We start from the raw sequence: 72,089 nt of genomic DNA on the forward strand, positions 1-72,089 counted from the left end.
CGACGCTCCAGTGACGTCGGGCGCTAGAGGGAGAGTGCGGCCTCTTGTGACCGCAGGAAGTGCGGCCACAAGAGTGACTGACAGGGAGGGAGCCAATGGCTCTCTCTCTGTCAGTGTCGCTGCTGCTGCAGCGCTGAAGCGCCGCAGCAGCAGCGGGCGGGGGCAGCGGCGAACGCCGGGGGGGGGGCGGGGGGGCCCTGCAGGGGCCGCCATTGGTGGGGTAAGTAGATTACCCATCCATGGCGCTCCCCCCTGACAGGCTGGTGGCCGCAGCCCTGTGCGACCGCATTGGTCGCACATAGCAACGGCCGGCCTGCTCGGGGGGGCCCCTTTAACCAGTGGGCCCGGTGCACGTGCACCATGTGCCCTCTGGTTAAAGCGGCCCTGCATACACCCATACATGCTGATTGTCTTCCTTGGGGCGGGTGAGATCTTCCAGCAAGACAATGTGACATGGCAAATAGCTAGAAATGTCCAACATTGGTTTGATGAACATGACCAAGATTTCCCAGTACTACCCTGACCCCTAACACCAAGACATAAACCCTATTAGGCGTCTGTGGGACCTCGCTGGTGGTGTTGGCTCTAAGGACCCTCCAGTAGTTGTGGGATGCAGTCAGCATGGCTCCAGATACCTGGGACCCCTACCAGGCCCTTACCGAGTCATTCCCAGCCCATCCATCTGCTGTATATGGCGGTTACTCTGGATACTAGCTGCTGTATATGGCGGTTACTCTGGATACTAGCTGTATATGACGTCACTCTGGATACTAGCTGTATATGGCGGTTATTCTGCATACTAGCTGCTGTATATGGCGGTTACTTTGGATACTAGCTGTATATGGCGGTCACTCTGATGGTTATAATTATGTGACTCCACCGTGTAGCTGCTACTTGGTGTAACGCCTCAGCGTATGAACATTGGTTTAGTAGTTGTATTACGGTATCACTACATATGGTGGTTACTCTGGATATTAGCTGCTGTATATGGCAGTTACTCTGGATACTAGCTGTATATGGCGGTTACTCTGGATACTAGCTGTATATGGTGGTTACTCTGGATATTAGCTGCTGTATATGGCAGTTATTCTGGATACTAGCTGTATATGGCGGTCACTCTGGATACTAGCTGTATATGGCGGTCACTCTGGATACTACCTGCTGTATATGGCGGTTACTCTGGATACTAGCTGTATATGGCGGTTACTCTGGATACTAGCTGTATATGGCGGTCACTCTGGATACTAGCTGCTGTATATGGCGGTTACTCTGGATACTACCTGCTGTATATGGCGGTTACTCTGGATACTAGCTGTATATGGCGGTTACTCTGGATACTAGCTGCTGTATATGGCGGTTACTCTGGATACTAGCTGCTGTATATGGCGGTTACTCTGGATACTAGCTGCTGTATATGGCAGTTATTCTGGATACTAGCTGTATATGGCGGTTACTCTGGATACTAGCTGTATATGGCGGTCACTCTGGATACTACCTGCTGTATATGGCGGTTACTCTGGATACTAGCTGTATATGGCGGTTACTCTGGATACTAGCTGTATATGGCGGTCACTCTGGATACTAGCTGCTGTATATGGCAGTTACTCTGGATACTAGCTGTATATGGCGGTTACTCTGGATACTAGCTGTATATGGCGGTTACTCTGGATATTAGCTGCTGTATATGGCAGTTACTCTGGATACTAGCTGTATATGGCGGTCACTCTGGATACTAGCTGTATATGGCGGTTACTCTGGATACTACCTGCTGTATATGGCGGTTACTCTGGATATTAGCTGCTGTATATGGCGGTTACTCTGGATACTAGCTGCTGTATATGGCGGTTACTCTGGATACTAGCTGCTGTATATGGCGGTTACTCTGGATACTAGCTGCTGTATATGGCAGTTATTCTGGATACTAGCTGTATATGGCGGTTACTCTGGATACTAGCTGTATATGGCGGTCACTCTGGATACTACCTGCTGTATATGGCGGTTACTCTGGATACTAGCTGTATATGGCGGTTACTCTGGATACTAGCTGTATATGGCGGTCACTCTGGATACTAGCTGCTGTATATGGCGGTTACTCTGGATACTAGCTGCTGTATATGGCGGTTACTCTAGATACTAGCTGCTGTATATGGCGGTTACTCTGGATACTAGCTGTATATGGCGGTCACTCTGGATACTAGCTGTATATGGCGGTTACTCTGGATACTACCTGCTGTATATGGCGGTTACTCTGGATACTAGCTGTATATGGCAGTTACTCTGGATACTAGCTGTATATGGCGGTCACTCTGGATACTAGCTGCTGTATATGGCGGTTACTCTGGATACTAGCTGTATATGGCGGTCACTCTGGATACTAGCTGTATATGGCGGTCACTCTGGATACTAGCTGTATATGGCAGTTACTCTGGATACTAGCTGTATATGGCGGTTACTCTGGATACTAGCTGTATATGGCGGTCACTCTGGATACTAGCTGTATATGGCGGTCACTCTGGATACTAGCTGTATATGGCAGTTACTCTGGATACTAGCTGTATATGGCGGTTACTCTGGATACTAGCTGCTGTATATGGCGTCACTCTGGATACTATCTGTATATGGCGGTTACTCTGGATACTAGCTGTATATGGCGGTTACTCTGGATACTAGCTGTATATGGCGGTTACTCTGAATACTAGCTGTATATGGCGGTTACTCTGGATACTAGCTGTATATGGCGGTTACTCTGGATACTAGCTGTATATGGCGGTTACTCTGGATACTAGCTGTATATGGCGGTTACTCTGGATACTAGCTGTATATGGCGGTCACTATGGATACTAGCTGTATATGGCGGTCACTCTGACGGTTATAATTATGTGACTCCACCGTGTAGCTGCTACTTGGTGTAGCGCCTCAGCGTATGAACATTGGTTTAGTAGTTGTATTACGGTATCAGTAATTTATATCCATTACATACATTGAGTCCCCCCCTCCCCCATCACTCTGAATGACTGGATTTCTAGCGCTGCCGTCTACCTGTGCCAGTCATAATGAAACACATCCTGGAGGCCGCTGCGCTCTGGGTTATATTTAGTTTCCTTGGCGCAAGGCTTGAGAAATGTGTCCTCTCCGCTGTGTATACAGAGTAACACAAACACCCCATATATCACTCAGCATGGCAGCGAGAATGAGCTGCCAGAGTCACCGAGCGCTGTCACAGCCCGGACACATCGCTGCATAGTAACATCAGCACAGACCAGATAGACACACTATAGAGCACTGTGTCAGACTGCAAAGAACACACCACTTCCTGCAGGACATACAGCAACTGATAAGTACTGGAAGACTGGAGATTTTATATGAAGTAAATTACAAATCTATATAACTCTCTAAAACCAGTTGATTTGAAATAAACATTTAGGTGAAGTACCCCTTAATATGCAGCAATGACTGATCCTGATGTGACCTGGGCACTGAACTTTTGGGGTTCCATAATAAGACAGGGGGGATGGGGTGGCCCTATTGACTTTCCATCACACATTGAATCCATTGTTCCCATAAAACCTTAAATCTTTTCTGATCATGCTAACGCGTTTTTACCCTATGCAAAATGACTAAAAGTAAAGGCATAACTAGGGTGCCAGGGGCCTCGGGGCCAATATTACACCCAGGGATCCTCAATCCAGCCTTATTCATGAGACTGATAAATCCTGCCCTCCAACACACAGTCATTTGCCCCTGACCTTTGCCCCTACACAACAATGTGACCCCCACATCGGCCTCCACACAGCAATGTCTTCTGCCCCCAGACAGTATCATTCCTCCATAGAGTAATACTTATGGGCCTGGTATAAGCGTTATGCTCCAAGATGGAATTATGTGTGCTGAATATAGTGTGGTATACTCTCTGCACTATATGGCAGTATTATGTGTGCTGAATATAGTGTGGTATACTCTCTGCACTATATGGCAGTATTATGTGTGCTGAATAGAGTGTGGTATGGTTTCTGTACCACATGACAGTATTACATGTGCTGTATATAGTGTCATATATTCTCCTGCACTATATGGCAGTATTATATGTGCTGAATATAGAATGGTATATTCTCTGCACTATATGGCAGTATTATGTGTGCTGAATAGAGTGTGGTATAGTTTCTGCACCTCATGGCAGTATTGTGAGTGTTAAATATAGTGTGATATACTCTCTGCACTATATGGCAGTATTACGTGTTCTGAATAAAGAGTAGTAGAGTTTCTGCACCACATGGCAGTATTGTGAGTGCTGAATATAATGTAGTATAGTTTCTGCACTATATGGCAGTATTACGTGTGCTGAATACAGTGTGGTATATTCTCTGCAACTATATGGCAGTATTATGTGTACTGATAATAGTGTGGTATTATTTTTGTACTATATGGTATACTGTGTGCTGAATATAATGTGGTATAGTTTCTGCACTATATGGCAGTATTACGTGTGCTGAATACAGTGTGGTATATTCTCTGCAACTATATGGCAGTATTATGTGTACTGATAATAGTGTGGTATTATTTTTGTACTATATGGTATACTGTGTGCTGAATATAGTGTGGTATGGTTTCTGTACTATATGGCAGTATGACGTGTGCTGAATACAGTGTGGTATATTCTCTGCACTATATGGCAATACTATGTGTGCTGAATATAGTGTGGTATGGTTTCTGCACTATTTGGCAATATTATGTGTGCTGAATATAGTCTCATATATTCTCTGTACTATATGGCAGTATTATATGGGCAGAAATAACTGTATATAAATGGTAATCATGAGGATCCTGCCCATGGCCCCAGTTTCTAAAAAAAAACCTTCCCTGTTGTGAGAAATTACTGAGACCAAAAAAAAGCTGAGCTACCTCCTAAGTGACATGACTAGAGGAGCATAATCCTATCGGAGGTCATTCCTGTTTATTGACCTATCACCCATATGGAAAGTCTCAGTCCATTTATTTCTTCCATTTGCTAAACAAAGGCGTCCATAGTGTCCCTGTGTAAACAGGTGGCGGGTTTATTTGTGTGTATACATTTAACCTCCTTGCCAGCTGGAAGAAAGTATATAACTCTGGCCTCTGCCCTCAGCGTCCTATCTCTAATACCGACATCATGGCGGCCGGGGCCACGAGATGTGTTCTATCCAGTATAGCTGAGAATAAGAGAGTGAGGACATGCAGCTCTCATATACAGGCACAAAGCACTCACTCTGATGCCAGATGCCCTGTATACAGCTGTATATTATCAAGGACTGACCACCTAAAGATTCCTTATATGGCACTCAGTGCCTCTCCACGCTTAGGGTATGTTCACACAATAGATCATGCACTGGAGCTAACCCACATCCAGTCTACCCGTCATGAAACTCACACAGATTCTCCATTAAAGATGCGACCTGTCGCTTTATAACATTTCCGACCCATGTCAGAAAGAACCTACACCAGGGGTACTCAACAACTTTTAGTGAAGGTCCACTTACCGGGGTCTATTATCAGGTGAAGGTCCGAGCTGAACATCAGTAGGAAACGTGTTTTGTTACTTTGTCACAAACGTTCAACTATTTATATACAGAATTGCTGCTTATTAGCGGGAAAACTGGCATTTTTTTCTCTCTCACCAGGCCTTTGATATTAGGTACAAAGGGGGTGACTGCCCTGGTAGTATATAGCCCCCCTGTTGCTCCCCCAGTAGTGTATAGCCCCCCTTGTGCACTCTTCCTCAGTAGTATATAGCCCCCTGTTGCTCCCCCAGTAGTATATAGCCCCCCTGTGCGCTCTCCCCCTGTAGTATATAGCCCCCTGTGAGCTCCCCCCAGTAGTATATAGCCGCCCTGTGCGCTCTCCCCCTGTAGTATATAGCCCCCTGTGCGCTGTCCCCCAGTAGTATATAGCCCCCTGTGAGCTCCCCCCAGTAGTATATAGCCCCCCTGTGCTCTCCTCCTGTAGTTTATAGCCCCCTGTGAGGTCCCCCCCAGTAGTATATAGCCCCCCTTGTGCTTTCCCCCTGTAGTATATAGCCCCTGTGAGGTCCCCCCTGTAGTATATAACCCCCTGTGCGCTCCCCCCAGTAGTATATAGCCCCCTCAGTAGTATATAGCCCCCTGTGAGGGCCCCCCTGTAGTATATAGCCCCCTGTGCGCTCCCCCAGGAGTATATAGCCCCCTCAGTAGTATATAGCCCCCTGTGAGGTCCCCCCTGTAGTATATAACCCCCTGTGCGCTCCCCCCAGTAGTATATAGCCCCCTCAGTAGTATATAGCCCCCTGTGAGGTCCCCCCTGTAGTATATAGTCCACCTGTGCGCTCTCCCCTTGTAGATGCCCCCCAGACAGAAAAACAAAATAACAAAAACAACTCACCTAGCACCTCGTTCCCCGCTGCGGCTGTCTTCTTCTCTTCCCATCGGTCCGGCCCCCGGCTGATACGCGCTCTGTAGAAATGTCCCGGGGATTCCCCAGCAGAGCGCGCATCAGTGACCTCAGCGTACGCCGCCGGCCTGCACTTCCGGGAAGGACAGGCCGGCAGCGTACACTGAGGTCTGTGGTGCGCGCTCTGCTGGGGAATCCCCGGGACATCCCTACAGAGCGCGTATCAGCCGGGGGCCGGACCGACACTGCCCCCAGCCCCACAGGCGTACTAACATCTAAGGACAGTACGGCTATGGGACGGGAGGCAGTGCGGTGGGGAGCGGGACGGGACGGACCGGATCTGGGGCGGTTAGGAGGTCTGACCAGGGGTCCGGACAGCTGGCCTCCGCGGTCCGCCAGTTGAGGACTCCTGACCTACACTATAGTATACACGTAATGTCCAGGGAGAGATTGGGGACAGCTTGTCCAGGGAGAGTTCAGGGACAGCTTTTCTATGGAGAGTTTAGGGACGGCTTATCCAGGGAGAGTTCAGGGACACCTTGTCCAGGGAGAGTTCAGGGACAGCTTGTTCAGGGACAGTTTAGGAACAGCTTGTCCAGGGAGAGTTCAGAGACTGCTTTTCTATGGAGAGTTAAGGGACAGCTCATTCAGGGAGAGTTTAGGGACAGCTTATCCAGGGAGATTTTAGAGACAGCGTATCCAGGGAGAGTTTAGGGACAGCTTATCCAGGGAGAATACAAGGACAGATTTTCTGGGTAGAGTTTAGGACCGGCTTGTCCAGGGAAAGTTCAGGGACATCTTGTCCAGGGAAACATCAGAGAAAGCTTGTCCAGGGAGAGTTTAGGGACAGCTTGTCCAGGGACAGTTCAGGGTCAGCTTGTTCAGGGACAGTTTAGGAACAGCATGTAAAAACCTCTGGCACCGAACAAGTTATCGGGCGTAAGAAAATAGTGGTGTGAATTTGTATTATTATTATTTACAAGCTTTGTCCCGCTCTGTCCCGCATGGATTAGAAGACTGACATTTAGCGCCTCTCTCAGCCTTAATTAATCCCCGTCTGTTAATTAGTCAGGTCTGCCGTCTGATCGCAACGTTCTTCTCCTTTGGATACCGGGTCCCGCATGGCTTGGAAATCACTAAAAGAACCCAAGAGGGCTTCTTAATGAGGTCTCCTTATTGATGGCTGCCGGGATAGAACCCCGAACTCAGAATGTATTTGCGTATTATTAACCAGGATTTACATTCTAGCTATTACTGGGCCTCGTGGTGATCGTACCGCTTAAAGGGTATGTCCACTTCAGAAAAGCCATTAGTATACACCCTATTAGGGACATCTGAGTTATTAGAACGGAGAGTCCTCAGGAGAGTGGCTGCATAGAGTGTCTCTCTCTATGGAGGGCCCGTCCTCTCCTGCAATACACAGACAACCCATTCATTTGAATGGGCACTGTGTAATACTTCATTTGCCCTGTAGTGGCGCTGTAGAGATAAGTAACATTTACTGATAGTTCTTTCCACAGCTGATCTATGGGGGGCGTTTACACAACGGTAAAGCGGTGAACTCTATAATGTTGTTGTTCAACACCACAAAATATTTTGGTCTGGGTAAAGGGGTACTCTTTTTCTCTCAAATCACCTGGTTTCAGAAAGTTATACAGATTTGTAATTTACTTCTATTTGAAAATCTACAGTCTTCCTGTACTTATCAGCTGATGTATGCCCTGCAGGAAGTGGTGTATTCTCTCCAGTCTGACACAGTGCTCGCTGCTGCCACCTCTGTCCATGTCAGGAACTGTCCATAGCAGGAGAGGTTTTCTATGGGGATTTGCTGCTGCTCTGGACAGTTCCTGACATGGACAGAGGTGGCAGCAAAGAGCACAGGGGAAAAAAGCACCACTTCCTGCAGGACATACAGCAGCTGATAAATATGGGAAAACTTTAGATTTTTAAATAGATGTAAATTACAAATCTATATAACTATATAACTTCCTATATAACCAGTTGGTTTGAAAGAATTTTTTTTCCACCAGAGTACCCCTTTAAGGTTGACAAAAAAAAAAAAAAACACAAAAAAATATTATAGTCACCTGCCCAACCCCAGATGGTGCCCATTCCACAGTGCCCCAACCAGTAACAATGCTCCACGCCGTGACAGTGCCCCCATACAGTAATAGGGTCTCTATTTGTAGTTAGGCCACCTAGGTCGATTAAGGCTATGTTCACACAACGTGAACATCCGGCCGTTCCGTGACTTAAGTACTGGCCGGGTGATCTTTCCGGCCGCGGAGCTCTGATGCGGGTGCATTAGCGTGCGCCCGCATCAGAGCTTCCCATAGCACACAGTGAAGCGAGCGGCTGAATTCACTGAATTCCAGCCACAGGAAACTGACATGTCAGTTTTTTCCGGTGCCGCATAGATCCCGGCCGGAGCGTATACGATGTGTGTACGCTCCAGCCGGAATCCCATTGAAAATAAGGCTATGTTCCACCCCTCAAAACTACGGCCGTAGTTCTGCGGCGAAAACAGCGGCCGTAGTTTTACGTAGTGTGAACATAGTCTAAAACAACAATTTTTTTTTTTTTTTTTTTTAAACCTCATGTGCCCTGGATTACTGAGAATCTCTTCAACACCGGACCCCGTCATACACCAGCTGCCAATAGTTATGCCTGTTGAAGTGAATGGCAGAGCTGCAATACTACACTCAACCAGGTGGGGTGCTGTTTTTTAAAGTAAGAAATCACATTTTTATTTAAAAAGAAAAAAAAAGATGCTCCCCCGTATTAGTGACTCTAAATTTATTTTCTAGACCATTCCATTTAATAGTCCTTTTTTCACTGGGTTAAAGCGCTGAGAGTTTGTGCCCCCTCCTCCCCCTCTCTTTTTCTATTATCAGTAATGACAGCTGACTACTGCAAACACAGGCGCCCTCATTACCTGCCATACGTTGTCACAGTCAGGATTACACCTTGATGACACCTTCTGTCACCTCTTTTGTCCTCCTATATGTGAGCACAGGCTGTCACTAGAAACTGGCAGCCAGTGGCAGCTGACAGCAGGATCTCCTATGATCTCCTATATTGTAATTAACTGAGATACAAAGCGTCATTGTGGCCGTCAGGGCTAATACCATGGACGGTCGGAGCCTCGCCGCCATCGAGGTGGAAATGGGAAGACGGAGAGTTTGGCTGAAATGTAAAGTGAAGGTTTTCAAGGAAATGTAACATCACAATAAATAATACATGATATATATATATATAATATATGGAGGAAAGGTCCCAGATTCCGGCTCAGAACTGGCAGCTACTGGATGGAGAGAAGCAAAGGTCACCCCCGGATTCCTCCTGGCCTGCCGGTGCAGCTGCCGGAGTCATATATTATACAGTAGATGCTCCTGATGTTGCTGCCTCTTACATTAGACGCTTACACTGTAGCTTGGTCCCCTGCCCATTCTGTACACTGAAGCTTTGCTCTTATAGGGCGCAGCACTGATCCAGCGACTCCATTAGAGTCAACTTCCTACTCATCAGATGCTCAGAATTCTCTTCAGCCTGAGCCATATACCAGGAGTCCAGATTGGATACAATGTATCAGAAGTGCCAAATTAGTATCAATTATATGTATGAATTGAATACATTTTGTAATATATCTTATCAGAAAAAAATTCTAAATCCATCATTTACTCTGAAAAAATTTTTAAAAAAATCAATCTTGAGAAATGAGACGAATTAGCTCACGGAGGGATCGGTTTACAGCTGCCCGTAGAAGCCTATGCAGAGGGAAGAGAGAAGAGAAGTGGCCGGAGAAAGGGCCCTATTCCACGGGACGATTATCCTTTGCATAATCGTTAACGATAAACGATTTCAAACGACCGCTATTGCGAACAGCCTGAAATCGTTCACCCATTTACATGGAACGATAATTGTTACTTATGATCATTCTTGCGGTCTTCTGGACGTCGCTATTGCATTCGTTGACCGAACGACGTCTTATTCAATGCGTACGATTTGCGAACGAGCAACGATAAATGTAGGTCCAGGTCTTATTAAACAATCAACGATTTCTCGTTCGTGCTTTAATCGTTATTTGCTATTCAACTATTCATCCGAACAATTATCGCTTAGATCCGAACGATGTAATGATAATTCGAACGATAATTGTCCCGTGGAATAGGGCCCAAAGACAGAGACATGTAGGCAATGCTGAACGCTCTTGTAAGTGTCTCTCACACCCAGGGCTAGATTCACAGCTTACACTGCTCAGTACTACTCTATAATGTCCTCAATGCTGCTACTACTTCTGAAGGTGTGATTTATTAATATACGGAGAGCAGGACAACCGTGTGTGTGTCTGTTTCTGTGTGTGTGTGTGTGTATATATATATATATATATATATATATATATTGATATACAAGTTATATAATGGCCAGAAAAACTAGAGTGGACCTAATATTACAGCAACAAGGTCAGCAAGAAGGACAGCAAGAGCTAATAACATCCATGATAAAATTACTATAAACTACTATTAAAGACTTCAAGAAGCAAGGCCAGGGAAGAGGCTTAAAGGGGTTCTCTAAAGATTTAAGGTTATTCTCTCTATGGGACAGGTGTCGACTAGCTGATCGGTGGGATTTGACTTTAAATCAGAGAGTTTCTCACCAATCAGACCTATAACAAAATCTCCAGTCTTTCAGTAGTTATCATCTGCTGTATGTCCTGCAGAAAGTGGTGTATTCTCTCCAGTCTGACACAGTGCTCTCTGCTGCCCCCTCTGTCCATGTCAGGAACTGTCCAGAGCAGTAGCAAATCCCCATAGAAAACAGTTCCTGACAGGGACAGAGGAGGCAGCAGAGAGCACTTAATACATCACTTCCTGCAGGACATACAGCAGCTGATAAGTACTGGAAGACTGGAAACTTTTAAATAGAAGTAAATTACAAATCTATATTACTTTCTGACACCAGTTGATTTGAAAGAAAACACTTTCACAGAGTGCTCCTTTAATCTTGAGATTAAGGTTAAAAGTTTAATACCAACTATAATAAGTGGATAAGCGATATGTCTTTGCTTAAGTTTCTTCCTGGTACAAACCTGCCAGCAGTGGCGATTTTGTATTGGAACCTGGTGAACCGGATGGAAAAGGGTATTGATGCTAATTTGCACTATGTACACAGACCTGGCACCTTCCATGATACTTAGTGTAAAGTTATTTGCAATCCAAGCTAAACAATTGGCAACGCTTCAATTTCAGAACTTTTTCAAACATTCTGTAAAAGTGATAAAGTATAACTAAATAACCCCGGCATCCCCCAGCATCCCTCGACACTCCCCCCCCCCTCCCTGGAGCGCATCAGCCCATCGCCCATCTCCCCCAACCCACCCCCATAGCACATCATCTGCGGCCCTGGCATCCCAACACACCCACCTCCCTCAGTGCATCAACTGTAGCCCACTGCCGTCCCCCCCAACACATCAGCTGCTGCGGCCCAGCATCCTGACACCCCCCACTCAGTGCATCGACTGCGGCCCATTCCCCCCCTCCGAGCACATCAGCTGCGGCATACCTGGCATACCGACACCCACTCAGTGCATCAGCCATTGCCCAGTATCCCGACAACCCTGACAGCTCACTATCCCCCTCCCCAATGCATCAACAGCAGCAGCCCCGGCATCCTGACACCCCCACACTCAGTGCTACAACGGCTCTGCTACAGCATCATCGGCTCTTCTGCATCATCATCGGCTCTGCTGCATCGGCTCTACTACAACATCATCGGTCTGCTGCATCATGATCATCATCGGCTCTGCTACAACATCAATGGCTCTGCTGCAACATCATCGGCTCTGCTGCAACATCATCGGCTCTGTTGCAACATCATCGGCTCTGCTGCAACATCATCGGCTCTGCTGCAACATCATCAGCTCTGCTACAACATCATCTGCTCTGCTACAACATCATCAGCTCTCCTACAATATCAGCTCATCAGTGAGAAGCAATGCATGATGGTAAATGTAGTTTCCCTGCCAGCGCCATCTTTGATTTAGATTGGCCTTTAGAAAAAATTGTAACTCAAAATACTCAGGGGGGCTTGGTGAGCGAGACCAGCTTTGGTTTGGGGGCATTTTATTTTTTTAATCTTGTTATCTCATGCACAGCTGAAGTTAAGGAAAGGGTTACTGTTATTGTTGTACCATGTGTTCGGTGCTGACCTGCAGATGTTTTTTCTTCCTCTGCCTATCCCTGCTCTCTCCACACACACACACACACACACAGCCCCTAGGAAAGTAGCTAGTTAGGCCAGTGTGGGAGGAAGTTAGTTTAGTGTGGTCTATATAGTCAGTGCAGTCTACAGTCTCCCTTGCTAGACACTACCAAGGGAGAAGAGTCAGGGATTATCCTAGCCCACGCCATGAACCAGTCTAAAAGGTGCAGGGCAGTATCCTACAACACAAGAAGAACTAGCCTGGATAAAACAAAGATACCAGAAGGTCTACGTATTCGCAGTGCAAGTGAATCGGGAAACTTCGAACACTTAGCTTTAACCAGGTAACCAAGGCTGGGGCTTGTGTCACCCTATTAGAATGAGTACCTCGACACTGTAGGGCAGAAGGTGGTCAGATTATAGCCTATACATGGGTACAAGTATCTCTTTCACTCTCAAGTATTCATCCAAAGTTCCGGCAGAGCACAGTACTACTTTGGGTTAGGACTCCCTTGACAAACTCCTCTCCTCTAGTCAAACTTTTCAAGCCCCACTGCAACTACCTCTACTATCTTCTGTGTTTTCAAGCATCTCCGCAGCACAAACCGAGTTAAGCACTAAAATTTGTACAAAGATTTATCTATTTGCTGCCAAAGTGTTTTGTTCAATTCTTCTATCACTGGGATTCAGTCATCTCTTCCAGACAGTGAATGAGCAGTGTACGGTCCTTTCCGTTGTGCGGTACTGTGCGGTATGTTACACTGTATCAGAGCTGTCTGCTCCATGGCGTGCAGGTCAGGAGAGACATTAGTGCTGATCTCATAGTGTGCACTCATACATGGTAATTAGTAATTTAAGGTGACGGAGCCGGCGGGGGAAGAGGGCAGCTTCAGGACAGGTAACAGCTGCTCGGCGCACTGCGACAGACATTGATAAATCTGGCGGTCAGCGGTTCAATAATCACTTAGGTACAAATCACTTTTAATATGTGAATGGCGCTGAATACACCGCCTGCACGAGGAAACGGGAGGGGAACATGACAGACACGGCGGTCACGGAGTGGATTCTATGGACAATAAGGTTGTGTTCTTCCAATGTTTTGGAGATTTTTTGGGGAGGTAAAAGGCAAAAAAAACCTGCTGTTTTACACTAAAAAATGGCCTTAAAATTAAATAAAATCAATGAAAAACCATTCAGCACATCCTAATTTTATGGCCATGATGTTAGGTGCACAGCCTGAGACACTGTAATGGCATCCATGTTGGTTGTCATTCCCAGTATCAGATATCATTAAAGGGCTATTCCACTCAAACATAACTTTTCATATGTTGCTGACCATGGTGATACTAACAATTCCTTCCATACTTGTTATTATCTATTCAGTCTCCTTCCCCCAGTTCTCAGATGCTGCTTTCTGTTAAAGACACAAATGTGTGTGAGCTTTTCTCTCTGTCTCCCCCTCCTCCCCCCTTCCTTCTGACACAGCTGATGTTAACAAGTTCCTGGCTGTATCTGCAACATTGTAGCTTCTTTGTAATGCTGGGAGGGTTACTCACAGAGAATTCTTTAGCAGCTTGACCTCAGATTATCTCTCCCAGCATTACAAGGAAGCTACAGTGTTTCAGACACAGCCTGCCAGGGACTTGTTTACATCAGCCGTCTCAGAAGGGAGGAGGGGGAGACAGAGAGAAAAGCTCACACACAGACTTTTGTGTTTTCAGCAGAAAGCAGCAGCTGAGAACTGAGGGAAGGAGACTGAACAGATAATAACAAGTATGGAAGGAATTGTTAGTCTCATCATGGGCAGCAACATATCAAAAGTTATGTTTGAGTGGAGTGCCCCTTTAAACAGGGGCTGAATAGATTTTTTTGTACCTTTATAGATTGGAGTTTTACTTATTGGGAATTGGTAAAAGTTTCCAGCACACGTTTAACGTGGGAAGAATTTTTGTTGCAATCCTAAACCAGTGAAACGTGGCGTCACGTCCTGTTATATTGACCCCAATGTCATCAATCCTGTCCGGGGTCTGAACGATGGACTCACATCCTGTAACACAGCGCTGAGCATCAGATCCAAACCGGGAGAGAAATGGTTCACATCCTGTCTCCTCCACCAGGAATCTGCAGAATCTGTTCACATCTATGTTGTGGTCTCTGCAGATGCGCAAGATCAGTCATACAACAGATCCCGACAGTATCTGTCAAACCGCAGTGTAAATGGGCTCCGCAAAGTGCACGGACTGGCGGCAAAGACTGAGCTATTCCCTACAAATCCCCTGCTGTAGTAATTACAGATGTGCTCAAAATTTACATACCCCAGCAGAATTTTTAATTTCTTGTCCTTTTTTCAGAGAATATGAATGATAACACAAAAACTCCCCCCCCCAAAAAAACACCCCACCCCCCATGGTCAGTGGTCGGGTGAAGCCATTTATTGTCACACTACTGTGTTTTCTCTTTTTACATCATAATGCCAACCAAAATCATTCGAATGACCCTTAACAAAAGTTTACATCCCCCAGTTCTTTGTACCGCGTTTTGGCAGTTGTGGATGAGGCTCCTTATTTTCTCAGATGGTAAAGCCGCCCATTCTTCTTGGCAAAAGGCCTCTAGTTCCTGTACATTTCTGCGCTGTCCTGCACGAACTGCAAGCTTGAGATTTCCCCAGAGTGGCTCAATGGCTCAGGAGACTAAGATGGCCATTCCAGAACCTTCACTTTGTTCTGCTGTAGCCAATGACAGGTCGATCATAACAACCAAAAACATCTAAATAACCCCTATCAAAAGTTCACGTAGTCTGGTGATTTTGGCATGATATCATGCACAGAAGGTGACACAAAGGGTCCTATTCCACGGGCCGAGGAGGGCCCGATCGCTTCTGAATGGCCGGTCAGCTGACAGGCCACACTCAGCCAATCACAAGCCGCGGCGGTCCCGGCCTGTGATTGGCTGAGCGCTCCGTCAGCTGACCGGCCTTTCGGAAGATAGAGCGCGCGGGACCCTGGGATGAAGACAGAGCAGAGAAGAAGACCTAACAGATAATGTATGATGATGATGATGATGATGCTGTCAAATCGTCTGTCGCCCGCCACGCACCGCTATTCAACCGTAGCGATGCAGGGTGGGGGAGCGATGATTTTAGGTCTGGCCCTAAATGAACGATCAGCTAATGACACGATCATCGGCTGATCGTTCTCTCTATTTCACCGAACGATAATCGGCCGAATCAGGCCAAATGGGGCCGATCTGGCTGATTATCGTTAATGTGGGATAGGGCCCAAATTGACAAAAATTTTGGCCACAACTGCCAGGAAAATTGTTCAGGATGCAAATAAAAAACACACGAATAACCAGGACTCTCTGAAAACTAGTGGTGTGGCTGTGTCTAGATGCACCGTAAGGAGGCATTTGAAGAAAAATGTGCTGCATGGTCGATTCGCCAGAAGAAAGCCATTACTGCACAAACGCCACAAAGTATCTCACCTACAATACACCAAACAGCACAGAGACAAGCCTCAAAACTTCTGGAGCAAGGTCATTTGGAGTGATGAAACCGAAATCGAACTTTTTGGACACAACCATAAACATTAATTGGAGAGGTGTCAACGATGAAAGGAACACCATTCCTATGTAAAGCACAGAGGTGGATCGCTGATGTCGTGGAGATGTGTGAGCTACAAAGGCTCAGGAAACTTGGTCAAAGTTGAAGGAAAGAAGAATGCAGCCGGTTATCAGCACTCATCAGCCTGAAAGCTGCTCCTGGGATGTACTTGATGTTACAACATGGTAACGATACAAAACACAAGGACAAGTCGACCTGTCATTGGCTACAGCAGAACAAAGTGAAGGTTCTAGAGTGGCCATCTCAGTCTCCTGACCTCAATATCATTGAGCCACTCTGGGGAGATCTTCCGGGGCGCAGTTCATGCAGGACAGCGCAGGAATTTACAGGAACGGGAGGCTTTTTTCTCCAAGAAGAATGGGCGGCTTTACCATCTGAGAAAATAAAGAGCCTCACCCACAAATACAACAAAAGACTTCAAGCTGTACTGGAGTATGTGCCCCATCTCCCATCTGAGGGATATCATACCCGGCTGGAGTCTGTGCCCCCTCCATCTCCCATCAGTAGGATATCGTACCCGGCTGGAGTCTGTGCCCTCCCCATCTCCCATCAGTAGGATATTGTACCCGGCTGGAGTCTGTGCCCCCTCCATCTCCCATCTGTAGGATATCATACCCGGCTGGAGTCTGTGCCCCCTCCATCTCCCATCTGTAGGGTATCGTCCCTGGCTGGAGCCTGTGCCCCCTCCATCTCCCATGTGTAGGATATCATACCCGGCTGGAGTCTGTGCCCCCTCCATCTCCCATCTGTAGGATATCATACCCGGCTGGAGTCTGTGCCCCTCCATCTCCCATCTGTAGGGTATCGTACCTGGCTGGAGTCTGTGCCCCCTCCATCTCCCATCTGTAGGATATCATACCCGGCTGGAGTCTGTGCCCCTCCATCTCCCATCTGTAGGATATCATACCCGGCTGGAGTCTGTGCCCCCTCCATCTCCCATCTGTAGGATCTCAACCCCGGCTGGAGCCTGTGCCCCCTCCATCTCCCATCTGTAGGATCTCATCCCCGGCTGGAGTCTGTGCCCCCTCCATCTCCCATCAGTAGGATATTGTACCCGGCTGGAGTCTGTGCCCCCTCCATCTCCCATCTGTAGGATATCATACCCGGCTGGAGTCTGTGCCCCCTCCATCTCCCATCTGTAGGGTATCGTCCCTGGCTGGAGTCTGTGCCCCCTCCATCTCCCATGTGTAGGATATCACCCGGCTGGAGTCTGTGCCCCCTCCATCTCCCATCTGTAGGATCTCATCCCCGGCTGGAGTCTGTGCCCCCTCCATCTCCCATCTGTAGGATATCGTACCCGGCTGGAGTCTGTGCCCCCTCCATCTCCCATCTGTAGGATATCGTACCCGGCTGGAGTCTGTGCCCCCTCCATCTCCCATCTGTAGGATCTCATCCCCGGCTGGAGTCTGTGCCCCCTCCATCTCCCATCTGTAGGATATCGTACCCGGCTGGAGTCTGTGCCCCCTCCATCTCCCATCTGTAGGATATCATACCCGGCTGGAGTCTGTGCCCCCTCCATCTCCCATCAGTAGGATATTGTACCCGGCTGGAGTCTGTGCCCCCTCCATCTCCCATCTGTAGGGCATCATACCCGGCTGGAGTCTGTGCCCCCTCCATCTCCCATCAGTAGGATATCATACCCGGCTGGAGTCTGTGCCCCCTCCATCTCCCATCAGTAGGATATCATACCCGGCTGGAGTCTGTGCCCCCTCCATCTCCCATCAGTAGGGCATTATACCCAGCTGAAATCTGCAGTAGTTTGTCTTTCGGTAATGATAATACCTTTAATCCCCATATTTACGGGGGATTAGTTTTTGGCCATTTACATATATCATCTCCTGAAGAAAAGATTTCCATAATCACCGGGCCGCCGTGCGCCCAGCAGAGTCGCTTGTTTGCAGAAAACACAGGTGCGGCGCTCGGCTCCTCCGCCTCTTAGGGGCATTAATTGTCTGTAATGTGGAGATTTTCCTCCGGCAGACGCAACAAGTGCCGATTATGAGATTATCTTCATCTTTTAATAATTGTCCCAATTTCAAGATTGTGGCTGTTATAGGTGAAAACCAGGACAAAAGCTCCACACCCCCAAATTCTTCCTGAATGAGTCTCCTGTACTCTGTGGAGAGGTGTGATGCCCCCATACTGCCTCATAGCTGGCTCAGTATATGAACCTAGCTTCCTGGAATATATATGGGGGAACTCTACATAACATATATGGACCTTCCCAGAATTTAGCTGACCATATACTTTAGTCTGCTCCCACTAATTTCAGTATATTCAGCAATTTAATATATATGGGGCCTCCAGACTCAAACAGCAGATGTCCACATGCTAGAGCCTTTTGTTCTCTGCTAGATAAGTTGCCACCAGTGGTATCTGGGGGACATAGAGGTGGTTGACATCAGTTTCCAATACATGGCCATCTGCATGCATTCACATGTGGAGATCAGGGAGACAACGGCTGACCACTATCTGAAGCGCATAGCCTACTGATATCTCTTAGTATCCGTCACTCCCTGGTGCTGCCACATAAAATGTCTCGGTGCTGACCTCGTTGTCAGAATGCTGAGTATGAAGTGAATAACTGCAGGGAGGGGTCTGGTCTTTGCAATTCCTTAGCTCTCTAATCTAGGTTCTGTAGCTGTTTATGTGGTGATGTACTGGTGGATGTCAGCTCAGCCAGCAATGTTAGGTGCACTGCGCAGTTGGATACGTAGACTTTTGTATACTGGTTGCTTTGTCCTAAGGCTAGTTCCTATCTTCACAGGATACTGACCTGCACTTTTAAGACATGTTCCTGGCGTGGGTCAGGGTGTTCCTTTCTCACCAAGAATCAAACTAGAACTAACTGCACTTCCACCACCAGTGTAACTCCTCCTACAGGGGCCTGTGTGTGCATTCCTGTGAGTGGTGGGGATAAGTGTGTGCAAGAGAAAGAAGAGAGAGGATAGGACAGACTTTCATGGGTCTGGTCTGGAGTCTCTACTTTCACAGGTCTTGCCTGGAGTCTTCACTTTCAGGGGTCTGGAGTCTTCACTTTCAGGGGTCTGGCCTGGAGACTTTACTTTCAGGGGTCTGGAGTCTTCACTTTCAGGGGTCTGGCCTGGAGACTTTACTTTCAGGGGTCTGGTCTGGAGTCTTTACTTTCAGGGGTCTGGCCTGGAGTCTTCACTTTTAGGGGTCTGGAGTTTTCACTTTTAGGGGTCTGACCTGGAGTCTTCACTTTCAGGGTCCTGGTCTGGGATCTAAAATTCATTTGATGCCATTGTGTTGGATTAATCTATTTGGGGGGGGGGGATCTGGGTTGGTGTCTTGTGTGGGGTCTAAAACTATTTAGGCTTCTTGTATAAAGCCAATTTATCATGTCTGAGGTGGTCATTTTTGTGTGTGTGTGTGGGGGGGGGGGTCTAAATTTACTGAAGGGAAAGTTTATTTGGGGGTCTGAATTGGTTTAGGTATCCGGTCTGTTATGTCAATGTGTGTAAGACCCTATAGGGTGAATTTGTTTTTGGGTCTGCACTGTGGTAGATGGGACTTTATTGTGTTTCTATCTCCATATTCTGTTGATAAGGTTCGAGGTGTTTACTGCTGTGTACAAGAGCTGAGATTTACAATATGGTAACTATGTGATGGATTTGTTAGTCTTAACTTTGAAAGACACAGCACAGTCTCTCTGATAACAGGGAGCAGTAGATTTCAGCTGTGAAGCACACACAATTTGTACCTTTAAATCAGGAAATAAAACAAATATCCAAATGAACCCTTAGCAGCAGAGTTAGGAATGGATGGTGTATTATAGTGATGCTGTATAGGCCGGGCACCTGCACCGAGCTGGGGGAGTCTCAGCCCTGCAGGTCATTAGGAGCAGAGAATGATGGCGGCCATGAAACATTCACACCCTGGGCTCGGCTATGGCCTCCTCCTGCAGTAAAGACGCAGCTGTGGCCCCGAGCACAGCATCTACACAATGTGCGTCCATGGACTCCGGGGCCAGGTGTGAGGGCGGCTGCTGAGTGTGTACAGACCCCAGAGCCTGCTAACCATGCTTCCCGCAAAGCATCATTTACACTATAATGACCGGAAGACATTGTGGAGGAGTGGAGAGGAGTATACAGAAGATACAGGAGCAGATATACAGGAGGATAAGAGGCTGGTGCACTGGGGACAACACCGAGATTACATCTATCCCTTATAATAGGACAGTACACGGCCCCTCTTCCCATGTGGTGAGTTCATGTGTGTATGAGGGGAACTTTGGGGGCCATATTTGTTATACAGACCCCTATACAATTTAAAGGGGTACTCCAGTGAAAATCCTTTTCTTTCAAATCCACTGGTTTCAAAAAGTTATATAGATTTGTAATTTACTTCTGTTTAAAAATCTCTAGTACTTATCAGCTGCTGTATGTCCTGCAGGAAGTGGTGTATTCTCTCCAGTCTGGCACCGTGCTTTCTGCTGCCACCTCTGTCCATGTCAGGAACTGTCCAGAGCAGGAGAGGTTTTCTATGGGGATTTGTTGCTGCTGCTGCTCTGGACAGTTCCTGACATGGACAGAGGTGGCAGCAGAGAGCACTGTGTCAGACTGGAGAGAATACACCACTTCCTGCAGGACATACAGCAGCTGATAAGTACTGGAAGACTGGAGATATTTAAATAGAAGTAATTTACAAATCAATATAACTTTATGAAATCAGTTGATTTTAAAGAAAAAGAAATTGCTGGAGTACCCCTTTAAGTAATGATCAAGTACAGGTTGCCCCCACACTCCTCCCCTCTGTTGATGCTGCATCATGCAAGGACAGGAAGGAGGAAAGCTACATGAGCCTACCGGGGAATGGGGAGAAGCCTGTTCAGGGGGAAGAAGAGAGGAGACTGTGGGAGTTAACTGGATGAGCAGCCCACTGACGGTGACACCAACCCATCTGGCACTTGCCAGAGTTGCCATATGGGCCATCCCACCATGCTATGTAGTATTACTCTTGGAGTTGGTCACTGATTCCAGATCAGGCCTCACTATCAGAGAGAGTACCAAAAGGTCCAGGATAGAAAGGAGCACCTCAGAGAGCCAACATGGCTGATACTGATTGGTGTCAATGCAGAAGACGCTACAGTCTGTAATCTGAATAGAGACTTTCCTCTGCACTGCACTATTATAACTGATCCGGGAATCTGGTATTTTCCTCCTGACATATTATTATTACTTATTACTGTATAACATTCTGTTACCGCTCACATTTATGGGATGATTTGTAACTGGCACGTTCAGCAGAAGACAGCGCCAGGATTCTCCTTCCATCTCCAGCCAAGACGTCTTCCCTTCATATCAAAGAGACTTGTGTCCAGGGAGCTACAGATATAACGTATATAGGACAGGATACAGATACAGTGTATATAGGACAGGATACAGATACAATATATATATAGGAAAGGATACAGATACAGTGTATATAGGAAAGGATACAGATACAGTGTATATAGGACAGGATACAGATACAGGGGGGGCATTTATTAAGTCCGGCGTTTTTTACGCCGGACTTAAAAATGCCCCCGCAGCTCCGGCGCTACGGAGATTTATGTAGAGGCGGACTGCCTCTACATAAATCCTGTGCGCGCCGCTGCGCACCACCGAAAACCTACGCCAGCTGAGGACTGGAGTAGGTTTTCGGCGTATATTTGGGCGGAACGGATGGTAAATCGCGCGGACTCTGAGTCCGCGCCCTCCGTTCCGCCCACTACGCGCCCCCTTTCCACCCCCTTTCCGCCCCCCTGGCGTACTCGGCGGAAAGTGCCGATTTGCGAATATTTTATTCACAGATCAGCCATTTGCGTATAAAAAAATACACAAATCGACACTTTCCGCCGAAAATCAACCATTCGCAGGTTGATACATGTGGCCCACAGTGTATATAGGACAGGATACAGATACAATATATATAGGACAGGATACAGATACAGTGTATATAGGAAAGGATACAGATACAGTGTATATAGGAAAGGATACAGATACAGTGTATATAGGACTGGATACAGATATAACGTATATAGGACAGGATACAGATACAGTGTATATAGGACAGGATACAGATACAATATATATAGGACAGGATACAGATACAGTGTATATAGGAAAGGATACAGATACAGTGTATATAGGAAAGGATACAGATACAGTGTATATAGGACTGGATACAGATATAACGTATATAGGACAGGATACAGATACAATATATATAGGACAGGATGCAGATACAGTGTATATAGGACAGGATGCAGATACAAGATATATAGGAAAGGATACAGATACAGTGTATATAGGACAGGATACAGATACAGTGTATATAGGACAGGATGCAGATACAGTGTATATACTACAGGATACAGATACAGTGTATATAGGACAGGATACAGATACAATATATATAGGACAGGATACAGATACAGTGTATATAGGAAAGGATACAGATACAGTGTATATAGGACAGGATACAGATACAATATATATAGGACAGGATACAGATACAGTGTATATAGGACAGGATGCAGATACAAGATATATAGGAAAGGATACAGATACAGTGTATATAGGACAGGATACAGATACAGTGTATATAGGAAAGGATACAGATACAGTGTATATAGGACTGGATACAGATATAACGTATATAGGACAGGATACAGATACAATATATATAGGACAGGATGCAGATACAAGATATATAGGAAAGGATACAGATACAGTGTATATAGGACAGGATACAGATACAGTGTATATAGGACAGGATGCAGATACAGTGTATATACTACAGGATACAGATACAGTGTATATAGGACAGGATACAGATACAATATATATAGGACAGGATACAGATACAGTGTATATAGGAAAGGATACAGATACAGTGTATATAGGACTGGATACAGATACAATATATATAGGACAGGATGCAGATACAAGATATATAGGAAAGGATACAGATACAGTGTATATAGGACAGGATACAGATACAGTGTATATAGGACAGGATGCAGATACAGTGTATATACTACAGGATACAAATACAGTGTATATAGGACAGGATACAGATACAATATATATAGGACAGGATGCAGATACAAGATATATAGGAAAGGATACAGATACAGTGTATATAGGAAAGGATACAGATACAGTGTATATAGGACAGGATACAGATACAGTGTATATAGGACTGGATACAGATACAGTGTATATAGGAAAGGATACAGATACAGTGTATATAGGACAGGATGCAGATACAGTGTATATAGGACTGGATACAGATACAGTGTATATAGGACAGGATACAGATACAATATATATAGGACAGGATGCAGATACAGTGTATATACTACAGGATACAGATACAGTGTATGTAGGACAGGATGCAGAAACAAGATATATAGGAAAGGATACAGATACAGTGTATATAGTACAGGATACAGATACAGTGTATATAGGAAAGGATACAGATACAATGTATATAGGACAGGATGCAGATACAGTGTATATACTACAGGATACAGATACAGTGTATATAGGACAGGATACAGATACAGTGTATATAGGACAGGATACAGATCCAGTGTATATAGGACAGGATGCAGATACAGTGTATATACTACAGGATACAGATACAGTGTATATAGGACAGGATACAGATACAATATATATAGGACAGGATACAGATACAGTGTATATAGGACAGGATACAGATACAATGTATATATAGGAAAGGATACAGATACAATATATATAGGACAGGATACAGATACAGTGTATATAGGACAGGATACAGATACAATGTATATAGGACAGGATACAGATACAGTGTATATAGGACAGGATACAGATACAATGTATATAGGACAGGATACAGATACAGTGTATTTAGGACAGGATACAGATACAATGTATATAGGATAGGATACAGATACAACATATATAGGACAGGATACAGATACAGTGTATATAGGACAGGATACAGATACAGTGTATATACTACAGGATACAGATACATTGTATATAGGACAGGATACAGATACAGTGTATATAGGACAGGATACAGCAAAAATATAGTACTGCAGCACTCCGGTAAAGGTGAAAAAACGATGAGAAGTTTATTAAAGCATCACACGGTACAGCAGCGACGTTTCGGTCGTACAATTCTGACCATTTTCAAGCTAGTGATCACACCACACTCTAGTGAGTTATATACATGTGTCTATACATCAGCAATCAGTGAATCATCAAAGTAATCAAGTGAATATACAGGTAAGTATTCATCACATCCATATCTACAGTGTATTTATAAATATGAGGGTCCGTATTCGGCCCATACAGTAAAAAAGTAAAAGTGATCAGTGTATACACCATGAAATAATAAGCAAATACAGTTAATGAACAAATTGGAACAAGCTGGGTCCACTCACAGTTTTTGACTATCAGCATCACACGTACTGTTGAGACTAGTAACTTCCGTCCTATGGAACGCACAATGTTTCGCGCATGCGTGGGTCCCAGACCAATGAACAAAGACAACGTCATCCGTGACGATAACGCTACAAGTGATCATGTGAGCACATTTGGTTAACCCATTGAGGACATGTATGGAACAACAGAACCTACCGCAAATGCCAACCAATTATCACAGGCATGACCCCATACCATCCAGCCGGACGGAAAATGGAGAAATGTCGGCCATTACTCCAATTTTGGAAACAAGAAAAACTCGTCCCATAGAGTTTTGGCTTAACCCTGTGGGGGCTACGAGCAGACGGTTCAACATGCAAGCCGCTTATTTCAGTCCTCGGGTCCACTTCGTACAGAGAGATATAAGAGTCCAATGAAAAAATGCAATAAACATATATTAGTGTTGATGCTGTCTGTCAATCACCGTGGTGTCCCAAATAAACTGTTCCAACAGATGCTTGAATTAATCAAATGTTCTACAAAAAAGAAGAAAAGAATAAATGTATTAATTAATGCATTTATGTACAATAATTATAGCAAAGAGTATGTGGTGTATACGGGGTATATCCAAGGCAGAGTCCGACACATCATAATATAGAGAAGTACCACTCCACTGACTTTATGTGTTGCAATAACGGGGAAGTATTTTATAGTCCATATTAAGGCCGTTCGGTTTTAATGAGTTGAGTCTATAAATCCACAATAATTCTCGCCTTTTTAGTAGGGACACACAATCTCCTCCTCTAGGAGGAACAGGAATTTGGTCAATGAACATCACCTTAAGATCGCTATCTTTGTGTTTTGCCTCTACAAAATGCTTGGACACCGGTAGGTCCATTCGTTTACTGCGTATGGTGTAGCGATGTTGATTCAAGCGTGTTCTGGCATCATTTTGTGTCTCACCCACATATAAAAGTCCACAGGGGCATGTTAACAAATAGATAATCCATTCTGAGTTACAATTTAGATATTTATTAATTTTCCATGTCTTACCCGTTGTTGGATGTGTGAATGATTGTCCTTTTACAACATGTCTACAAGTGACACAATTAGCACAGGGGTAACACCCCATTACACGTGGGCCTAAGAAAGTGGGTACGGTAGTTTTTTCGGGCTGTACTTCTGTTTTTACCACAAAGTGTCTTATGTTCCGAGTTCTTTTATATGACATGAGCGGTCGATTGTCAAAGGCACGAATATGGCCATAACTTTGTTTAAGTATGTGCCAATGTCTATTGATAATTTTGGAGATCTCTGAACTTATAGAGTTATATGTTGTCACTAATGGGATTCTCTAAGTCTTCTCCCTACTTCTCGAGGCCGTTTCTAGTAATGTACCCCTATCCACTAATTTTACTTGTTCAGCATGGTCCTGGATCAGGTTTTTGGGATATCCCCTCTCAATGAAATTTTTGGCCATTTGATTAATGGCTGTGTCTACATGTTCCTGGTCCTCCACAATGCGTCTAACTCGTAAAAATTGGCTCTTGGGTAAGAGACAGGATACAGATACAGTGTATATAGGACAGGATACAGATACAGTGTATATAGAACAGGATACAGATACAACATATATAGGAAAGGATACAGATACAGTGTATATAGAACAGGATACAGATACAACATATATAGGAAAGGATACAGATACAGTGTATATAGGACAGGATGCAGATACAGTGTATATAGGACTGGATACAGATACAACATATATAGGACAGGATACAGATACAGTGTATATACTACAGGATACAGATACAGTGTATATAGGACAGGATACAGATACAATGTATATAGGACAGGATGCAGATACAGTGTATATAGGACAGGATACAGATACAATGTATATAGGACAGGATGCAGATACAGTGTATATTGGACAGGATGCAGATACAGTGTATATACTACAGGATACAGATACAACATATATAGGACAGGATACAGATACAGTGTATATAGGACAGGATACAGATACAGTGTATATAGGACTGGATACAGATACAACATATATAGGACAGGATGCAGATATGGTGTATATACTACAGGATACAGATACAGTGTATATAGGACAGGATACAGATACAGTGTATATAGGACTGGATACAGATACAACATATATAGGACAGGATGCAGATATGGTGTATATACTACAGGATACAGATACAGTGTATATAGGACAGGATACAGATACAATGTATATAGGACAGGATGCAGATACAGTGTATATACTACAGGATACAGATACAACATATATAGGACAGGATACAGATACAGTGTATTTAGGACAGGAGACAGATACAGTGTATATACTACATAATACATACAGATACATACAGCCTGGTCAGGCTGTTAGTGCTCAGGGCGTCCTCTCTCAGACCTGATCACTAAGATGTTGTTTGTTTGACCAAATAAAGAAATTATGAAGACTTCGTAAGGGTGAGTGCCATGTCTATATTTTCTACTGGATACACCCCACATACACTTTGTATAACAGTACACACACAAAATAGGGACATACCAAAAAGTATGAACAAAAAGAATGAACATTATTTCCTATTGATAAACATGTAAAATAGGGTTTTAATTGGTTTTATTAGTGAGATAGACCTGGAATGAGCAGCATTTTTCTGTAGTGCTCAGTGGACTGTGCGTATATACCATAAATACCGATGTGTTATACCTTATCTGTGCAAGGTACACCTGGAAAGAATAGGAAGTATAGGTATTGACCTGGGGGCATATTCCATAGAAAAAGAGGTGTAATTCTTTCCCTGTGTAACATAGACCCGGAATGAACAGCAGGTGAGTGCTGATTCGGTCCTTTGTACAGTCCACGTTTATTGTGGCAGCGCCCGCTCGGTGCCAGCCTATAAAGGAATTTTCCTCTCTCTGATGACCTTGTGACTGTTTATTTCTTCTCAGTAATTGATGGCAGATTAGATGATGCCGCGGAGCCCTTGTATCCTGACACACAGAAACGAGATTGCACAGATTGGGAAACATGGCCGCCCAGGACTGGCTCATCCCACAACAAGGAAATCTCAGTCTGTGCACCTGCCACTAGATCTATAGCTCTTGTTTCCATTACAAATACCCGGCCCTTTAATAATGGGAGGTAATGCTTCTGAACTTGCACAATAGCCCTTGGCAGTGGTAATGAAACCAGGGCACACACACAGGTTCATGAAAGTGCAACCAGCTGGTGTCATGACATGGTGGAGGCGATAATAGAGCAGAGCAGGGTATGATGTCTATGAGGATTAATAATGGGAAGTGACTGGCAGATCCCTGCAGACTAAACACACCATACATTAGATACTACCAGCAGGGGACAGGTGAGAAGCGCTGATCCTGGAACAACCTCTGTAATGCAAAGGTTTTCCAGAATTATAAGAACATGGCTGCTTCCTTCCTAAAATAGCTCCACCCCTGTCCACAGGCTGTAAGTGGTACTGCAGCTTCGGCTTATTCACTCCCTGCAATATCAAACACAAATCGGGTCTACCGGGTAGACAGGTGACATCAAACAAAAGCAGCCATCTTCTCCTAACCCTATGCAACCCCTTTGGTAACTTTCCTTAACCCATTAAGGACGGGGCCAATTTTCATTTTTGCGTTTTTCGGTTTTTCCACCTTGTGTTTAAAAGGTCATAGCACTTGCATTTTTCCACCTAGAAACCCACATGAGCCCTTATTTTTTGCGTCACTAATTGTACTTTGCAATGACAGGCTGAATTTTTGCATAAAGTACACTGCGAAACCAGAAAAAAATTCAAAGTGTGGTGAAATTGAACAAAAAAACGCATTTCTTTTATTTGGGGGGACTGTGTTTTTATGCCATTCGCCCTGGGGTAAAACTGACTTGTTATATATGTTCCTCAAGTCGTTACGATTACAACGATATATAACATGTATAACTTTTATTGTATCTGATGGCCTATAAAAAATTCAAACCATTGTTAACAAATATACGTTCCTTAAAATCGCTCCATTCCCAGGCTTAGGGTACAAACACACACGGCATATACGCTGCATATTTACTGCTGCGATATGCAGCAGATACGCAGCAGATTAGATCTAAATAACTGAACACAGTATCAAATCTTCTGCGTATCTGCTGTGTGTGTTTGTACCCTTATAGCGCTTTTATCCTTTGGTCTATGGGGCCGTGTGAGGTGTCATTTTTTGCGCCATGATGTCTTCTTTCTATCAGTACCTTGATTGCGCATATGTGACTTTTTGATCGCTTCTTATTACATTTTTTCTGGATTTGATGCGCTTACGCCGTTTACCGTGCGAGATCAGGAATGTGATTAATTAATAGTTCGGGCGATTACGCACGCGGCGATAGCAAACATGTTTATTTATTTATTTATTTACTTTTATTTCAAACCTGGGAAAAGGGGGGTGATTCAGACTTTTATTAGGGGAGGGGGCTTTTTACTAGTAACAATACTTTTTTTTTTTTTTACACATATACTAGAAGCCCCCCTGGGGTTAGGGTTATTCCCCGTGGGGTTAGGGTTATTCCCCCCTGGGGTTAGGGTTATTCCCCCCTGGGGTTAGGGTTATTCCCCCCCTGGGGTTAGGGTTGCCCTGGGGGACTTCTAGTATATACACTTTGATCTCTCATTGAGATCTTTGCTGTATACTGATACAGCAAAGATCAATGAGATCGGCACTCGTTTGCTTTCGGCTGCTGGTAATCATATGCAAATAAGAAGCTGGAAACAAACCAAGCACAGAAAACACATACTGCCACGCCTTATCAGTGTACTGTTCTGCCTCGCTGAATAGCTACCATAGGGTCACCCAGGCTTCATGGCAGTGCCCAGCCCCCGCTCTCCCCTCCAGGAATGCAGTATGTGATCTGTGACATCCGGCACATGGAGCAATGATCGGAGCTCCCCCATAAGATGAGGACGGAGCTGTCAGATGTCACTGGATGTTTTGCATGTAAACAATCTGCGAGTAATAAACGTTTTATAAATTCCTTCTCTGCCAGTGAGATCAGTGACGCGGCTCCGGGGTAGAAGGTTCCGGATAATGTGACCCTTTGTATTCTGCACCTGACTCTTCATGACCGCGGTTCAGCGTTAAGTGAAGTCGATGGTTTTGTTTTTGTTATTGTTAATCTCCCTTCTGGTCGTACAAGTTCCCGTTATAGCAGCGACGCATTTTATAGACTGTTCTCTATTAAAGGGCAATACCACACATAACCTGAGGACAAGGGTGGTGCTGTTTCTGCGGCAATGTTTTAGTAATCCTGGACAACCCCTTTAAGTGTATAATTGTTAAAGGTTCCATAAGCATTATTGTCCAAAGTAATGTGGGTTTCGTCCCTGGTCACATGACCCCACACACACTCATCGTGCACACACAATGAATAGGTAAGCAAGTCCGTCCCTGGTCACATGACCCCACACACACTCATTGTGCACACACAATGAATAGGTAAGCAAGTCCGTCCCTGGTCACATGACTGGTGGTCCAATCACTGAGACCTTACAGATCAGGACAGGAGAACAGCAGTCCGGAGTGCCCCCATTTTAATAAAAAAAGGGGTCAAGTATGTACTCTAATGCTCCACTGAGACTATAGGACTGACAAAGAGGTCTGAGTGTTGTATCTGGACATCACAACAGGCCCATAGAGTTTAAATGGGGCAGCAGAGCAGATACTTACCCCCCACTTCATCCATACAAGGACACTCTGTAACCCTGCTCTCATGATCATGTAGGTTGTGTAGGTAGAGAGCTCACCAATCAGATCTTCCCAATTAGTCCCTACCAATCAGACCCCCACCAATCAGACCCCCACCAACCAGACCCCACCAACCAGACCCCCACCAATGAGTCCTCCACCAATCATATCCTGATCAACCAGATCCCAAACCAGGCTCCCACCAATCAAAACCCCACCAATCAGACCCCCACCAACCAGACTCCCACCTATCAGACTACCACCAATGAGTCCTCCATAAATCCTGATCAATCAGACAACAACAATCAGACCAAGAAATTGTGGGGAGGTCCAACTTCTGTACCCCCCTCTAATCTTCATATCCGACCCTCAGCTTCTTTGTTACGAATACAGCTGCGGGTATAGCACATCACCTGCAGCTCTATTCACTCCTATGGAGCTGCCAGAGAGAGCCGAGTACACAAAGAAGATGGGGGCCTGATATAAAGATCGGCGGGGGGTTCAGAGGTCGCACCCCCACAATCTCTTACTAATCCCCTACCCTGTGGATAGAGGGCAAGTTAATTTTGGGTGGACAACCTCTTTTAGTATTTGCAGAAGAGTCCTTGCACAGCTATATTCCCTCTTCTGTCCTGCCAGTTCTTCTCGTAAGTTGACATTAGGTCACAGTCTAGACTTACTAGGAGAAGATTTGGTTAATGGGGATTACAATGATGACTGGAAGAGTCCAAGCCCAAGAAGGAGTCGAGAAACTATAACAGAGTCGACAGACACAGTGATAATACTGGCAATGTGTTCTGAGCGGATCTCACCTGCCATCCCCATAGGACCTAGGAGGACAGGTATGCACCCCAGAACCTTCTAGTCCAAAATGTTAGGACAATGAGAAATGTATTGGTGGGACTTGTATTGATGCCCTGCAGCTTCTGTGTCCACGTCTCTGCAGTGAGATAGTCCAGCACTAATGCAGAGTGAGTCCTTCTAGAATCCGAGGAGCTTAGAGACGGGCCGAGGAGCTTGGAGATGGACTGGACGGATAATACGCTGAATAAAAATTAGATTTCAGATCCTTCTTGGTAGAACCAGAGATAAAATCCAGAAGTGAGGCGCCTGGGGCGGCCTTACTGAAGAACCTAATTTTGTCCGACGAGTTTGAAGAAGAACATGTGACGTTTTATCAATCGTACTCGAGATTCTATTGACTCACAAAAGTGGATATTGATGTGCATTAATGACTTTCCTTTCAGGCTTTGCCGTAGCTTCTTACCTGTATGTTTTGGGTAAACTCCAGGATTAGACCATTCATGGTGTACACAAGGGATACGGGATGTACCAAGAGAAGAGGGGAGTGTTCTCATGTACATACCCACCACCCAGAAGCCACACCTGTCTGTAGATGGAGGGGCCCCTAGACCCCATGCGGACTGGTTGTAGCCACTGGAGGGGCACAGAAAGCTAAAAACAGCCAAACACTTGTTTTATATAACATTACTACCTACCTGCCTAACTAGAGCAGTAAAAGGGTTAATGGCTCGAACCGCACAATCTATGGCTGTAAAGTGGTCATCATTTCTGGAGGTAAGGGCAGTGAAAGGGTTAATGTCAGTGAACTCAATGGCCTAGAGCAGTGAATATCGCTAAAGTTCTCCTTTTATTTATTTTTTTGGGGGGTGTACAGTGAAAGAGTTAAAGTTGGTTACCTGGGGTCCAGTACTAATAGTCCTATTCCACGAAACGATTATCGCTCGCTCCAACAACCGCTCGTTAACGATAATCGCTTTGTGGAATTGGTGTAAACGAGCGAACGACAAAGGCGAAATCGTTATACTGTTGTTCAAAATTGTTTTTCAGCATGTCGAAAAAAAGTCGTTGGTCTTTGAAAGATAATTCGCTAATCGGTTCGTAAAATTAGAAATCTTTCAGTCGTTCGTAAAAAGGTTTAAAAAAAGTAGGTGTGTCGTATGGTCATGGATCACCCCGGCGAACGTTTTAAACGACATATATCGTTCACGTTATGTGTTATCGTTCGCTACAAAAAAATTGTTTAGTGATCGTTAACGAGCAGTCGTTGGAGCGAGTTTATGAACGATAATCGCTCCGTGGAATAGGGCTATTACTCAGCACTCCAGGCTCCAGAATACCAATGAGTGCAGGGAGGGGACAGAGAGGACTGTGCAGCTGTAACTGTATGACCACACGGTTCCCTCTACCATTATACAGATGAGTGCAGGGAGGGAATAGAAAGGCCTGTGCAGCTGTAACTGGCAGCCAGAGTTATTCTGGGGCCTAGAGGATTGTTTAGAGAGTCTTTGGCTTCTGAGCTGTTCAGCTGTGCTGCAGTGATAATGCCAACTTTAAAAAGACTCTGTTCTATCTTTAGGCTGTCCTATCTCAGTGTAGCATAAACTAGTGACAGAGAAGCTGAACAGAATGATGTATCACTTACATTGTTCTGTGCAGCTGATCCAGAGATCTCGTCCTGAATAACATGGACAATAAGTAGTCCTCTCCATTATGTGCATGAGCCCAGTAGTCCTGGATATTCATGAGAAGCAGAAAACTCCGCCCACCAGCTGCTGATTGGCAGTTATCTATCTATGCTGTGTATAGGCAGTCACCTGTCAATGAGCAGCTAGAGGGCGGGGGGAGGGGTGTGGCAAGAATCCTATTCTCCTGCATATTAGGAGAACGGCTGAACAGAATAAGAAATACACAGAACTGGTCAGCCTTTCTGTCCCTAGTTTATGCTGCCCTCATTTAAGGTGGAATAAACCTGACTCATCCACAGATATGTGGCCCTTTGAACATGGCCTTGTTGGAGATTAGCCTTAGTCATGTGCATATTATTTCAGTTATTAAGTATCCCGGGATGTGATCCAAGTTTCTTACGTTATTTCTTCTTCATGTTCCTGTAATCTCTTAGCTGTCACCTTACTTCCTCAATAGTCTTCCTCTTCCTCATTGACCTTGGCTTGTGCCACTGTATACAACCGTATCGACATGCTGCGATGTGCACCTCTGCTCTTTAGCGCCTCCCACATGGCCTACATAAGTACTGGACCTGGCTGATATCCAGGATTAGAACACAGCTACTTTCTTGCCAAAACGGCGCCACCTCTGTCCTCAGGTTCTGTGCAGTATTACAATTCAGCTCCATTCACTTTATTGAAACTGAGCAGCAATACCCATAATCCCTTGAAATTTCAAGCTTCCTATGTATAAAAACAGACCTGGGAACTGCCACATACTGGGATCTAGGTTAAGAGAAAAGGAGTTTATATATATATATATATATATATATATGTATATATATATATATATATATATATATATATATATTTGTCTGACACTTAGGTGGGGGGGGGACTCCTTGGCGCTCTGGCAGTGGAATGGTTAAGCCCGGCTATGGGTTTGCTCTGGTTTGCATTAAATGCAACATACAGATCTGGAAAATGTCAACATGGTGACGTCAGTGACTTCAGATAAGTGATATGAGAAGAGGAGATAAGAAGGGAAACCTCCGGTCCTCATCTCGGGTGGCATTTATAGGTCCATATACAGAGGGCGCTGGGTTCCCCCTTAAAGGGAACTACTGTCACAATAAAGTGTCTGTGTGAGTTCCTTACCTGCACATAATAAGGCGTCATGCGGTGTCACAGTATGGCTCCTACCATGGAGCAGCTGCCGCCTGTAATATCTGTGACAACTATTTTCTCACCTTGGTGTCAGGCTCCGCCCCCTTATACAATCAGCACCCAGTACTATGACAACTAAAAAAATCATAATAGGGAATGATGCATCATGGGAGAGAAATTACTAGAGAAAACTGGATTTCAGTGTGACCCATCCTTCCTGCCAGTCTCTCTCCTTTAAAAACACATGCATGCTCATCCAATCCGAGCGTGCGAGCATATGGGAAGCTGGGAGGAATCGTTTTTTGGTGGATTCTCACATTGTCGGATCAGAGTTTGTTCTCGTGATCTGCACTCAGGGAAGTGTCCTCTTTACAACAGGCTCTGTACTTTCATCTGTTGTAGGAAGGACTAATCAGCAGAATAGTGAGTTCAGCTCTGGAGTATAATACAGGATGTAACTCAGGATCAGTAATGTAATGCATGTACACAGTGACCCCACCAGCAGGATAGTGAGTTCAGCTCTGGAGTATAATACAGGATGTAACTCAGGATCAGTAATGTAATGTATGTACACAGTGACCTCACCAGCAGAATAGTGAGTTCAGCTCTGGGGTATAATTTGTGTTGTATTCTGTATCCAGCACAACATGTGAGGAGGCTGACGGCCACCATATCGCTGTACAGTTACATTCTGCAGAGCATCTCTTAGAGTGGAGGTGATGGGACACATTGAACTTAGCCAGAACCAATTATCAGCAGCACGTTCATTATTGCTGTCAGGCTGCCGCACACAGTGTCGGACGGGTCATGTGAGTTCATTGTGGAAGAGAAACAGAAAAAAAGTCCTACTAGGACGTCTTCACCACCTCAACACTCAAAAATGGGTTTAAACGGTGGCTCCTTCCCTAACCCATTACTATATGAGGGAGAATTCACGAGATCCACAAGTAACTACAAAGTATACAGCTCCTATGTGTCTCCATGGTAACAGACTACAAACCTACCATGTGCAGTCTGATCATTGAGTCCCAACTCCCATGTGTCCCTGCTTGTTCCTAACAAACATTGTGTAGGTAAGCAAGGAGTAGACAGATGGCAGAGCATATTCTATACACTGTACCTTTAAGTATACAGCGCTGTACACTGCAATGTGGTCTATAACAATAATCACACGGACACCCGCTCACAGTTTATCAGATCCGGTGGTTCTTTATTAAGAAATAAATTGTTCAGTGATGAAGAAGGAGACGGAATAAAATGTCAGATACCGGGATTATTGTACGCTGCGGCCTTGACTGCATAGAAACCAGTTCAGCACCAGACCTTGTCCTTTAGTTCTGGTTACACTCTGCTCTGGCACGAAAGGAGTTAACGGTGAGGTAGATTGATAGATGTAAACGTAGCGAGGATAAACAAAAGCAACCTGTGGAACTACCATTACGAGCATGCCCGATCATATGTTGTCATATGTTCACCCTCGGGGGGCCACTGAGTTTATTTAGGACCTTGTTAGCTACAGAGAAAGTATATATATATATATATATATACACCTAAACAGGCCGACATTTATAACATTTATGTTTCTGGTTTTGATCATGGATCGAGATATAAGCCGCAATGATGGAGATATAAGCTGTGTGATGGGGGCTAGGCCGCGATGATGGAGATATAAGCTGTGTGATGGGGGCTAGGCCGCGATGATGGAGATATAAGCTGTGTGATGGGGGCTAGGCCGCGATGATGGAGATATAAGCTGTGTGATGATGGGGGCTAGGCCGCAATGATGGAGATATAAGCTGTGTGATTATGGGGGCGAGGCCGCAATGATGGAGGCTAGGCCGCGATGATGGAGGGTAGGCCGCGATGATGGGGGCTAGGCCGCGATGATGGAGGCTAGGCCGTGATGATGGAGGCTAGGCCGCGATGATGGGGGCTAGGCCGTGATGATGGAGGCTTGGCCGTGTGATGGTGGGGGCTAGGACACGATGATGGGGGTTAGGCCACGATGATGGGTGATAGGTCGTGATGACGGGGGGTAAGCTGTGATGATGGGGGATAGGCCGTGATAATGGATAATAGGCAGCGGGGGCTAAGCTGTGATGATGGGAGATAGGCCGTGATAATGGATGATAGGCCGCGGGGGCTAAGCTGTGATGATGGGTGATAGGTCGTGATGACGGGGGCCTAGCTGTGATGATGGAGGCTAGGCCGCGATGATGGAGGCTAGGCCGCGATGATGGAGGCTAGGCCGCGATGATGGAGGCTAGGCCGCGATGATGGAGGCTAGGCCGCGATGATGGAGGCTAGGCCACGATGATGGAGGCTAGGCCGCGATGATGGGTGATAGGCCGTGTGATGGTGGGGGCTAGGACACGATGATGGGCGCTAGGCCGCGATGATGGGTGGTAGGCAGTGATGACGGGGGCTAAGCTGTGATGATGGGGGCTAAGCTGTGATGATGGGGGCTAAGCTGTGATGATGGGGGCTAAGCTGTGATGATGGGGGCTAAACTGTGATGATGGGGGCTAAGCTGTGATGATGGGGGCTAAGCTGTGATGATGGGGGCTAAGCTGTGATGACGGGGGCTAGGCCGGGATGATGGGTGATAGGCAACCATGATGGGGCAGATTACAGTGGCACCTAAAAGATGAGTATATTGTGCCTTAGTGATACCAATGGTTGCCATGGCGATACCATTACCTGTACGGCCTAGTGAGGGGTGAAAAATGACACAATTGACGGCACCAAGAATGGTCACATACAGCAGCAATTCTTACTAGATTCCAAGACTTGTATCACCTGGAAATCCTCAGAAAGACAATGGGATCAATAATGGCGTCCATAAGGTCTATCAGAGCTTACACTGCTGTACAGAGACGTGCGCCTGTTCTGTATATGGTGGGCCTTCACTGATCTTTCCATAATGGTCCAGTCTGAGGGTCCATTTACACAGAAAGATTATCTGACAGATTATCTGCCAAAGATTTGAAGCCAAAACCAGGAATGGATTTGAAAAGAGGAGAAATTTCAGGCTTTCCTTTATGACCTGATCTCTGTTTATAGTCTGTTTCTGGCTTTGGCTTCAAATCTTTGGCAGATAATCTGTCAGATAATCTTTCTGTGTAAATGGACCCTGACCCTGAGAGGGTGGGGTTTGACATGCAATTTTACCCCCTATGCAGATGATGGGGGATGTTAGAGACAGCAGCAGTGACTGACAACGGAGAGCAATAGCCTGTATACACCTGTCCTGCAGTCCGCAGTGGCTGATAAAAGAGAGCTTTAGCCTGTATACACCTGTCCTGTAGTCCGCAGTGGCTGATAAAAGAGAGCTTTAGCCTGTATACACCTGTCCTGCAGTCCGCAGTGGCTGATAACAGAGAGCAGTAGCCTGTATACACCTGTCCTGCAGTCCGCAGTGGCTGATAACAGAGAGCAGTAGCCTGTATACTCCTGCCGTGCAGTCCGCAGTGCTGAGGCTCAGTGTCCCTGCTGTAATAAGGGATTTGCGGACTCTCCCTGTAAATCTTGGGCTCTGTTAATGACCGGCACAGCGACGCCTTCATTACAGTGGGAATTATTTTCCATCCACAATCACAGACTCCGCAGCAAATGACTGAGCAGAGCCGAGACGGCGCAGCAGCACTTCCCATAATGAAGGGCCTGGGTCACCTGCAAAACTAATGACATCCTGGAAGTCACTGGAACTGCAGGACACCTCCTACACACAGCAGAGGAGCCGTACCAATGTGTCAGGCTACTGCATTACTGGCGCACAAGGTGGCATCATGTTGTGGACACATTTCCAAAATAAATACACTAAAAAGAATAATGCACAGCGCTCAGATCACCTGCTTCAGATTGTCGCCTCAAAGGGCGCTGTTTAGTGGATAGGGCTTGAAACAGCGCACTTTAAAGGGGTAGTTCACAAAAAAATATATTTTAAATCAATTGGTGTCAAAAAGTTATATAGATTTGTAAATTACATCTATTAAAAAATCTCAAGTCATCCAGTACTTATCAGCTGCTGTATGTCCTGCAGGAAGTTATTTTCTCCAGCATGACACAGTGCTCTCTGCTGCCTCCTCTGTCCATGTCAGGAACTGTCCAGAGCAGGAGAGGTTTTCTATGGGGATTTGTGCTGCTCTGGACAGTTCCTGACATGGACAGAGGTGGCAGCAGAGGGCACTGTGTCAGACCGCAGAGAATACACCACTTCCTGCAGGACATACAGCAGCTGATAACTACTGGAAGACACGATTTTTTTTAATGAAAGTTAATTACAAATCTCTAGCACTAGTTGATTTTAAAAATTTCTTTCTTTTTTTTTTTTGTGAACAACCCCTTTAAGATTTTGATGCAGAACATTGGTGTAAAGTTATATGACCATGGTGAGATTGAGTTTATACTTGTACAGCAAGCAACTGCCTGGTGTAAGTTTACGTCGTGTTCTGTGTGTTTTGTATTGCACTATAGATTTATAAGTTACGCAATGTGTAAAATTAGTCTAACCCCTTCTATATCAGGCGTGTCTGGAACAATCCTGACAGCACTTAAAGGGGATTTTCAGGTTTCAATTTAAAGAGATTATCCAGGATTTTAAAAAAATAAAATTCTAGCTGCTTTCCTTCAAAACAGCGCCTCTCCTGTCCTCAGGTTGTGTGTGGTATTACAACTTGACTTTACTAACTTACCAAACTGCAATACCACACACAACAAGTGTGGCGCTGTTTTCTGGATTTACCAGTCCTGGACAGCCCCTATATGCCCCAGTTCCGCAGCATGTTCACCATATCTGCTTGCTGTCAGTGATTAGAACCATTCTCGTTCCCATCCAGGTGATTATAACTCACCCTGACCTAATACTTCTCACCGCTGAGAGTTTGTTACAAATGTATCATCATCTATGAGCGAATCCAGACTGATCTATGTAACCTGCGCTGATACATTGTAACAAACTAACAAACGTCTAAAAGATTTCTAGAATCTCTCCGCTGCCCAGTCACTGACAGCAAGCAGAGATCTGGAAAATGGTAAAGCATTAGAACTATTTGCATGCATCTGACTCTGCAAAGATGACACTACATATAATGCACAACACCTACATGTGACGACTGGTGCGGATACGCTGCACACTTGCTTTATGGTGCGTTCACACCTACAGGATCTGCAGCTGATTTTCTGCAGCAGATTTCATTTAAATAACTGAACACAGCATCAAATCTGCTGCAGATCTGCTAAAGATCCTGTAGGTGTGAACGCACCCTTACACTAATATTTGTCGCAGGTCGGCGCATTTTGAGCCACATCCCTCTCCACTAATGAGAAGCTTCCAAGACCTGAACTGGATCCAACAAGAAGGATAAAATAAAGGAGACACAGAAATGTGGAGCTGGAAGCCGCCTTAAAGCGGCGATGCATGAAGCTATGAGCCTCACCCCCTGCTGCATCGCCCTCTGCACTCACAGCTATTACAGGAATTGTGCTTTTCCCTGAGGATCCATGCGATTATCATTACACAAAACAGTGAATTAATTCACTTAGGGAGACTGGAGACCTCGATTATCCTGTCTCAGCGGATGATGATGAGGATGAGGATGATGAAGAGGAGGATGGCTTCCTTCCTGCATTATAGAATAAGGATTGTCCTGCATTATAACCACTCTGTGGATGAGGGGTGGGGTTGACTTATAAGAGGTCTCCTCATCTCATAGCATAGCCCACCACTCCACAGCTAGCCATAGAAGCCCTTACACTCTGGGAAACTGCAGTTACCAACACTGACCTCTAGAGCTGAAATCCAGCCGCGGCCCCACCTGCATCATGGCAAACAATAGGGGGCAGCATGAAGCTGGCACACCTGTAAAACTGTTAAGAATGGAACTATGCTCCAATATGTGATGTGTGACATCATAGAACCAATGTATAAACATATGCACTGGGATGGTGAGAAATACTGGTGCAATTGTGACCAATAATAGTGAACACCAGCACAGATGACACTATATATATCTATACATAGCCCTTATAGATACTTACAGTGTTACAGCTTCTATATAGAAACACTCTACATAATGGGTCACTGTATACATTATATATTACATCCTGTATTATTGGGCCCTAATTCTTTGCATCTTTAGGGAGGGGTGGAGGGAGATGAGGCACCAAAACAGGACAACAAAGAGTTAATTTACAGCTACATCACCGGTCTATCTCTTCTGAAGTCAGCACTGACCTCTCTGACCTCTGAATACCTGCTTTCACACAGGTCCCACTGTGTAATCCTTTGTTCTCTGCTCTCTGCTGGCGACTAATCTCCCTCCTCCCCTCTCCATAGGTTACACAGGGCACGACTGATGTAAAAGAGTCAAGATTTCCTGTTAGTAAGCAGTGAAAGAGAGGAGGGAGGGGGGACCTGGGGAAAGTCTTTTTGAATGCAGATAATGGCAGATTTGCCTAATAAACCCAATTACAACTATTGATGGACTATGGACTATTGATTTCTGAAAAAAAAAAAAAAAAACGACAGTGACACTTTAAAGTTCCCTGCGATTTTGCACCAGGGTCCCAACTATGTTACAGGGAGGGGGATGGGCTTCCTTGGGAACTGGGACTCCCAGATGAAACCACAACCTCTGCACCTCATACAGCACTAGCATCTAACCTTAGGATCATACAATCCAGTGCATTAGTGCATGCTGGGGGCTGTAGTGCATGCTGGGGGCTGTAGTGCATGCTGGGGGCTATAGTATTGGAACAGTTGGAGCACTCAGATTGGAGACCACTGGCAGTTGTCATTGATGGATCAGATAGGACCAACCAACCCTGTATATCCTTGTCACCTTGTGCAACACACTAGCAAGAGATATGAAAAATAATCATTGTAATTTTGGCTTTTTATGGCTTCATGTTCCTTCACATTAGTAATCTGCACCATGTGGCTTCCAGTCTCAGCATGCCCTGCCAGAAGCAGCATGCTGGGGGTTGTAGTTCTTGCACTGATGCCCTGTTGCTTCCCCTTCATCATGGATGCAGTGACAAGCAGGGATAAGATATATCCGGGGTAACTATAGGAATGCATAAACAACAAGACATATATATATATAATAGCAGCATTTTATAACATCCCTCCCCAACATGCCAGTCATCTCCCCTAATAGCCCCCATGGTCTAAAATGCATCGTGTAACAAACAGTTCTACAGTCAGCCCCTCCCAAGTGACAACAGGGAACAATAGATTGTTTGACAATAAGGGAGAAGAATAAGCAGTGTCAGGGCCTTAGTATATAGAGAGACCACAAACCCAGAAGCCCCTCACCCCCTCCCAAGTCCCAGGTCTATACATTTCAGGATGGATACAGGAGTAATTCCCAACCTGTGGCTCTCCAGCTGATGCAAAACTTCCATTCTCATCATACCATGTTGTCAGGGCACGATGGGAGTTGTGGTTATGCAACAGGTTATAGCAATGTCATGCTGCGTTTACACGTAACGATTATCGTGCGAATTTGCGCGATAACGGTTGAATTGGAACGATAATCGTACGCGTAAACGCAGCGAACGATCGAACGACGCACGATAAATCGTACATCGTGATCTTTCATCAGGTCAGCAAATCGTCGTTCATCGTACGCAAAAAATTCGCAAATCGTTCCGTGTGAACAGTCGTTCGCCGATTTAACTAATGTGTGAGATAGGATTAAACGATCGCAAAACGATCGCAGTGCGAATTTTCGTACGATATATCGTACCGTCTAAACGCTGATCGTTATAAAAAAAAAATCGTGAATCCGACATCGCTAATCGTACGATCGGGCCAATAATCGTTACGTGTAAACGCAGCATCACAGATAGTAATGATGGTGCAGACACTGTGCAGCAGGGGAGGAGGAGGCTGCACTGTTTACCCAGCAGACAAGGGGTTACACATGACAGAGACGCCCATTTTACACCCCAATCTACCTCTGTGCTCAGCAGCATTAACCTGTTCAGTGCTGGAAACCCTCCTTCACATTCAGACCGTGTTTGCAGAATTCTGGCAGCAAAAGAGTTAACATCAGCCCTTTTGCAAAAAACAACAACAAATATTATGGGAATATACAATGTAACAAAGTGGGAGACAAATACTGCAACAAGAAGGGCAACAAACCTATCAACCAAAAAGGGAGGATAAGAAAGGTCCAATAACCATACAGAGCTGTCATTTTTGTAGTAAAATATATTTAAGCATTCATAATATCATCATCATCATCATCACTTAAAGCGACATGCCTTACAAAATGAAGACAGGCTGCTCCCACCGAGGTCTCCAGTCCTGACTGTGTGAGACAAGAGGTGGACACAGGGGGAGGGGGGCTGCTTCATATCTGTTCCATAAGGTCCATACAAAAGGCTGCAAGGGGTTAAGGGCTCTCACACAATCCTTTTCCTGTCCCCCTTGCACAGGATCTTCTTGAAGGATCTCCTGAAGTCATGGTTGAAGATGGTGTAGATGACAGGGTTCAAGGAACTGTTGCAATAACCAAACCAGAAGAAGAATTTGAAGAGAGTCTCAGGGACATTGCAGCTTTTGCTACAGATGGCAATGAGGGAGTAAGTGAAGAAGAAGGGGAACCAGCACACAACAAAGACCCCAATGACCACAGCCAGGACAAAGGTGAACCTCTTCTCCCTGTTCTGCCTCCCCCTCCACCTGGAGGCTTTGCTGCTCCTCTCCTCCTCTCTCCTGGGAAGGCTGTCCCCAGGTTTGATCTGGCTCAGCTTGGTCTTGCCCTTGCCCCTGGCAGCCTTGTCTTGCTTCTTCTTGGAGGAATACTGGTGGTCTTCCCTATGCTCAGAAGATGAGGAGTCCTCCATGTCCACCCCATTGGCCTCTGCTTCTCTGTGCTGGTCATCTCCAGAGCAGCCAGCCTTCTCTCCATTCAGTTTGACTGGCAGGTCCTCCTTGTCTGCGAAGCCATTCTGCTTCTTCTCAGGTTCTCCATTGCTCCTCTTGCTTGGAGGGATCCTCGTCCTCTTCTTGGCGATCTGGTAGATCCTGATATAGACCAGGACCATGATGACACAGGGGGCGAAGAAGGAGCCGATGCAGGAGGAGATGATGTACCATTTCTCCTCGTTGATCTTGCACTTGGGTTCCTCTATCTTGCCACTCTCCTTCTCAATGGTGATGAGTGGTGGGAAGGAGATGACAGCTGAGATCACCCAGACGATGAAGATGATGCATTTGATCCTACGAGGGGTCCTCTTGAGGTTGTACTCTATGGCTTGTGTGATGGACCAGTAGCGGTCCAGGCTGATGGCACATAGGTGGACAATGGACGAGGTGCAGAAGAGCACGTCCAGGGCAAGGTAGATCTCACACCAAACCTTGCCAAAGTACCAGTAGCCCATCACCTCGTTGGCCAAGGAGAATGGCATGACCAAGGTGGCCACAAGGATGTCAGCTGATGCCAGGGACACCAGGAACAAGTTCTGGGGGGCTTTGAGGGCTCTGCTAGTAAACACAGCGATGACAACCAGGACATTGCCAAAGACAGTGAAGAGCATCAGGATGCCCACCAGGGAGATGAGAGCCAGGGTGACCTGGAGGGAGTAAGGGGGTCCTGCAAGGTCAGAGTTAGTCCCATTGTTCGTGGTGCTGTTGGGGCAGTCTCCCTGGCACTCCATGGCAGAGATGCCCCCCCTATCCGATAACGAGTTCTCAAAATTAATCATGAAATATCGAGGTGGTCTTCCCAGGGCTCAGCAGACGTCTGGCATGTGTGTGGCATTGACCCATGCCAGGGCGAGCAGCTCCCCTCAGTGGCACTCTATAGCCTCCATGCCCTCCTGGTGCTACTAACACAGGAAGGATGCCCAGACCAGTCCCTGCTGCTCCCCTGCCCTCCTGGATGGCACCCTCTTACCTGCCCGGATACCTGCTCTCACAGGTGCTTGTGCAATCCTGCTCAGTGTGGAGGGAGCTGCAAGGGTTAATGGCACAGTTCATTGCAGCTACAAACTTTCAAGACAAATCCTTATGTCCAGGATAAGGTGGGTGCTGCCAGGCTGTGGGCTGAGGGTGAGCTGGGTGCTGCCAGGCTGTGGGCTGATGGTGAGCTGGGTGCTGCCAGGCTGTGGGCTGAGGGTGAGCTGGGTGCTGCCAGGCTGAGGGTGAGCTGGGTGCTGCCAGGCTGTGGGCTGAGGGTGAGCTGGGTGCTGCCAGGCTGTGGGCTGAGGGTGAGCTGGGTGCTGCCAGGCTGTGGGCTGAGGGTGAGCTGGGTGCTGCCAGGTGCAGGTAGTGGCAGCTCTTTCATGCACAGTGTTAAGCTGCTCTCTGTCAGGCTGGGGGGCTCCAAGTCTTGGGTGCAGATTCTACGTTTACTTCCACGATCTCAAAGGTTCGGTACTCAGGGTGCAGTTTGCATTGGGTGCTGCCAGGCTGTAGTGGGTCCAATGCTCAGGGTGCAGCTTGCATTGGGTGCTGCCAGGCTGTAGTTGGTCCAGTGCTCAGGGTGCAGTTTGCATTGGGTGCTGCCAGGCTGTAGTGGGTCCAATGCTCAGGGTGTAGTTTGCATTTGGTGCTGCCAGGCTGTAGTTGTTTCAGTGCTCTGGGTACAGTTTGCATTGGGTGCTGCCAGGCTGTAGTTGGTCCAATGCTCTGGGTACAGTTTGCATTGGGTGCTGCCAGGCTGTAGTTGGTCCAATGCTCTGGGTACAGTTTGCATTGGGTGCTGCCAGGCTGTAGTGGGTCCAATGCTCAGGGTGCAGTTTGCATTGGGTGCTGCCAGGCTGTAGTTGGTCCAATGCTCAGGGTGTAGTTTGCATTTGGTGCTGCCAGGCTGTAGTTGTTTCAGTGCTCTGGCTGCAGTTTGCATTGGGTGCTGCCAGGCTGTTCAGTGGTGTGTAGGGCTCAGTCCATCAGGGTGATGCAGGAGCTGGGTGCTTGCTGTGTCATCTGCTGCCTGTGCTTCTGCTTGTCTGATCACCAGGAGAGGACAGATCCTGCTTGTCTGATCACCAGGAGAGGACAGATCCTGCTTGTCTGATCACCAGGAGAGGACAGATCCTGTGCTGCTGTACGAGCTTCCAGCACTGGACATTTATAGCTGCACAATGAGCGCCGGAGCAGAGAAACGTCAGCCCCCCCACGTGGGAATTCTCCATCTCTACACCCTCCACACCCTCAGCTCTGACAGTCCAGCAGAGGAGGGTGCAGCACCCTGAGCACAGCCACCAACCTCCCTAGGACTGTGCTAGCCAACCTGGGGCACTCCAGCTGCTGCACAACTACAACTCCCATCGGGCACAACAGCTGGAGAGGCACAGGTTGGATAACACTGCACTTGTAGACTGACCCCAGACTAAACCCTACTCTCCAGGGGCAATTCATGTGCTTCTTATCCAGCTGTATACCACAGGCAGGAAGGATATATATACTGTATACAGTATACACAGCCAGTGTACAATCCCAGTACATCCAGGATATAGTCACCCACTGCTCAGCCATCTATAATATAGGGAAATATAATGCAGTCAGCCACAGCTTCCAAAGGGCATACAGTCACTTACAGTACAGATATCATATAGTCACTATCTACAGCACACAGTGTAACCAGGATACAGCAATCTATAGTGCAACCAGGATACAGCAATTTATACCTCTTGTAGTAAGGTCATAGCTAAAGACATGTATCCTGTATTAGTTAGTACTGTGTGCTGAGAATGTTAGCTGAGGCAAGAAAGATATGAAAATACAGGCACAATACTGCCAAAATAAGATACAATACAGCTAAATACAGTGACAGCCAAGATACAGGTACAATACACCCAAAATACAATGACAGCCAAGATACAAGCACAATACAGCCAAGATACAGTGACAGGCAAGATACAGGCACAATACAGGCAAGATACAGGCACAATACAGGCTAATACAGTGACAGCCAAGATACAGGCACAATACACCCAAAATACAATGACAGCCAAGATACAGGCACCATACAGCTAAATACAGGCACAATACAGGAAAGATACAGGCACAATACAGGCTAATACAGTGACAGCCAAGATACAGGCACAATACAGGCAAGATACAGGCACAATACAGCTAAATACAGGCACAATACAGGCAAGATACAGGCATAATACAGCCTCATACAGTGACAGCCAAGATACAGGCACAATACAGCCTAATACAGTGACACATACAGTACAGTATAACCAGGATACAGTCCCAGTACACCTAGTAAGTGTACAGTCATAGTACAGTCCATGTACAGTCCCATTACAGCCTAGATACGGTAATAATACGGTCAGTACAGTTAGGATATAGGTACAGCTGAGATACAGCAATGGTACAGTCAGTAGAGGCAGGATATAGTCATAGAGCAACCAGTATACAGCACCATTACATCCCAGTTATAGTGCCAGTAAGACCATTGTTAGGATACAGTCCCAGTACAGCCAAGATATAGTAACTGTACAACTGCAACATTGTTATTACACAGTTATAGTCAGTATACAGTCATAGTATACACAGTCATAGTATATACAGCCATAGTATACACAGTCATAGTATACACAGTCATAGTATATACAGCCATAGTATATACAGTCATAGTATACACAGCCATAGTATATACAGTCATAGTATACACAGTCATAGTATATACAGTCATAGTATACACAGTCATAGTATATACAGTCATAGTATATACAGTCATAGTATACACAGTCATAGTATAGACAGTCATAGTATACACAGTCATAGTATATACAGTCATAGTATACACAGTCATAGTATACACAGTCATAGTATACACAGTCATAGTATACACAGTCATAGTATATACAGTCATAGTATACACAGTCATAGTATATACAGTCATAGTATATACAGTCATAGTATACACAGTCATAGTATATACAGTCATAGTGCAGCACATAAACAGCCCTATAAAGGACAGCAGTATACAGCTGATTTATCTGTACAGTCCCTGTGGACATATCCCTCCTTCTTCCAGTAGGGGGCAGAGTCAATGGACGCTTCTATAAACAATCATTTCTCCACATTTTTATGTAAAACAGAAGAAAATTCGCGATCGCTGGAGAAGATGAAAACACGTGATGTCATTGTGATCTTCACCGCTGGGGGCGCTGTTCCAATTTCTATAGAAAGATCCTACTGCCTCTAGTGTTGAGAAGTGGAACTGCAAGTGCAAAACTGTCATCTTGCTGTAATGTAACACGGTACCTGCTATTACTGATCCTCTCCTTCCTGGTGCAGTATTGCTGCCTCCTGTCCACACACAGAATCGCTCCTGCGTCTTGTCCCTCTGCCCTCCCCATGTCCTCCCCATAGTCCAGTAAACCAGTATTTCCTGTTAGGACAGGCACCTCCCATATCGTGTACATCTGGCTTTCTGCATTCTTTATGGACTTGAGAAAATCTCTAAATAAATATTACTTTAAAATTCTAAAAAACCTGAAGCGCATCCAGGGTAGCCAAGTGTGAACAGGGATTAAAGGGCCAGAGACCAATTCATGGTGGGTTCTCCATCTAGAGAACACTAGGAGGACCTCTGCTTGCCGTCAGTTCTCTGCTTGCTGTCTGTTATCTGCTTGTTGTCAGTTCTCTGCTTGCTGTCTGCTCTCTGCTTGCTGTCTGCTCTCTGCTTGCTGTCTGTTATCTGCTTGCTGTCAGTGAATAGGAACATCCCCATTTACACTCAGAGGCTGGAAATCCTCTCTGAACCAGTCTGTTATAATAGGATCCAGTCTGACAGACATAAACTGATACATTGAAACAAACTATAGGGACATAGAACAAGGATTTCTCAACACTTTTATGCAGGTGATGGAATATGGGGTAAATCATGACCATTGGCTGTGGCTATCCCATATACTGCACCTGCTGTGGCTATCCCATATACTGCACCTGCTGTGGCTATCCCATATACTGCGCCTGCTGTGGTTATCCCATATACTGTGCCTGCTGTGGCTATCCCATATACTGCGCCTGCTGTGGTTATCCCATATACTGCACCTGCTGTGGCTATCCCATATACTGCGCCTGCTGTGGCTATCCCATATACTGCGCCTGCTGTGGTTATCCCATATACTGCACCTGCTGTGGCTATCCCATATACTGCACCTGCTGTTGCTATCCCATATACTGCACCTGCTGTGGCTATCCCATATACTGCGCCTGCTGTGGCCATCCCATATACTGCGCCTGCTGTGGCCATCCCATATACTGCGCCTGCTGTGGTTATCCCATATACTGCGCCTGCTGTGGCTATTCCATATACTGTGCCTGCTGTGGTTATCCAATATACTGCACCTGCTGTGGCTATCCCATATACTGCGCCTGCTGTGGCCATCCCATATACTGCGCCTGCTGTGGTTATCCAATATACTGCGCCTGCTGTGGCTATCCCATATACTGTGCCTGCTGTGGCTATCCCATATACTGCGCCTGCTGTGGCTATCCCATATACTGCGTCTGCTGTGGTTATCCCATATACTGTGCCTGCTGTGGCTATCCCATATACTGCGCCTGCTGTGGCTATCCAATATACTGCGCCTGCTGTGGTTATCCCATATACTGTGCCTGCTGTGGCTATCCAATATACTGCGCCTGCTGTGGCTATTCCATATACTGTGCCTGCTGTGACTATCCTATATATACTGTGCGCCTACTGTGGCTATCCTATATATACTGTGCCTGCTGTGGCCATCCCATATACTGCGCCTGCTGTGGTTATCCCATATACTGTGCCTGCTGTGGCTATCCAATATACTGCGCCTGCTGTGGCTATTCCATATACTGTGTCTGCTGTGACTATCCTATATATACTGTGCGCCTACTGTGGCTATCCTATATATACTGTGCCTGCTGTGGCCTTCCTATATACTGCGCCTGCTGTGGTTATCCCATATACTGTGCCTGCTGTGGCTATCCAATATACTGCGCCTGCTGTGGTTATCCCATATACTGTGCCTGCTGTGGTTATCCCATATACTGTGCCTGCTGTGGCCATCCCATATACTGCGCCTGCTGTGGTTATCCCATATACTGCGCCTGCTGTGGCTATCCAATATACTGTGCCTGCTGTGGCTATCCCATATACTGTGCCTGCTGTGGTTATCCCATATACTGCGCCTGCTGTGGTTATCCCATATACTGTGCCTGCTGTGGCTATCCAATATACTGTGCCTGCTGTGGCTATTCAATATACTGTGCCTGCTGTGGCTATCCTATATATACTGTGCCTGCTGTGACTATCCTATATATACTGTGCCTGCTGTGGCTATCCTATATATACTGTGCCTGCTGTGACTATCCTATATATACTGTGCCTACTGTGGCTATCCTATATATACTGTGCCTGCTGTGACTATCCTATATATACTGCGCCTGCTGTGGTTATCCCATATACTGCACCTGCTGTGGCTATCCCATATACTGCGCCTGCTGTGGCTATCCCATATACTGCGCCTGCTGTGGCCATCCCATATACTGCGCCTGCTGTGGCTATCCCATATACTGCGCCTGCTGTGGCCATCCCATATACTGCGCCTGCTGTTGCTATCCTATATATACTGCACCTGCTGTGGCCATCCCATATACTGCGCCTGCTGTGGTTATCCCATATACTGCACCTGCTGTGGCTATCCCATATACTGCACCTGCTGTGGCTATCCCATATACTGCACCTGCTGTGGCTATCCCATATACTGCGCCTGCTGTGGCTATCCCATATATTGCGCCTGCTGTGGTTATCCCATATACTGCGCCTGCTGTGGCTATCCCATATACTGCGCCTGCTGTGGTTATCCCATATACTGCGCCTGCTGTGGCTATCCCATATACTGTGCCTGCTGTGGCTATCCCATATACTGCGCCTGCTGTGGCTATCCCATATACTGTGCCTGCTGTGGCTATCCAATATACTGTGCCTGCTGTGGCTATTCCATATACTGTGCCTGCTGTGACTATCCTATATATACTGTGCGCCTACTGTGGCTATCCTATATATACTGTGCCTGCTGTGGCCATCCCATATACTGCGCCTGCTGTGGTTATCCCATATACTGTGCCTGCTGTGGCTATCCAATATACTGCGCCTGCTGTGGTTATCCCATATACTGTGCCTGCTGTGGCTATCCAATATACTGTGCCTGCTGTGGCTATCCCATATACTGTGCCTGCTGTGGTTATCCCATATACTGTGCCTGCTGTGGTTATCCAATATACTGCGCCTGCTGTGGCTATCCAATATACTGCGCCTGCTGTGGTTATCCCATATACTGTGCCTGCTGTGGCTATCCAATATACTGTGCCTGCTGTGGCTATTCAATATACTGTGCCTGCTGTGGCTATCCTATATATACTGTGCCTGCTGTGACTATCCTATATATACTGTGCCTACTGTGGCTATCCTATATATACTGTGCCTGCTGTGACTATCCTATATATACTGCACCAGCTGTGGCTATCCCATATACTGCATCTGCTGTGGCTATCCCATATACTGCGCTTGCTGTGGCCATCCCATATACTACGCCTGCTGTGGCCATCCCATATACTACGCCTGCTGTGGTTATCCCATATACTACGCCTGCTGTGGCCATCCCATATACTACGCCTGCTGTTGCTATCCTATATATACTGCACCTGCTGTGGCCATCCCATATACTGCACCTGCTGTAGCTATCCCATATACTGCGCCTGCTGTGGCCATCCCATATACTGCACCTGCTGTGGCTATCCCATATACTGTGCCTGCTGTGGTTATCCCGTATACTGCACCTGCTGTGGCCATCCCATATACTGCACCTGCTGTGGCTATCCCATATGCTGCACCTGCTGTGGCTATCCCATATACTGCACCTGCTGTGGCTATCCCATATACTGCACCTGCTGTGGCTATCCCATATACTGTGCCTGCTGTGGCTATCCCATATACTATGCCTGCTGTTGCTATCCTATATATACTGTGCCTGCTGTGGCCATCCCATATACTGTGCCTGCTGTGGTTATCCCATATACTGTGCCTGCTGTGGCCATCCCATATACTGCACCTGCTGTGGTTATCCCATATACTGTGCCTGCTGTGGCCATCCCATATACTGCACCTGCTGTGGCCATCCAATATACTGCGCCTGCTGTGGTTATCCCATATACTGCGCCTGCTGTGGCCATCCAATATACTGCGCCTGCTGTGGTTATCCCATATACTGTGCCTGCTGTGGCTATCCAATATACTGTGCCTGCTGTGGCTATTCCATATACTGTGCCTGCTGTGGCTATCCAATATACTGCGCCTGCTGTGGTTATCCCATATACTGTGCCTGCTGTGGCTATCCAATATACTGTGCCTGCTGTGGCTATCCCATATACTGCGCCTGCTGTGGCAATCCCATATACTGCGCCTGCTGTGGCTATCCAATATACTGCGCCTGCTGTGGTTATCCCATATACTGTGCCTGCTGTGGCTATCCAATATACTGTGCCTGCTGTGGCTATTCCATATACTGTGCCTGCTGTGGCTATTCAATATACTGTGCCTGCTGTGGCTATCCTATATATAATGTGCCTGCTGTGACTATCCCATATATACTGTGCCTACTGTGGCTATCCTATATATACTGTGCCTGCTGTGACTATCCTATATATACTGTGCCTGCTGTGGCTATCCTATATATACTGTGCCTGCTGTGACTATCCTATATATACTGTGCCTGCTGTGGCTATCCCATATACTGCACCAGCTGTGGCTATCCCATATACTGCACCTGCTGTGGCTATCCCATATACTGCACCTGCTGTGGCTATCCCATATACTGCACCTGCTGTGGCTATCCCATATACTGCACCTGCTGTTGCTATCCCATATACTGCACCTGCTGTTGCTATCCCATATACTGCACCTGCTGTGGCCATCCCATATACTACGCCTGCTGTGGCCATCCCATATACTGCACCTGCTGACCAGGGCTCAATAAGAGGAGAACCATCACAGACATCACTAAAGCTTCCTGTAGATTGTCATCCAGCTTTCCTGGAATTCTGAAAGGCAAATCCGCCTGGTTGTGCAATGTTACACTTGTTTCCAGATTTGCTGTTTGAAAGTCCTGATGGGAGCTGTGATCGAGGATGCTGGCTGTCACCCAGCTTTCCTGGGCTTCTGAATGGCAAATCTATCAAACTATGTCCTCATTCCCAACTCGGCAGATGTGCTTTTATTTACCTTAGGAAGCAGGGGGATGATCCCTATGGGAGCTGGGATAGAGGATATTGTCTGTCACCCAGCTTTCCTGGGCTCCTGAATGGTAAAGTGGTTTATTTATGCATCCATCTCCAACAAGGAAGATGTGTTTTTCAGCACCTTGGGAGAGCTGGGTGAGCAACCTCATGGAATCTGTCATAGACGGTACTAGCTGTCACCCAGCTTTCCCAGGCTCCTGAATGCTTACATAGTTTGTGTATGCCTTCATCCCCTTGCAGACAGATTTGTTTTGCTGAGTGACAACCTGTATGGGATATGTTATAGAGTATAGTGGTTGTCACAGAAACAACTGAATAGAATGATTAACAACTTGACAGGAAACAATACATTCGTTTCCATTCTCTCTGAGTTTCGGTGGACATGCCCTTGAAGGCCGATGTTCCGGGAAGGTGTTGTGCGGACTGCGCTGTTTACTCACGGTGATTATTACACACCTGGCGATTATAAGCAGCAGCAGCCGGATGGCGATAAACATGTTGTGCTGTTGTTGATGACTCCAGCAGTCAGAGTCAGGGGCGTAGCTAGAATTCACAGGGCCCCATAGCAAAAATTTTTAAGGGGCCCCCCTCGCCTACGCACAACACAAAGCACTGCGTATATATATATATATATATATATATAATATGCTTTACTGCTGGTGCACTAATAACCCTTGACCTCTTCAAGGAGCTCTGCACATTTTCCTTTCCTACTTGATTGCCAGCTGGAGAAGAGAGGTCAGAAGTTATCAGTGCAGTGAAGCAAAGATCTCTGTCTTCTGCTTGTTAACCCTTTTTTGTGTTGCAGCAAGTAAACATTGGGCCATTTACACACCGCAGTACATAAGGGGCTAAGAAGAAGGACACACGCTCTTACCTTTTCCTCCAGGCCCCCCCCTCCTACACGGGCCCCATAGCAACTGCCTACCCTGCCTCTATGGTAGCTAGGCCACTGGTCAGAGTGCAGCTCCTGGGGAACATCTGACAGGTCGGTGTAACCCCTTCATAGCCGTAGTGTGACCCCTGTGCTGTGGGTTGGGGAGGGTGGTGGTGATAGTGTAGTCACTGACTGTAACCCCTTCAAAGAGGATGGATAGAGCTGCAGTATAAAGCATGGAGGTTGGATACAACTGCAGTATAAAGCATGGGGGATGGATAGAGCTGCAATATAAAGCACAGGGGATGGATAGAGCGGCAGTATAAAGCATGGGGGATGGATAGAGCAACAGTATAAAGCATGGGGAATGGATAGAGCGGCAGTATAAAGCACAGGGGATGGATAGAGCTGCAGTATAAAGCATGGGGGATTGATACAGCTGCAGTATAAAGCATGGAGGATAGATACAGCTGCAGTATAAAGCATGGAGAACGGATAGAGCTGCAGTATAAAGCATGGAGGATGGATACAGCTGCAGTATAAAGCATAGGGGATTGATAGAGATGCAATATAAAGCATGGGGGATGGATAAAGCTGCAGTATAAATGATGGGGGATGGATACAGCTCCAGTATAAAGCATGGGGGATGGATAGACATGCAGTATAAAGCATAGGGGATAGATAGAGCTGCAGTATAAAGCATAGGGGATGGATAGAGCTCCAGTATAAAGCATGGAGGATGGATAGAGCTGCTGTATAAAGCATGGAGGATGGATAGAGCTGCAGTATAAAGCATGGAGGATGGATAGAGCTGCTGTATAAAGCATAGAGGACGGATAGAGTTGCAGTATAAAACATTGAGGATGGATAGACATGCAGTATAGAAGATGGGGGATGGATAAAGCTGCAGTATAAAGCATGGAGGATGGAAAGAGCGGCAGTATAAAGCATGGAGGATAGATAGAGCTGCAGTATAAAGCATGGAGGATGGATAGAGCGGCAGTATAAAGCATGGAGGATAGATAGAGCTGCAGTATAAAGCATGGAGGATGGATAGAGCGGCAGTATAAAGCATGGAGGATGGATAGAGCTGCAGTATAAATGATGGGGGATGGATAAAGCTGCAGTATAAAGCATGGGGGATAGATACAGCTGCAGTATAAAGCATGGGGGATGGATAGGGCTGCAGTGTAGAGCAGGGGGGATGGATAGAGCTGCAGTATAAATGATGGGGGATGGATAGAGCTGCAGTATAAAACACAGAGGATTGATAGCGCTGCAGTATAAAACATGGAGGACAGATAGTGCTGCAGTATAAAGCATGGGGGGTGGATAGAGCTGCAGTATAAATGATGGGGGGTGGATAGAGTTGCAGTATAAAGCATAGGGGATGGATGAGACATTTGATGGATTTCAGACTTTCAGAGCTATACAACAGGCAGAAAATAGAAGCAGGTCTGTGTATAGATGTGGAGTATCTGGGAGATGTCTCTATCCCTCATCCATCAGCTTTACTGGTAATGACAGAACACAATCTGGTTGCCATGGAGAAGACCCTCGCAGCCCCCAGAGCTGACACCAGAGGCGACAGCCGCTCATTGTTGTCCATTGCTGATTATGTGCAGGCCATGAACTCCTCACACATCATTTACCTGGTCGGGAACAACAGAACAGATAACATGGATTGTCCATAACATCAGGCACCATCTGGTTGCTGGGGTGCTGTCAGCAATGGTCTGATGGAGTTTTCTTTCTATTGTAGCTGAAGGTTATCAGGGCATGATGGGACTTTTAGTTCTGCAACAGCTGGAGTTGCAGAATACTGTTAATCTCAGATTCTTCTCCAGAGCAGCAGCAAATCCCCATAGAAGACCTCTCCTGCTCTGGACAGTTCCTGACATGGACAGGGGTGGCAGCAGAGAGCACTGTGTCAGACTGGAAAGAATGCACCACTTCCTGCAGGACATACAGCAGCTGATAAGTGCTGGAAGACTAGTAACACAGGAGCACAGAGATGGAGTCCTGGCACTGATTGGTGGTGGCATCTATCTAGGCATATGGTAGCAGATGTTATGGTGCCACATCACTAGCTCAGAACCTGCTTAGATTACCTAGTAGGAGCTATTGCACTGTATGTATATTTATGGCTTCTATGGTCGGGTTGGTCTTATCGCTAAAACATTCTGCTCTCGGGTTCCTGATTGATACATTTTACATAAAACATTGTAGCAAATCTATATTTAGCTTAAGAGAATTGTCTGGCCTGGATACAACTGTAGCAAAAAATCAACATTGAGAACTGGCTGCAAGAAGAAACCCAAGATCCAGCACCAGCACCAAGCTTTATCCAGAGATTGGCACTAGCACCAAGCTTTATCCAGAAATTGGCACTAGCACCAAGCTTTATCCAGAAATTGGCACTAGCACCAAGCTTTATCCAGAAATTGGCACTAGCACCAAGCTTTATCCAGAAATTGGCACTAGCACCAAGCTTTACCCAGAAATTGGCACTAGCACCAAGCTTTATTCAGGATTCAGCATCAGCACCAAACTTTATTCAGGATCTGGGACGGCACCAAGCTTTATTCAGGATCTGGCACCGGCACCAAGAGTTATTCAGGATCTGGCACCAAACTTTATCCAGGATCTGGCACTGGCACCAAGCTTTAGTCAGAATCTAATACTAGCACCAAGCTTAATTCACAATCCTGTATGGCACCAAGCTTTTTTCAGGATCCGGCATCAGCACCAAACTTTATTTAGGATCAGCACCAAGCTTTATTCAGGATCTGGCACCAGCCCCAAGTTTTATCTAGGACCTGGCACCAAGCTTTATTCAGGATCTGGCACTGGCACCAAGCATTATTCAGGATTTGGCAGTGGCACCAAGCTTTATCCAGGATCTGGCACTGGCACCAACTTTAGTCAGGATGTGTTAACAGCACCAAGCTTAATTCAGGATCCTGTACGGCACCAAGCTTTTTCCAGGGTCTAGCACCAAGCTTTATTCAGGATCTGGCACCAGCACCAAGCTTTGTTTAGGATCTGGCACTAGCGCCCAGCTTTATTCAGGATCCGTCACAGGAACCAAGCTTTATTCAGGATCTGGCACCAGCACCAAGCTTTATCCAGGAACCGGCACTGGCACCAAGCTTTATTTAGCATCTGGTACCAGCACCAAGCTTTATTCAGGATCCGGTACTGGCACCAAGCTTTATTCAGGATCTGGCACCAGCACCAAGCTTTATTCAGGATCTGGCACTTGCACCAAGCTTTATCCAGGAACCGGCACTGGCACCAAGCTTTATTAAGCATCTGGTACCAGCACCAAGCTTTATTTAGGATCCTGTATGGCACCAAGCTATATTCAGGATCCCGCACCAGCACCAAGCTTTATTCAGGATCCGGCACCAGCACCAAGCTTTATTCAGGAGCAGGAGGTCATGCAAAATGTGCCTGTACACATTGAAGAACATCAGACGCATTTCAGACATCTGTCCTTGTTCACAGAGGGGGAACTAAAGCTTTGTTATTCACCTGGAGGTGCCAGGTCCTGGATTTGTTCTTTGAAGTTTTCTGGCAGCTTTTCCTGTCTACTCCAATATATACGGCAGATAAGGATATATGTACAGAAGATGGCGCAATGCTCAGTGAGCAGAACTGGATGGCTCTTAGGATCTAGATCAGTGTTCTCTTATCCGTGGCTCATGTCCTGACAACCTTCAGCCGGGAGCTGAGCATCCTCACCACCTTCTAGTGCAGGTTTAGGCTGCATTCACACGTCCCGTAAAATATTCCAATTTTAGGAACCATTCAAATCAGTTCATACATTCACACAATCCGTGCCGCGACCGTCACCATAATCCGCGCAGCCACCCCCGCCGCCTGGCAGCAGAGTGGTCGTTGTCGTTGCCTTCTTCTCTCAGCTCCAGCATGAACCAGCATAGTCCACGCCATTTCCGGTGAACACGTGTAAGCCGGCCGGCACATCTCTGCGCTCCGGTCATTTCTGCTGCTGGGCGGTGGGCTGCACTTCTATTGGGGGATTGTGGAGGAGGTTGCGGCATGCATAGTGTGAATGAGGCCTTCGTCAACCTGTGGACCCCCAGCTGCTACAAAACTACAACTTCTTGGCAGCCTGTCTGATCTTCTAAACCAGTGTTCTCCAAACTTCTTTCCTGCTGCTGCAAAACTACAACTCCCATCATGCCCCAAGAGTCTATCTGGTCCTGTACACCAGCACCCTTCAGCTTGTGGATCTCCACCTGTTGCAAAACTACAACTCCCATCATACACTTTTACCCTGTCCGATCCTCTACACCAGTGTGTCCAGCCTGGGGCTCTCTAGCAGTTGAATAACTACAACTCCCATCATGCCCTTACAGCTGAATGTAGTCATGCAGTGATGGGAGTTGCGGATTTGTGACAGTCGGAGAGACACGGATAGAAGAATGTGAATCTAGAGATCTTGTAAATGGAGAAGACTGGTAATCCAGGGTATATTAACCCCGCGCAGGACTCTGACAATGATTGCGCTTTAATTTGATGAAACAGGGAAAGTTCCATTGATCCGACCATAGAAGATGTATCTGTATTTTTCCATTCTCTTCCTTCCAGTGAGCGGCTGCCGGCATTAACCCTTTCAGCATGGAGTCCTGCACAGAAGAGCAAAGTCTGCCTATGATCTGCCTATAAAGCTGCTCACCTGTCCTGGGGCGAGGAGCACAGGTAGCAGCTGCACAGCAAACAGATGGAGCTTCAGTGGATGATACTGTCCTCCTCCTCCTCCTCATTTACTTTATGTGACAGATTTGTCACCATTAGGATAAGTTCACACTAAATAGAGACGCAGCAGATCTGCACAGGTAAATCCACCCGTCCTGTGTGGATAAAGTTGTTCACATCCATCATATCTATTACTGTTGTAGAGTTCACCCCCATTGTAAGGTACAGGGTGTAATATCTTTCATTCCACCTTAAAAGAGCAGTTCCACCTTAAATAAATAGCTACATAGATATGACTGTATTTTACTAGGGGCCAGATACAGGTCCAGGGTTGGCTGAATGGGGGGTTACCCTGGATTCTGGGGTCTCATTGTCCCTTTTAGACACGGTAGGTGTTAATATGACCGGTCATTAGATATGTGCACTTTAATTAGCGATAACTCAGTAACTGGTTATTATTACGGCTTCGTATGAATGATGAATGATGTTCCTGTATTCTGCTTTCTTTTATTGAGGGCTATTTGCTTTGTGTTGCTCATAGATCACACAATCTGCTTCAGCACCAAGGACAGAACAATGAGACAGTGCCATCTGCAGGCGGCTTTCCCTTACTGCACCTGCCACATCCAGTAATGCAGAGGGACAGTGTTCCCAAGCTGGGCTCCTGCAGCCATTGCAAAACCAAAGCTCCCAGAACACCCTGACAGCTTTTGGTTTTCAGTGCATGATGGGAGTTGTAGTTTTTAAACAGCTGGAGCTGCACAGATTGGGAAAACTGGTCTAGGGACTGCACAGATGTTAGGGGAATAATGGGAGTTGTAGTTTTGCAACATCTGGATAACAACAGGTTTGAGAACACTGCACAAGATGCCGAGCTGCCAGTCAAAGCCTGTCAGGACATGATGGGAGTTGTAGTTTTGCAAGAGAGCACACAGGTTGGGGAAACTAAGCAGCAGATGATGATGATTTGGTTAATTTCTTTCAAATCAACCGGTGTTTCAAAGTTATACAGATTTGTAGTTTACTTCTATTTACAATTCTCCTATCTTTAGTACTTATCAGCTGTTGCATGTCCTGCAGGAAGTTGTGTGTTCTCTCCAGTCTGACACAGTGCTCTCTGCTGTCACCTCTGTCCATGTCAGGAACTGTCCAGAGCAGGAGAGGTTTTCTATGAGGATTTGCTGCTGCTCTGGACAGTTCCTGACATGGACAGAGGTGGCAGGAGAGAGCACTGTGCCAGACTGGAGAGAATACACCACTTCATGCAGGACATACAGCAGCTGATAAGTACTGGAAGACTGGTAATTTTTTAAACAAAAGTAAATTACACATCTATATAACTTTCTGACTCCAGTTGAGTTGAAAGAAAAAAAAATGCCTGAGTATCCCTTTAACCCAGTTGGTCACCATGGGACTCAGCCTAATGATAATTTATGAAAATGCTTGTGGAATTACCCTAACTTTACACTTATGATTTATGGCTCCAGCATATCCTATACAATGGTGCTTGGACAGATCCTTGCCACCATATAGATTGCTCAGAGTGAACTAAGAAGCCTGATGTATCATAAAGCAATGACCTGTATTCTTACATAACACTAAACTATTAGAGATGGGGAACCTGCGGCCCTCCAGCTGTCATACAACTACAACTCCAATCATGCCTGGACATCCCAAGCCAAGCTTCAGCTGTCCAGGCATGATGGGAATTGTAGTACCTCAACAACAGAATGGCTGAAAGGTCCACATCCCTGATCTATAGCATAACACTACTTTTCCAAAAATGCAACACAACAGAGGTGGCGGCACGGCCGTTTCTGCCATGAGGCAGAGTGAGCTTTCTGCCTCAGACGGCAGATTCTTTACTCCACTAGGGGGCGGCACAATCCCTTACTTTCACTTTCAGCTTGCATCTGGTCTGCATGCACAGCTCCAGGCACCTCTGCCTCTTCCTACCCCTCTGCCTCCTCCTCAGGCCCCCTCTCCATAGCTCAAAGATGGACTGGAAATATGTGTGTCTGTCTATATATATATATATATATATATATATATATAATGTGTGTGCATCTAATCTGCCCTGTATGTAGAGCACATGTGCCCTGTAAAAGTATGGAGTGATCTTAGTAGCTGAGCCCAGTCTATGCCCAGGGTTGCCCGGTGCTATCTGTCACCAGTGACTGGCATTGTGTTGTGTTATTAGAGCCCCCCACAGCCTGTACACATAGCCACCTTGCTAGGGAAGCAATAGAAAATCCCTAGAATCCATAGTTATAGCCGCACACTGTAATAATACCATAAGAATTTGTATACACTACTTACATTATTAGTGCAGTGTACTGTAAAAATGGATCCACTGTATAAAAAAGGCAAATCACTACTTTTCCCTATTTTTCAAATAAAAAAATCTAAACAAGAATATATATTACTATGAGTGTATGTTCACACTATGGAATACGCACAGAAATTTCAATCGGAGACAGTGTGGCAGACTCCACTTGAAGTTCCACCTGTCCAATTGACTCTGACATTTTGGAGCGTATTCCATAGTGTGAACTAAAGAAACTATATATATCTATAGAAATATCTGAACTAAACAAAAACTGCATAACTTCTCTGCATGGTTAATGCCATAAAAAGAATATATCCGTGCAATGTATTCATTATTGGTATACACTACCGTTCAAAAGTTCTGGGTCACCCAAACAATTTTGTGTTTTCCATGAAAAGTCCCACTTCTTCACCACCGCACGTTGTGAAATGAATAGAAAATAGAGACAAGACATTGACAAGGTTAGAAATAATGATTTGTATGTGAAATAACATTGTTCTTACATCACACTTTGCTTTCGTCCCAGAATCCTCCTTTTGCAGCAATTCCAGCATTGCGCACCTTTGGCATTCTAGCTATTAATCTGTTGAGGTAAGCTGGAGAAATTGCCCCCACGCTTCTAGAAGCAGCTCCCACAAGTTGGATTGGTTGGATGGGCACTTCTGGCGTACCATACGGTCAAGCTGCTCCCACAACAGCACAATGGGGTGGTGATCTGGTGACTGCGCTGGCCACTCCATTACCTATGATAGAATACCAGCTGCCGCTTCTGCTGGAAATAGTTCTTGCACAATTTGGAGGTGTTTCGGGTCATTGTCCTGTTGTAGGATGAAATTGGCTCCAACCAAGCGCTGCCCACTGGGTATGGCATGGCGGTGCAGAGTGATAGCCTTCCTTATTCACAATCCCTTTTACCCTGTACAAATCTCCCACCTTACCAGCACCAACCCCAGACCATCACATGACCTCCACCATGCTTAACAGATGGCGTCAGGCATTCTTCCAGCATCTTCTCATTTCTTCTGCGTCTCACAAACGTTCTTCTTTGTGATCCAAACACCTCAAACTTGGATTCATCCGTCCACAACACTTTTTTCCAGTCTTCCTCTGTCCAATGTCCGTGTTCTTTTGCCCATCTTAATCTTTTTCTTTTATTGGCCAGTCTCAGATATGGCTTTTTCTTTGCCACTCTGCCCTGAAGCCCAAAATCCGGCAGCTGCCTCTTCACTGTAGATGGTGACACTGGTGTTTTGCGGGTACTATTTAATGAAGATGCCAGTTGGGGACCTGTGAGGCGTCTGTTTCTCAAACTAGAGACTCTAATGTGCTTATCTTCTTGCTTAGATGTGCAACGCGGCCTCCCACTTCTTTTTCTACTCTGGTTAGAGCCTGTTTGTGCTGTCCTCTGAAGGGAGTAGTACACACCGTTGTAGGAAATCTTCAATTTCTTAGCAATTTCTCGCATGGAATAGCCTTCATTTCTAAGAACAAGAATAGACTGTCGAGTTTCAGATGAAAGTTCTCTTTTTCTGGCCATTTTCAGTGTTTAATTGACCCCACAAATGTGATGCTCCAGAAACACAATCTGCTCAAAGGAAGGTCAGTTTTGTAGCTTCTGTAACGAGCTAGACTGTTTTCAGATGTGTGAACATGATTGCACAAGGGTTTTTTAATCATCAATTAGCCTTCTCAGCCAATGAGCAAACACATTGTACCATTAGAAGACTGGAGTGATAGTTGCTGGAAATGGGCCTCTATACACCTATGTAGATATTGCACCAAAAAACAGACATTTGCAGCTAGAATAGTCATTTACCACATTAGCAATGTATAGAGTGTATTTGTTTAAAGTTAGGACTAGTTTAAAGTTATCTTCATTGAAAAGTACAGTGCTTTTCCTTCAAAAATAAGGACATTTCAATGTGACCCCAAACTTTTGAACGGTAGTGTATGTGTGCTGTATATTGCTACTAGAACATATCTATATATGTATATAACTATGCAGTTGGCTACCTAGATTTCTTAACTACTATTCGTATTTTTTTTTTTTTGGGGGGGGGGGGGGGGGGGGGCCATTTCAATTCTCGCCTCAGGTAGCAGAAAACCTAGAATCGGCCCTGGGTGGCGGATGGCAGACACTGAATCAGAAGGGGGTGAAAGGAAAGGAAAATGTAAGGTCATGCAAATTACCTACTAATGTCAAAACTGCAGAATTGTGAATACAGCTCTGGAGGTGACTGGAATATAAAAGTTATTCAGAAAGTAGTGCCATGATGCCATCACGGACAGGGTGTTGTGCCAGCTTAAAAAAAAAAAAACCTGCGGCCGTGCCAGTAACATAGACGCTGGATGCCAACTAGTGCTGTGCAATTACCCCGACACCAAGGATAACAATTATTATTTACAGCGTTCTGCCATAGAACAGATTGTGCCGAGGTTAGGAACAGATCCTGTTGCAGATTGCAGGTGAATTCGCTGACAAATAATAATTCTACTTCCCCACAATTAATCAGAGTGAAGCTTTTTCCTCTGTGTAACGTGGGGAAGAGACGGTGATCATCGTGTCCTAACCGACCGCTTATAACATGATATAAAAGCCGAACAATGACAGCAACACCCAATGCAGATCTATGGAGGAATCACAGGAGGTGAGGAGACCATCACAGGGAGATTGCTGGATGTCTGCGCATATATATATTACTGGGATACAGACGTATTTATGCCTTGTCACCCACCTGCCCAACATCTAGTACATCACTCTTTACTGTACTTCTGATATTCCATTTGTGAACAAGGAGGCTCAGGATGAACAGAGCTAAATACAGCTAATGTAATATCAACCACTGCAGAAGAGGGAATTTACAGTAATAACAAAGTGAAGCTCTTCATTATCTCTGCAATCTGCTCATCAGCTGCCGCCCTATAACTGACTGCCGCTCCTCCCCGGGCGCCTTATAACTAACTGCCGCTCCTCCCCGGGTTCCTTATAACTGACTGCCGCTCCTCCCCGGGTGCCTTATAACTAACTGCCGCTCCTCCCCGGGTTCCTTATAACTGACTGCCGCTCCTCCCCGGGTGCCTTATAACTTACTGCCACTCCTCCCCGGGTTCCTTATAACTGACTGCCGCTCCTCCCCGGGTGCCTTATAACTAACTGCCGCTCCTCCCCGGGTTCCTTATAACTGACTGCCGCTCCTCCCCGGGTGCCTTATCACTAACTGCCGCTCCTCCCCGGGTTCCTTATAACTGACTGCCGCTCCTCCCCGGGTGCCTTATAACTAACTGCCGCTCCTGCCCGGGTTCCTTATAACTGACTGCCGCTCCTCCCCGGGTGCCTTATAACTAACTGCCGCTCCTCCCCGGGTTCCTTATAACTGACTGCCGCTCCTCCCCGGGTACCTTATAACTGACTGCTGCTCCTCCCTGGGTGCCTTATCACTGACTGCTGCTCCTCCCCGGGTACCTTATAACTGACTGCCGCTCCTCCCCGGCTGCTGGGAAAAGCTGGATCCAGTCCAGGGAAACTAAAAGGCAGTCAACTGTAAATTGGCTCATCTCTATCAACAACGCAATAAATACATTCTATTTGCATAAAATAAAATATGAATCCAGAGCAAATACAGTAGGAGGCTGCTGAGCAGTGACAGATGTCACCAGAGGTATAGACTAAAGTAATGAGAAAGAGATATCAAAATGCAACATTGTAGCTATTACAATATAACTACTATAATACGGGCAAGAAGAGAAAATAGCGCTGCACCTCACACCTATGGCTGATACTGATGCTTCTCAGCTACATTTAAAACCCAACTCCAGGATGTTGTTATATAATTTGATCAAACCATATTGCCCCATGTACCAGGGTGCAGGTCAGTGACCGCCATCCCCGCAAGGCGTGCACAACCAGGGAAGGGAGGTCATAGAACGGCCCTGCAACCCCACTGTCACAGGACCGATACCCAGAGGCCCCTGTAAATCCCAGCAGGCACCACCGGCGGAGAAAGCTGTCCCCAAACAACACAAGTGTGAACAAGGTCTAAAACACTCACCACACTCCAGCAGGTAGAATAGGAAGGATAGGAGGTACAAGTCATGTGTGCACAGGAGTCTCCTGCTAATTGCGGCCATGTGGGTCTTACCAGGAGGAGTGCAAAAACACTGAGAAAAGGGAGAAATGTAAAATACGGACAAAAAGAGAAAATAGTGCTGCACCTCACACCTACCTTGAGTGTGGTGAGCCAGGAGACCTGCACGCTGGTACATGGGGCAATATGGTTTGATCAAATTATATACCAACATCCTGGAGTTGGGTTTTAAATGTAGCTGAGAAGCATCAGTATCAGCCATAGGTGTGAGGTGCAGCGCTATTTTCTCTTCTTGTCTATAACTACTATAATACTGCCTCCTATATAAAAGAATACAACTACTATAATACTGGCCCTATATACAAGAATATAACTACTATAATACTGCTCCTATATACAAGAATATAACTACTATAATACTGCTCCTATATACAAGAATATAACTACTATAATACTGCTCCTATATACAGGGATATAACTACTATAATACTGCTCCTATATACAGGAATATAACTACTATAATACTGCTCCTATATACAAGAATATAACTACTATAATACTGCTCCTATATACAGGGATATAACTACTATAATACTGCTCCTATATACAAGAATATAACTACTATAATACTGCTCCTATATACAGGGATATAACTACTATAATACTGCTCCCTATATACAAGAATATAACTACTATAATACTGCCCCCTATATACAGGAATATACCTACTATAATACTGCTCCTATATACAGGAATATAACTACTATAATACTGCCCCCTATATACAGGAATATAACTACTATAATACTGTTCCCTATATACAAGAATATAACTACTATAATACTGCCCCTATATACAGGAATATACCTACTATAATACTGCTCCTATATACAGGAATATAACTACTATAATACTGCCCCCTATATACAGGAATATAACTACTATAATACTGCTCCCTATATACAAGAATATAACTACTATAATACTGCCCCCTATATACAGGAATATACCTACTATAATACTGCTCCTATATACAGGAATATAACTACTATAATACTGCCCCCTATATACAGGAATATAACTACTATAATGAACAAGGATCAAGAAACAGAGTCTCGCACTCACCGGACTGAAGATGCAAGTGGTTTATTTCCGATACATCAGAGTAGGCTAGGCGGGGAGAGGGGAGATGGTGAAGCAGGTGTGTTCAGCAGGAGCAACAAAATGTTTCACGCCTACAGAGGCGCTTCGTCGGGCTAGGAACGCCTACTATAATACTGTTCCCTATATACAAGAATATAACTACTATAATACTGCCCCTATATACAGGAATATAACTACTATAATACTGCTCCTATATACAGGAATATAACTACTATACTACTGCTCCTATATACAAGAATATAACTACTATAATACTGCTCCTATATACAGGAATATAACTACTATAATACTGCTCCTATATACAGGAATATAACTACTATAATACTGCTCCTATATACAGGAATATAACTACTATAATACTGCTCCTATATACAGGAATATAACTACTATAATACTGCTCCTATATACAGGAATATAACTACTATAATACTGCTCCTATATACAAGAATATAACTACTATCATACTGCTCCTATATACAGGAATATAACTACTATAATACTGCTCCTATATACAGGAATATAACTACTATAATGCAGGAGGGAGATACAGCTGGCCCGCACCACTAGTCAGAACACCAGTATCTGTGAATCCACAGCAGTAGACGTGCAGGACAAGTGGCAGGTATTCGGCTGTAGACCGGGGGTGCAAGACGGTATAGTATAGATGCAAGTAGTGAAAGGTAGATAAATCAGCACTCACCCGGTAACTTGCATCAGCTCACTTTATTCCGTCTGCCATCAGTAGCGGGGAGGGGAAGGTGCGGACGCGCACTGGGACGGCCGTTTCGTGGATACGCCCCCTTTGTCGACCAGGTGATTGCGTCATGGGAAAAGAGGTGTGTCTTATATACAGGTAACGTGCACGTGACCAAAAAAGAAAATAACACAAAGATACAAAAACAAATCATTATACAAATACACTGAGATCATTACGCTCGTTTAGGCCGAGCTGACCAGTAGCGCTGAGCCGAGAGATCCAGAGGGACTCCTTCTTTAGGAGTACTTGGTGCCTGTCGGCTCCCTCTGGGACTTGAGTAACTCTTTCCAGTCCGAGGAATTTCAGAGTCCTTACATTGCCTTGGTGGACAGTCCGTATATGCTCTATTAACCGTGGGACACCTTTACCTGTCCTCACGGAGTATGCATGTTCTTTGAACCTTACCCATAACGGTCTTTTTGTTTTCCCCACATAAAATGACCCACAATTGCAGATTATGACATATACAACGAACGAGGATTTACATGTAATGAAATCCCTGATTATGCATTCACGTCCTCCCAGACGGATAAAGGAGACGTCTAATAGTTGGGTGCAATATTTGCACTGGCCGCACCTTCTATTTCCCTGGGGTAGCGTTCGGGATAACCAATCTTTATTTTTGTTATTAATAGAAGGTTTCGGGGTATTGAGATGGTCAGCTCTGGTTTTGTTTTTTCTGTAGGAAATACATGGTTTCCTTGCAGCTATATCCCTGAGGTCGGGGTCTGATTCTAAGAGGTGCCAATGTTTCTTAATGGCCTCTTGTATAGCTAGATTCATAGCTGAATTCTGGAATATGAAATTGAACCTTTTATCCTCATGGGATGTGTGTGTGACTGGGGGTGATAGAAGAGTGGCCCTATATTACACTGGCTCTGTGTCGCGCTTCCCTAACTAAACTGGTGGGGTATCCTCTCTCAGCGAACCTCTCCTCCATCCCGGCTGCCTGTTTGTTGAAGGGCTCATCAGTGGAATTCACCCTGCGCAGGCGCAGCATTTGGCCATAAGGGATTGCTTTCTTAACATGCGCAGGGTGTGAGCTGTCGAAATGGAGAAGAGAGTTGCTAGAGGTAGGCTTCCTGTATACTGAGGTGTGGATCTCATTATCGCGGACATTGACTAAAACGTCTAAGAACTCCAATGAGTGACCCCCAAATTTAGATGTAAAAAACATATTAATGTGATTTTGTGTGTTCAAAAAAATGTATAAACTCAGAAAACTGTGCCTCTGTGCCTGACCAAACAACAAAAACGTCGTCCACAAAACGATGGTACGATCTAATAAACTTAATATAAGGGTTGTCTGTGGAGAAAACAACATTGTGTTCCAGCTTAGCGAGGAACAGGTTGGCATACGTACAGGAGACCAGCGTGCCCATAGCTGTGCCGATCTCCTGGCGATACCACCTGTCCTCGTAGCGGAACACGTTGTTGGTGAGAATGAAAGATAAAGCTTCGCCAATAAAATCTCGCATAGCTGCAGAATTGCCGCCCTGTGTGACATACCACTTTACTGCCTCTACACCTGCATCATGTGGGATGCGGGTGTAGAGGCTTTCCACGTCGATAGAGGCTAAAGCACAATCCTCACTCCAGACAATGTCATTGAGGACTTTTAAAAATTCGCTTGAATCCTTTATATATGTTGGAGTGCTTTTGAAAATGTGCTATGTGCTGCCCCCAGTAGTATATAGACCCCTCTGTGAAGCCCCAGTAGTCTATAGCCCCCCTGTGTGCTCCCCCCATTTATATAGACCCCCGATGTGCGCTCCCCTAGTTAAACAGACCCTGTGTGCTCCCCCTCCCATATAGTATATAACACAAGAAAAAACACTTATACTCACCTGGGTCCGGGCGTCTCCTCTTCTATTCACTCTTGTGGCCGCACTCCCCTTGTCCTGGCGCCGATGCTCCAGTGATGTCACTGGAGCGCCGGCACCACAAGGACAAAGCTGCCACTTGTGACCGCAGGGAAAACCCTTCCTACGGCCACAAGAGTGACTGACAGTAAGGGAGCCAATGTCTCCCGCCCTGTCAGTGGTGCTGCTGCTGCATGTAACTATGAGCGCTCATTACGAGTGCTCATAGTTACAGTTCAGATGCAGCAGCGAGCGGGGCAGCGGCCCTGTCCAGCGGTCTTGAGCACAAGAGTGGGGTGTGGGGGCCCCCCTGGAAGTTGGGGGCCCCAAGCGATCGCTTGGGGTGCTTGGTGCCAAAGACCGCTACTGTGTGTAGACGTATATAATCTCTCCTGACCCCTGTGTGTAGCAGTATATACGCTTTCCTGACCCCTCTGTGTAGCAGAATAGAAGCTCTCCTGACCCCTGTGTGTAGCTGTATAGAAGCTCTCCTGACCCCTGTGTGTAGCAGTATATAGCAGTAGCTGTAGCTCAGTACTGAGGTTATTACAGACCAGGTTACAGCGTCGGCAACTGCTCTATAATTTACACTTAGGTTTCATGTGTGATGGCAGTGTATGGAGGAGAGGGATGGCGGTGTATGGAGGAGAGGGATGGCGGTGTATGGAGGAGAGGGATGGGGGTGTATGGAGGAGAGGGATGGCGGTGTATGGAGGAGAGGGATGGGGGTGTATGGAGGAGAGGGATGGCGGTGTATGGAGGAGAGGGATGGCGGTGTATGGAGGAGAGGGATGGGGGTGTATGGAGGAGAGGGATAGGGGTGTATGGAGGAGAGGGATGGGGTGTATGGAGGAGAGGGATGGCGGTGTATGGAGGAGAGGGATGGCGGTGTATGGAGAAGAGGGATGTGGGTGTATGGAGGAGAGAGATGGCGGTGTATGGAGGAGAGGGATGGGGGTGTATGGAGGAGAGGGATGGCGGTGTATGGAGGAGAGGGATGGCGGTGCATAGAGGAGAGGGATAGGGGTGTATGGAGGAGAGGGATAGGGGTGTATGGAGGAGAGGGATGGCGGTGTATGGAGGAGAGGGATGGCGGTGTATGGAGGAGAGGGATGGCGGTGTATGGAGGAGAGGGATGGCGGTGCATGCAGGAGAGGGATGGCGGTGAGGGATAGGGGTGTATGAAGGAGAGGGATGGCGGTGTATGGAGGAGAGGGATGGCGGTGTATGGAGGAGAGGGATGGCGGTGTATGGAGGAGAGGGATAGGGGTGTATGGAGGAGAGGGATGGGGGTGTATGGAGGAGAGGGATGGGGGTGTATGGAGGAGAGGGATGGCGGTGTATGGAGGAGAGGGATGGGGGTGTATGGAGGAGAGGGATGGCGGTGTATGAAGGAGAGGGATAGGGGTGTATGGAGGAGAGGGATGGCGGTGTATGGAGAGGGATGGGGGTGTAAGGAGGAGAGAGATGGGGGTGTATGGAGGAGAGGGATGGCGGTGTATGAAGGAGAGGGATGGCGGTGTATGGAGGAGAGGGATGGGGGTGTATGGAGAGGGATGGGGGTGTAAGGAGGAGAGAGATGGGGGTGTATGGAGGAGAGGGATGGCGGTGTATGAAGGAGAGGGATGGCGGTGTATGGAGGAGAGGGATGGGGGTGTATGGAGGAGAGGGATGGCGGTGTATGGAGGAGAGGGATGGGGGTGTATGGAGGAGAGGGATGGCGGTGTATGGAGAGGGATGGGGGTGTAAGGAGGAGAGAGATGGGGGTGTATGGAGGAGAGGGATGGCGGTGTATGAAGGAGAGGGATAGGGGTGTATGGAGGAGAGGGATAGGGGTGTATGGAGGAGAGGGATGGCGGTGTATGGAGGAGAGGGATGGCGGTGTATGGAGGAGAGGGATGGGGGTGTAAGGAGGAGAGGGATGGGGGTGTATGGAGGAGAGGGATGGCGGTGTATGGAGGAGAGGGATGGCGGTGTATGGAGGAGAGAGATGTGGGTGTAAGGAGGAGAGGGATAGGGGTGTATGGAGGAGAGGGATGGCGGTGTATGGAGGAGAGGGATGGCGGTGTATGGAGGAGAGGGATGGCGGTGCATGCAGGAGAGGGATAGGGGTGTATGGAGGAGAGGGATAGGGGTGTAAGGAGGAGAGGGATGGGGGTGTATGGAGGAGAGGGATGGCGGTGTATGGAGGAGAGGGATGGGGGTGTATGGAGGAGAGGGATGGCGGTGTATGAAGGAGAGGGCGTGCAGCCACCATTCATCTCCTTATCTAATGCACATAGAAGTACACAGCATACAAGCAGCAGCCACAACAACGATCAGCAGCGATGTATAGGATCACACGCCACCTGTTCCTATGGAGTCAGCCATGTACACAGCACCGACCACAACAGAAGACAGGTGCAAATCAACCCTAAATCCCCCACATTCATCCATAGACGCTATTATGCAAGGCCCCCCCCCCCCCTCATAGGAGCCCCCATAGCATCTCCACCACTATACAGATGGTACAGTGCAGTCAGACAGGTAACATTTTCCTGGTTTCACCAAACCCAGACCCGTCCATCAGGTGGCGGCTTTACCCCCCTCCATCTGACACCTGGCATTGTGCTGGTGACGTGAGGCTGCATGCAGCTGCTCATCAATAAATCCCATGGTGTCTTTGTGCTGATACCAGATGAGGTTTGGTCTCTGCAGTAATGGGGTCAGCAGAGTTGGTGTCTATGCTTCTCAGCACCCGGTGACCCCGCTCTGTAACGTTACCTGGTCTCCACATCATCAGTCGCTGTGGACGCTGCATCACAGATGATTACTGCACCGCTCTGGTATCAGTGAGCGCTATAGACCGGTCCACTATGTCACCAGTGACGGCACTGGTCGGGCTGGATGTTATACACCTGGGGGAATAGGATTGAATGAGTTAACTGAATCCAATACTATTGCCCATACAGTGTATCTCTATGAATACTATGGGAAAGGCAATGTATAGAAAATTTTTAAAAGTGAACTCCAACCACGTGGGGTTGATAATGATTCACACCATGGATAACACAAAGGGAGAGGGAAAGGAGAGGAGAAAAGTGCCCTTCTCCCCTCCCAATAAACTCACCATTAACTCTTAAATCTGCTGAAGTAGATTTTGGGTTGGGTTGGTTCACGGAAGGTTACAGCTACCTATAGAAGGCTATGGATGGGGGAGAAGGCTGTAGAGACAGAGACTGCAGCATTTTGTAGTGAGTGCAGTACATCAGCCTAGTGCTGGATTCACAGATTACACTGCTCAGTACTGCTTTATAATGTCCTCTGCCCTGCATCTGAGGGTGTGCTATAGAGATATAAAGGAGCAGGATCCCCTCTTCTGTGTATACAGTGTATGGAGACATCATAGCAGCTAGTCTCCCCCTTCTGAGGGTGTGCTATAGAGATATAAAGGAGCAGGATCCCCTCTTCTGTGTATACAGTGTATGGAGACATCATAGCAGCCAGTCTCCTCCTTCTGACGGTGTGCTATAGAGATATAGGGGAGCAGGATCTCCTCTTCTGTGTGTATAGTGTATGGAGACATCATAGCAGCTAGTCTTCTCCTTCTAAGGAAGTACTATAGAGATGTAGGGGAGCAGGATCCTCCCTTCTGTGTATATACAGTGTATGGAGACATCATAGCAGCTAGTCTCCTCCTTCTGAGGGTGTGTACTATAGAGATATAGGGGAGCAGGATCTCCTCTTCTGTGTATACAGTGTATGGAGACATCATAGCAGCTAGTCTTCTCCTTCTGAGGGTGTGCTATAGAGATATAAGGGAGCAGGATCCCCTCTTCTGTGTGTATACAGTGAATGGAGACATCATAGCAGCTAGTCTCCTCCTTCTGAGGGTGTGCTAAAGATATAGGGGAGCAGGATCCCCTCTTCTGTGTGTATAGTGTATGGAGACATCATAGCAGCTAGTCTCCTCCTTCTGAGGGTGTGCTGTAGAGATATAGGGGAGCAG

At 46.2% G+C, this 72,089-nt stretch overlaps 1 protein-coding gene across 1 annotated transcript; it reads right to left on the reverse strand.

Moving 5' to 3' along the window:
- Nucleotides 1-42,288: 42,288 nt before the first annotated feature.
- Nucleotides 42,289-45,112, reverse strand: ADRA2A (adrenoceptor alpha 2A). The gene has a single exon (XM_069979786.1). The coding sequence runs from the start codon at nt 43,761-43,763 to the stop codon at nt 42,459-42,461; it is 1,305 nt and encodes a 434-aa protein (XP_069835887.1). The 5' UTR covers nt 43,764-45,112; the 3' UTR covers nt 42,289-42,458.
- Nucleotides 45,113-72,089: the final 26,977 nt, after the last annotated feature.

This window comes from Dendropsophus ebraccatus, chromosome 8 (genome assembly GCF_027789765.1).
Source record: "Dendropsophus ebraccatus isolate aDenEbr1 chromosome 8, aDenEbr1.pat, whole genome shotgun sequence".
Classification (NCBI taxonomy): Eukaryota; Metazoa; Chordata; class Amphibia; order Anura; family Hylidae; genus Dendropsophus; species Dendropsophus ebraccatus.

Bases quoted from the DNA above. Each gene is read 5' to 3' on its own strand.
- ADRA2A (XM_069979786.1), bottom strand. From the start codon at position 43,763: ATGATTAATTTTGAGAACTCGTTATCGGATAGGGGGGGCATCTCTGCC.